Raw genomic sequence first — 72,089 nt, 5'->3', positions numbered from 1 at the left:
TTAACACACACACACACACACACACACACACACACACACACACACACCACAGACATCACAGAAACAAGATATGTATGCACAGAGATTGCTTTTCAAATGTTCAAAGTGCTTCTTAACTTGAAGGAAACAAGCGCCTGTAATTGTGTTACAATTAATATATGTTAGATGTCATTTCAAATCCATTCCAGTGACAATTGGTTTTGCACTCATCTAAGGCAATACGTCAAAGTGACTAGACTAAGGAACATGTTAATGTTCGTCCTCCCACAATAAATGCTTCAGATAGCCCACTTTCCTCTTCATCTCCAGCAGCTATCTGAGTGATGCATCCAGGCCAGGAGCAGGAACTTCCTTCCTGTGCATTGTTCACACCGTCATCTCTACGTTCAGTCTTTCTGCAGGGAGGGACTGAGCTGGAAAGGAGGTGATGGATCTGCGGACTCACAGATTGATAACAGCTTTCTTCCAGCTAGTCCTGGGGAGTGAACAGGTCCGGAGGCATCAAACTTAATTAACACCTAGGCTCACTTGGAGGAGTAATAGGCAGCTGGAGGGGCACGTCAGTTGCTTTCCAGCTGTTGAAGTGCTTGGCAGAGACCAAATGTAACTTTGAGATATATATATACAAACTCCCGGGGGTCCCAGAGTTACTGCTGAAGGTGGAAGCAGAAAAGTGAGTAAGTTGTTTGTGGAAGCAGCAGGTGGCCACCTCTTATAAACAGTTTTCAAATCGGAGTACTTTTTGTAATTGGCTTTTATTTAATAATCTTGATACTTTGTTTTTATAAGGAAGCAATGTGTTACTAGATGAGTATTTCATTTTTGGTCAGGAAAAGACATTATTTGAACAAACCAAAAATGACATATTGTGAATGGTCTTATTTAGTTGTTAGAGGTATTTTAAGAATCCAGAGATGGATGGCTTAGAGAACAATAATGACAATAATTCTTAAGTATGTTGTTATTTTGAAAGCCCCAGTTTACATGTGTCTTCTACTCATTAAGTGCGAGAATAAAAATGAAAATATTTTTGAGAGTGATAAATTCAGGGCAGATAGACAGTATGAATATTTTAACTGAAGAAGAAATACAAATGGCCAATAAATGCCTAAAAGTGTATTTGACATCCTTAACTATCAAGGAAATGCAAATAAAAACCATTTTGAGATTCCATTTCACCCAAGTCAGAATGGCTATTATCAAATAAACATTTTACAACAAATATTGGTAAGAATGTGAGAGAAAAGGAAACCTTATTACTGATGGTGGGAATGAACCCTGTGCCACAACTATGGAATTCAGTATGAAAGCTCCTAAAAAATAAAATAAAATAAAAAAAACACTGGAGAAATGGCTAAGCACTCAAGGCACTTGCTTGTGAAGCCTAAGGACCCAGGATCACTTCCCCAGTACCCACACAGGTCAGATGCACAAGGTGGTATATGCATCTGTAGTTTGTTTGCAATGGTTAAAGGCCCTGGCATGCTCATTCTTTCTCTAACTGCTTCTCTCTATCTCTCTGTCAAATAAATAAATAAATAAAATATATTTAAAAATTTAAAAACAAAAGAAAACAAAAACCTACTATATGGCCCAGCTATACCACTCTTAGGTATATATCCTACAGTCTCTAAATTAGAGAAACGATGTTTATTGCTGTATTGTCACAATAGCTAATAAATAGGACCAACCAGATTAGGCATCCATCAACAGATGAATGAATCAAGAAAATGTAATACATATACATAATGGCATTTTATGCAGCAGTAAAAACTATTTTAAAAAAACATGGGCTAGGGATATGGGTCAGCAATAAATGTGCTTGCCTGCAAAGTCAGAGGACTCAGGTTCAATTCTCTAGGACCCACCTAAGCCAGATGCACCAGGTGGCACATGCATCTGGAGATCATTTGCAGCAGCTGGAGGCCCTTGAGTGCCCATTCTCTCTCTCTCTCTCCCTCTTTCTTTCGCTTAAATAAATAAAGTAGAATCATAACATTTGCAGGATGGAACTGGAAGTCACGCTATGCAAAATAAAGTATCTTCAGGAACAAAAGCCATGTTTCTCTCGTATGTGGAACCTATATTTAAGTTTCAGATCTCTCTCTCTTTGTGTGTGTGTGTGTGTGTGTGTGTGTGTGTGTGTGTGTGTGTGTGTCATGAAACTATAAAGGGACCATGAGAAGGAGGAAGAGATCTTAAGGGAGGAAAAAAGAAAAAAGAGAGGTTCATGGAGTGCGTGTGACATGAAAGTAGGAAGGGGATTATCTTGAGGAGGGAAGGGAAGGGAACCAGCTAGAATAGGCAGGGAGTGTGGGCAGAGCAGTGTGAGAGGAAAACAAGTGAGAAGAAAGTAAAATAACACAAATTAGGTATGAAATTCCATAATGAAAGTCATTGCTTTATATGCTGACCTAAAAACTTAATTTAAATAAACCTCAACAAAAAATGTTTTATTTTTTGATTTGGTTGTTTTCCCTTTTCTATGGCTTCTCTTGTTCCTACACTTGGCCACGTCTACTTTTTCATTTGCTTCCTTCAGTTAAGGGAAACCATGGTAGGATGATGCACTGATTCACTTTCGCAGTGTGTTTCTTAACCTCGGCCACATAGCTCTCTATCCAGACCTCTCCAATGAGGGGATCACTTCACTTTAAGAGAGATTCTGAGTTCCATCACCCTTGGAGGTCAGTTTCCTTCTTATCATCACATGATCTGAAAAGCTTTGTAACTTGATCTAGTCACATGCTTCTAAATCTACTGCTGGAAAGAGTTGAGACCACAAGTACAAATCCATGCCCATTGGTAGAAATAAAAAACAAAGCAAAGCTTAGATCCTACACTTAGAGAAACACATTCTTCTTTTCAAATTTTTTATTAACAACTTCAATGATTATAAAAAATATCCCATGGTAATAACTTCCCTCCCCCCACTCCCCTTTGAAACTCCATTCTCCATCATATCTCCTCCCCCTCTCAATCAGTCTCTCTTTTATTTTGATGTCATGATCTTTTCCTTTTATTATGATGGTCTTGTGTAGGTAGTATCAGGCACTGTGAGGTCATGGATATGCAGGCCATTTTGTGTCTGGGAGGAGCATGTTATAAGGAGTCCTACCCTTCCTTTGGCTCTTACATTCTTTCCGCCACCTCTTCCTCACCCTGGGCCTTGGAAGCTGTGGTACAGATATTGCAGTGCTGAGCACTCCTGTCACTTCTTTCCAGCACCATGATGCCTTCTGGGTCATCCCAAGGTCACTGATATCTGAAAAGAGAAGATTCTCCAACAAAAGTGAGAGTAGCATTAATATATAGGTAATATATAGGTATATTAATATATTATATTAATATATTAATATATATAGGTATGAACATTAAGAGAAGTGCTTACTGGGCAGTTTGATAAGCATAGTATATACATTTAGCCAGACAGCATCAGACATTACACCCCTAGAGCTCATGACTACCCCTGTTTTAAATTTTCAGTATCAGGGATGTATTCTCTCCCATGGAGCGGGCCTCCAGTCCAATTAAAGGGCAGTTGGTTTCCACCATGACAGATGTGCCACTATTGCACCTGTTTCCTCATTTGGCCTGGCTGGCAAAATTCAAGACTTGCAGTGTCCACTGTTGAGTATCTTCACTAGTAATTTCTTTTTCTCCCATTGAACTGCATGCAGAATGTCTTCTTCCAGCTTTCTGTCAGCTGGTCTACATGAAGGAGGTTATCAGCTCAGTTCCAGCAGGATTTCTCAGTGGCTTTGCAGCCCAAGTGTGTGGAGTCTTCAGCAATAGGGTCTTACCATCTATTCCTGGTGGGAACCCAACGTCCTCGGCAATGGCCTATGTTTGGGGGGCATCAGGGACCTCCCTGGACAACAACTCACTGAAAGGTATCCCATCCCTGGCACTGAAAATTTCTAGCAACAATCTATGGTTCCTGAATGTTCCATTGCCTAAAAAAGTAGGTTTCCATATGATTTATTTATGTTTTATTAGATTTTGATTAGCTGTCCCTCCACCTTTCCTTTACTCAATCTCTTCCCCTGACCTCACTTCAGGCCTTTTTGCCCTCCTTAATCTATTCTTCTACTTACATTTATACAATTCCATCCTATTAAGTATCTCTCTCCATTCCTTTTTCTTCCCTTTATATCTCTTTTCTAGCTTACTGGTCTTTGGTACTGAGTTTTCTTCCTACTCACACAGAAGTTCAATCATCTGTAGCTAGGATCCACATTTGCGAGAGAACAAGCAACTCTTGGCTTTCTGTACCTGAATTGCCTCACTTAGTGTAATTCTTTCCAGATCCATCCATTTTCCTGCAAATTTCATAAATTCATTTTTCTTTACCTCTGAGTAGAACTCCATTGGATAAATGTGCCATATCTTCATTATCCACTCATCAGTTGAGGGACATCTAGGCTGGTTCTATTTCCCAGCTATTGTGAATTTGGAGCAATAAACATGGTTGAGCAAGTATCTCTAAGGTAATGAGATGAGTCCTTAAGATATATGCCTAGGAGTGCTATAGCTGGGTCATATGGTAGATCAATCTTTAGCTGTTTTAGGAACCTCCACACTGATTTCCACAATGGCTGGGCCAGATTGCATTCCCACCAGCAGTGTAGAAGGGTTCCTCTTTTTACACATCCCCACCAACATTTGTGATCATTTGTTTTCATGATGGTAGCCAATCTGACAGGAGTGAGATGGAATCTCAATGTAGTTTTAATCAGCATTTCCCTGATGACTAGTGACATAGAGCATTTTTTTTTTAGATGCTTATATGCCATTTGTACTTCTTCCTTTGAGAATGCTCTATTTAGCTCCATAGCCCATTTTTTGATTGGCTTGTTTGATTCCTTATTATTTAACTTTTTGAGTTCTTTGTATATCCTAGATATTAATCCTCTATCAGATATATAGCTGGTGAAGATGTTTTCCCATTCTGTAGGTTGCCTTTTTGCTCTATTCACAGTGTTCTTTACCATACAAAATCTTTGTTATTTTATGAGATCCCAGTGGTTAATCTGTGATTTTATTGCCTGAACAACTGGGGTTATATTCAAAAAGTGTTTGCCAAGACCAGCATGTTGAAGGATTTCCCCTTCTTTTTCTCTAGCAGTTTCATAGAAGAAACTTTTTTTGAAATTACTTTATTTATTTGAGAGAGAGAAAGATGCAGACAGGAAGAGGAGAGAGGGAAAAAATTAGCACTCCAGGGCCTTCAGCCTCTGTAAACCAACTCCAGACTCATGAGCCACCTTGTGCATTTGGCTTACGTGGGTTCTGGGGAATCAAACCTGGGTCCTTTGGCTTTATAGGCAAATACCTTAACCACGAAGCCATCCCTCCAGCTCCAGAGAAACATTTTTTTAAATTCAACCCTGAAGGTCTCTTCACCGGTCTTATGGAACACAGTCACTTGTTTGGATGAATAAATGAATGTACTTTAGAGTCTGGGTCAGGGTAGAAGCCAAGGGGTATCTCAGGGCAGAAGCAGCTGCCTTGCACGGAAATTGTATAGGCATTCCCGTGAGTGGGCCTGGAACATTGGAGGCCACTAGCATCACAGAAAGGAGGACCCTCTACCCGCTTCCCAACACAAGACAAAGGACAGAAAAGGTGTAAAATCTACACAGGAATACCTTTTTTTTTTTTTTTTTTTTTTTTTTTTTTAGCCTTTGGGAGCTGTGGCCTCTTGTTCCTAAGTCCAAAGCCCCAATTCAGTGGGATCCATGGCAAGCCTGTCTACAGAGAAACCTTGCCTTCTTTCCACAGTTTCTTTCACTTGTCTTACTCCACACTGTTAGTTGCTTTTTTGGCCTATCTTCTCCTCTGCCTTTGTAGCTGCTTGAGGGCAATGACCTGTAATTCCAGTGTCTGACCTGGTCCTTGGGCCTCAGGACACGTGGCATCCACAGGCATTAAATGGTGGCTCCAAGAAATTCTGAGGGAGCCGACAGTGCAGTGGTGTTGACAGCCAAGGGGGCCACAGAAAGCCCCCAGGCAAGTGAGGTCTCCTGTGAGATGCGTGGTGGGGAGGGTGAGAGCCAGTAGCAGCAGCGACACTGAGTACAGTTGGGGTCAAAGTGCAGGGACTTATGAGGCTCCCTTAGTGATTTGGGGTACTGACATCAGAAGTCAGTGGACTGGGGAACCTCAGGAAGCCAGTGATGAGAATCCAGGAAAAGCTAGCAGAGTGTCACAACCCTAAGGAGAATAAATGGAATTCACATTGTCCAAATGTCAATTGAGAGAATCGATGTGCCAGGGACTTTCACAAGCAGAACCTTAGAAGAGCCCAAGAGGCAGGATCATTACCCACATGACAGAGGGAAAGGAGTTGACCCTTAGCAACCTTCCCCACTACACAGCTAGGGAGGCTTGGATCTTGGATTTCAGCCCAGATCATGAGATTCCAAGTCAGTGCTATTTTTACTGCAACACACCTGCTGACCTGATCCACGGGAGCCAAGTACCTCGGAGCAGAAGGTGGGTGTCACTGTCTTAGGGACCAGGTGCACCTTCGCTTTGGAGAATCCGAAGCACTATGTCAAATGACAGAGTCCCTGTCCTCTGTGGGCAGCGAGCACTGTTCCAGGGTCCCGGCTAGAGGCTCAAGTATCAGAGAACAGAGATCCTCCTGTGAATACAGCTCTTGCATCTTAAGAAGACAGGGATTTTTATTATATTTATTATAATGACATTTCTTATCCATTTGTGTTCTCTTTTTCTGTTAGCTTAGATTTATCATTTACTTAACACCCTTTTCTTCTGTATATTGTCAATGAAGGCTTACTCAACCTTCTATGGCGATATCATCACCTTTTCATTCAGTAGAGAACAAAGAAAACACTTGCGTTTACTAAAACACAAAAGCTTCTTATTCATTTAAAAAAATTTCCTGTATGCACGTTGCTTGCTTAGAGATGCAATTAAGAAATGATTCAGTGCCTCAAAAGAGCTTATGGGCAAACAAATCACAAATAAATACCTGCTTAGTAGGACTACAAACAACATGCCCATGGAAGTATAAGGAAACAATTTGCCCTAGCAAAACTCGTGAGTCAGGGCAGTAACAGTGACTCTCATTTTAGAGGGGTATTATGCTTTGCAAAGGGAAAGAATTTTAATGGTTGAGAAGCCTCAGTGAGGGTATCCACCATTTCTCTTCGATAAGGTCTTTTGCTCCTCTTCGGGCTACATCACTCAGTGGTTCAAAGGTTCAAGTTCAAACCAGACTTCCTGAGTCTCCATACTGCCTTCTGCCACCTACCCTGAGTAAGTTGCTGAACTTTCTGTACTTTGAGTTTTCTCATTTGTGAAACTGGGATACTTGAACCCACCTTTTAAAAAAATAATGTTATTGGGAACTAAATCTGTTAGTATATGCAAAAACGTCTTACCTGGTGCCAATATTATTATTGCTATTATTATTATCATTATTATTTTACTTACGTCTTAAGTTTCCCCATGTGTAAAATGGAGGTTACAACTGTGACTTCATGGATTTGTTGTCAAGATTCAGTGAGATTGTTAAGTCTCTAGGATACAGTACATATTGACAGAAGTTCCCTTCCTACTTTTCTTGAGAAAAAATGCATCTTCCTCAGTTAAAAATAGAGAACAGTGTATACACAAAAGCATTAGCTTAAAGATCACCCCTTTTGGAAATGGTGACGGTAAGCCAAGCATGGTGGCTCATAATCCCAGCACTTGAGAAATTGTTACGCTGACATTTTAGAAATCTGTGAACTTGCCAATAAAAGTGTTGACTCAATTTTTACCAGAGAAAGTATTATTTATGCCCAAGATCGGAAAGTTACCAAGTTCCCACAACTGACATGACAATTATACTGTCATGGAGCCTTTTCAAGAGTCACATTTATGCCACCATTTCAAAACAAAGCTGTCCTATCAGTGTCTACCCAGCTCGCAACCCTCCTTTCTTCCACCCACTCAGACGACTTTAAAGTCTGTGAGCTTGTCAAGAAACTCGCTGTTCATTTCTCGTTGGATCTATCTACAATAATAAATGAGAGGCCTGTATTAAAGGGCATTTATAATAACAGTAATAAAGCACTCATACATTTGGAGATAAACCAGCTTTAAAGAACAAGAGTTCTAGCTGTAAACTTTTCTTTTCACGTTAGCATGTATTTTGAACAGGGGCTGCTAACAAAGGCATACAAAAGTTTGAGAGTGGGCAGTAGCATATTTTTGTAAAATAGACTATTTTGTAGCACAGTTTATAACTTACAGGAAAATTAAGCAGAAGACACAGAGATTTCCTATGAACCCACTGCCCCTACACATGTGTAGCCTCTCCACCAGCAAGCAGAATGTACCATACATTCCTTACAATCATTAGACCTACAGTGATACATCATTATCACCCAAGTTCACAGTTAGGTTCACATTAGGGTCCCCTCTTGGTGTACATTCACGAGTTTGAAGAAATTTATGATGACACATATCTACCATGAGAGGATCCCAGATTAGTTTCACTCCCATAACAGTGTCTTATACTCTGTCTGCCCATGTCTTCACCTTTGCCCCCAACCCCTGGCAAGCATTGAACTCCTTTGTTCCTACTTTTATCATTTATGTGTGTGTATGTGTGGAAACGTATATGATAAATTGTGAGTGTGCATAGCCATGAGGTCAGAGGACAACGTTGGTTTCATTCCCCTCTCCTTCCATCCTTTTGAGACAGTCTCTCTTGACATTGCTGTTTGTAAGCTTCTTGATTCTCCTAGTCTGACCTCTCATTGCTGCAGAGGCCTTGGGATAACAGATGTGCGCTGCATTGCTTCATGTGGGTGCAGAAGAAGATTAAACTTGGCTCAGCAGGCTTGCAAGCAAATACCTGTAAACCACTGGACCGACTCCCCAACCCTCCCCACCCCCACCCTGAACTTTTTTTTACTATCTTTATTATTTTCTTTTTTGATGGCATAGAATATACAATCCTTTGAAGTTGGATTTTGCACTTAGTACTGTGCACAAAGGTTTCTCTATGCCTATCTGTATCTTGATACTCATTTATTTTAGCACTGATTATTCCATAGTGCATGCATTCAGCTGTAGGAATGTGTCTCACTGGCTTCCAGGCTTTGGCAATTACGAATAAGGCCGCTAAGAACCTCCTTGTGCAGGGTTCTGTGTGGATGTAGTTTTGTTTTCTGTGATTATATAAGAAGGATGATTATTGGATTATATGGTAATAGTATGCTTAGTTTTGTAAGAAACCACCAGACTTCCCGTATTCTCATACAGTTTTGCAAAATCACTTGTAATGAATGAGAGCGCCCATGGTTAGACATCCTCATTGGTGCTTGCTGATATCAATGTTCTAGAATCAGGCATGTCTAACCTATGGCCTGTGGGCTACAGGCATCCCAGGATAGCTATGAATGTGGCCCAACACATTTGTAGACTGATAATGCTGTATCTCAATGTCAAAAGATTAGACCTTCTATTCTAGGCTTTGGGCTTTCTCATAGGTGTTTAGTGATACTCATTCTGGTTTAATTTGCACTTCCCTTGTGACTTGATGAGGAGCATATGTTCAGGGTTTTGTTTTTTTTTTTACCATCTGTGAATATTTTTGGAAAGGTATATGTCAAAATATTTGATTTATTTTTCTTTTTTAAATTGGATTCTTGCTTTATTATTGTTGAGTTTATTGATCTGTTCAAGTTTTAATAGTTCTCCATGATTCTATCGTACAGAGGCTCATGCTTTTAGAAATTATCCACAGTGATTTTCACAAGTGTTGAGGAGAAGTTGTATTTTGTTCTGTGAAAATCTTAAGCCCTTGCAGTTTCCGAAAGCATTGTGGAGTGATGACAGAGGACCTGTGATATGACATTACCCCAGAGAAACTTGCCAGCCCACATTGCACTTTTCCCTAAGATCCTGCTGAGAGAGTTCCATCTGGGGACCCTGCCCAACCAAAGTCCTGTAAAGGAGAAGTACCCTTGTGCCACCATTTCCCAGTCCCTGGAAGCACAATGATACCCTCCCCGTTCTATCGTCCACATTCCAGCTACCTTTCTTTATCCATGGAAAGCATCTGAGGCAAACTGTAGTCAACTATTGAAAGTACAAGGCAAAATAAGAATTCTAAAACAACAAACAAACAAATATACCTAGCAGGCAAAAAGTACTGTATCACATTTTATGCCATCACCATTAAATTAGCAGCAGATTTCTCAACAGAAACATCAGAGCTTACATGCAAATGGGATGATGTCTCCAAAGTCTTAAAAGGGGAAAATAGCCAATCAAAATACTATATTCTCTCTCTCTCGCTCGCTCTCATAGGACTACACACTACAAAGCAGTAGAAACAGTAGAACAAAAGAGGAAGAAAGGAACGGAGAAGATGGAGCACAGCCAGAAAAAGTGCTTACCTCACCATAATTACCTTGAATGTCAATTATTGCAAGCTACTAAATTAAAAGAGTTAGAATGGAAAAATAGATAAAAACAAACCAAACCTACCAACACATTTCCTAAAAGAAACTTCCTTCACTAGGAAAGCAAGATGTAAACTGTTAAGGTATGGAAAAAAGATATCCTATGCAATTAATACAAAAGTTGAGTGGAAGTAGATATCCTGGTATTACATGAAACCAACTTTATGCTAAATCCTATAAAATGACCCAAATATTTTCTCTACATAATAATGAAGGGCTTAATTCAATAAAAGGAAATGACAACTATAAATATATAAGCATCCAACGCTGGAATACTGAGTTATGTGATGCAAACAGAGCTGGGACAAAAGAGAAAAATAGAGTGAATACAATAGTTCGAAGACTTTGACATGCTAACTTATCAATGGACAGATCAACCATACCAAAAAAGAATCAACAAAGAAGCATCCGAAATGAAACTAGTATAGACCAAATTAGATTAACAGATGCTTACTGAAATCAGAGTACAGTAACTGCAGATGACCATTCTCATCAGAACACAGAACATTCTTCAGGACAGACCAAATATTAGGCCATAAAATAAATCTCAACAAATCAAAAAACTTGAATTATAACATGGCCCTCACCGAGCTCAATGGAAGTAAGCTAAATTGATGACCGGAGGAGGCATGGAAATATAAAAACACACATTAGTTATACAACATGCTCTTAGGATAACATTCCAGTAAAGAAATCAAAAGGGGAAACATAACTTTTTAATACAGACAAAAGTGGAAACACAACTTGACAAAATCCATGGGAAACAGGAAAAGCAATACTTATAAGGAAATTAAAGTAATATGTCCCTAAGTTTAAAAAGAAAGTAAAAGAACCTGACAATATAACTTAATTATTTAGAAAAGCAAGAAAAAACAAAATCCAAAATTAGTAGATGGGAAGAAATGACAAGGATCAGAGAAGAAGCAGAAAAGATATTTTTAAAATACAAAACCAATCAAGGAGATGAAGAATTTGTTTCTGGAAAAGATAAAATTGACAAGGCTTTAGCTTGACTAAGTTCAAAAAAAAAAGAAAAGAAAAGAGGAGATTCAACTAAAAGCTGAAGTGGGAGGTGGACAGTACAATGAATATCACAAGAATAACAATGGGCATTTAGGCGCAAACATAAACAACTATAAGGCAGCTAATTGGAAAACCCAGAAGAAATCAATAAATAATAAATGAATATCTACCAGCTGCAAACATTCCTGGTCCTTTCCCTTGCCTGTTCTCCTTGCTGAAACATTTCTTCGGAAAGGGCTTTATGTAAAGTGGCTGTGTAGCACAGAGTGGGAAACCGACAAAGCTAGAAGCAACCTTGAGATCACCTTGTAGAACTGAACTTCAGGTATTTCAAGCTCCTCCTGAATCTCCTGACAAGCCATCACCTACTGTCTATTCCTGCTTGTAACAAAGAGCTCACCAATACCTGTGCCATATATCTTGAACATTGTTACCCACAGAATACAATCTAAACAAAGTTGCTTCCCATTTTCACATAAAAATGTGCTTGGTACAGGAAGTATTCTCTGGCCTCTGAGTAGAAATATCAGCAGAACACATGATATCTCTGGTCATTTATAGAAGACACAAGGCCACAGTCTTTTTTCCCTATTTATGTTATATTTTATTTATTTTTATTTATTTGAGAGAGAAACAGGTATATATATATATGTATACACATATATGTGTGTGTGTGTGTGTGTGTGTGTGTGTGTGTGTGTGTGTATACATATTTATACATATATCAATCTATCTATCTATTGAACAACAGAGAGAGGGAGAGAGAGAGAGAATGGTCATGCCAGGGCCTCTAGCCATTGCAAATGAACTCCAGACACATGTGCCACTTTGCATAGCAGGCTTATAGTGGATACTGGGCAATTGAAACTGGGTCCATAGGCTTCACAGGCAACCACCTTAACTGTTAAGCCATCTTTCCACCCCCAAGTTTTCCCTCCATTGAAGCAGGATCTTTCTATGTAGGCTTTGAACTCCCTTAGTAGTCCAGGGTAACCTCTAATTCAGGGGTCCTTAGCCTTAGCCTTATCCTCCTAAGTCATGGTATTATAAGTATGTGCTACCACTCTTGGCTTGGCTATAGTCTTTTTAAGTTACGAAAGTATATCTTCAAGTCTATGATTAAATATCCGAGTCATCATATTAGTCAACATTTTTCTCTTCATACAAAAGTAAGAAGCTTTCTCCATTCTACCCTACTCAAGCAAAGGCCTTTTATAAGGTGTATTTCCTTTTCTTCCTGACCCACCTAGCTAACCATGGGTGTGGTGTTTTTAATGTGGAATGTCCCCCACAGACTCACGTGTTTTTGGTTAGGCATCCTATTCCATCCCTGACTGGTGGCAATTTGGAGGTGGAGCCTTGCTGAAGGAGGTATGTCTCTGAGATTGGAAATTGGGGTTTATTAGCCCAGCTTCAAATCCAGAAATTCAACTATTTCCACTCAGATATCTGAGCCAGCTTCCTTTCATGCCATACTTTCCTTGTCAGAATGAAACTTATCCTTATAAAATAAGGCCTAAGCGGGGCATGGTGGCACACACCTTTAATCCCAGCACTTGGGAGGCAGAGGTAGAAGGATTGCTGTGAGTTCGAGGCCACCCTGAGACTCCATAATGAATTCCAGGTCAGCCTGGACTAGAGTGAAACCATACCTCCAAAAACCAATAGATAGATATAGATATAGATATAGATATAGATAGATATAGATATAGATATAGATATAGATATAGATATAGATATAGATATAGATATAGATATAGATATAGATATAGGCATAGGCATAGGCATAGGCATAGGCATAGGCATAGGCATAGGCATAGGCATAGATATAGATATATACACACAGAGACACATACACACACACATGCCTAAATAAACCCTTCCCTCCAATAAGCTGCTACTGGTCAGGTGTTTTGTCCCAGCAACAAGAAGGTGACCACAACAAGAGGTCTCATATCCTTCCAGAGTTGACAACAGAAAGAAAAAAAGGGTAAAATGGAGCAGAACATTCTTTCTTCAAGGAATTTTTGTGTAGCTGTTGAGATCAAACTTTGAAGTCCTTCATTTTCAAGAACCCCGTACAAGGTCTTCTAGCTAATTTTATACTTGTGACACCTAAGTTTTTCCTTAAAGAGAACCTCTCAAATTCCATAAGCAGGGCTGGAGAGATGGCTTAGCGGTTAAGCGCTTGCCGGTGAAGCCTAAGGACCCCGGTTCGAGGCTCGGTTCCCCAGGTCCCACGTTAGCCAGATGCACAAGGGGGCGCACGCGTCTGGAGTTCGTTTGCAGAGGCTGGAAGCCCTGGCGTGCCCATTCTCTCTCTCTCTCCCTCTATCTGTCTTTCTCTCTGTGCCTGTCACTCTCAAATAAATAAATAAATATTTTTTTAAAAAATTCCATAAGCAGAATCTTACTACAGATACCACACATATGTTCTCTAGGCCTGAAGCCACTCTAGAAAGGACAGTTTCATCGGACACAGGACAAACTTTAGCGCTACTTGTGGTCTCTTATGAAATCAGTTCCCACGGAGCTGGTTGTTAACAAGAGAGCATCCTGACCATTTTCCCTCTGGGGTAGAGAGGAGAGAAGATCCCTCTAAGGAAGGGATGCCCAACCTTTTAACATTGTGACATGATGTTGCCATCTACAACTGTACTGGCCTGAATTAGCTAGCCTGAGATGCATATGGACTGTAAGCTTGAACATGACTGAAAGAAAATCTTTGTGAATCTTCCTCTTTCTCCACTCTCATTTTGGAATCCTCATAGTCTCTTTTAGTTTTGTTTTTTTCTTTGAAAATACATGTTTCTGCCTAGGTTTACTTATTTATTTATTTTGAGCAAGAAAGAGGATAGAGTCTGATAGACTGCATTCCAAGCATTCTGCCACCTCCTCAGGCTCTTATCTTCTTTCTTTTATTTTTTATTTTTATTTTAAATTTTATTTATTTATTTGAGTGCGACAGACACAGAGAGAAAGACAGACAGAGGGAGAGAGAGAATGGGTGCGCCAGGGCTTCCAGCCTCTGCAAACGAACTCCAGATGCGTGTGCCCCCTTGTGCATCTGGCTAACGTGGGACCTGGGGAACCGAGCCTCGAACCGTGGTCCTTAGGCTTCACAGGCAAGCGCTTAACTGCTAAGCCATCTCTCCAGCCCTTATTTTTTATTTTTGTAGTCAGTGAATGCATTCAAGTTTTGTTAGCCTCCTCCCTGTCCTTCCCTCTCCATAGAGGCCCGACTTGTTGGGATATATGGGTCTTGCATTGTGGGGTTAGCCTTTAATTTCGAGTATGAGGACATGTCTCTGCGTGTCATGACCCAACGTGTGGCTCTGACATTCTTTCCGCCTCCTCTTCCTCAAATTTCCCTGAGCCATGTTTAACATTGGAATATCCTGTTAGATTGTGGTACCATAATTATAATTCCAGTTTACCATCTTCTCAGAGACACGGGGATTCTTCTCCACCTCTGAAACATGTTGATCACCCAAAGTCCTTCCTTGCAAATTTCAAAACTCCATGATGCTGAGGCTGGCTCTGTTCAGGGCTGCACAAAACAAGGTTTGTTCCTTTTCTCTTTCCCAGCCCTTTGTGGGGTGTAGAATAGTAGTCACCCAAAAGATGCTCACATCCTAGTGCCCAGGACCCGCCGTGCATGCTACTTTCCGTGACTGACAAGAGTTGATTCAGAATCTCAAGACTGGGAGCTTATCCTGGAGGATAAGTGTAATCACAAAGGTCCTCATAGGAGGGATCAGGGGAAATTTTGGCTACGGAAGATGGGATAGCAGTGTGAGGGTGGAAGCATCTCTGGAGCTCTGATGAGGGAAGGTGGCATCCCAGGTCAAGAATTACTGGTGGCGGGCTGGAGAGATGGCTTAGGGATTAAGCGCTTGCCTGTGAAGCCTAAGGTTGGAGGCTCGATTCCCCAGGACCCATGTTAGCCAGATGCACAAGGGGGCCCATAAGTCTGGAGTTCGTTTGAAGTGGCTGGAGGTCCTGGCGCGCCCATTCTCTCTCTCTCTCTCTCTGTCTCATTCTCTCTCTGTCTGTCGCTCTCAAATAAATAAATAAAAATTACAAAAAAAAAGAGAGAGAATTACTGGTGGCCCTGTGGAGCTGCAACAAGGCCTCGGACCAGGTAGATATCCCCTTCAGGGCCTCCAGAAAAGAAGGTGCTTTGTGGCTACCGACCTCACCTTTGTGAACTCAGACTTCTGCCCTCAGAATTCTAAGGAGAAACATTGGTGCTTGCTCTTAACCACCGTTTGTTTTTATAGCAGCCACAGGGAGTGAGCACACCCTTCTTGGTGTACACGTTATGTGGACCTGAAGGATTAAGGGTTTAGGTTTTAAAAAAAAATTAAAGCAAAAAGTAGTGGCCCTTTTTTGTGCCCTTATGTTATCTCGCTTAAATAAACACATTTGTTCTAAAAAGTTTCCTTATGAGCTTTGTTTTCTGTTTGTTTTGAATGTGGGTCTTCCCAAATAAGTCTAATAATGAATTTTTACAATATTAGATTTAAGGTTTTTTTTTTTTTTTGTATAAGGTGTGTGTGTGTGTGTGTGTGTGTGTGTGTGTGTGTGTGTGTGTGTGTCTTGCCTCTGCCACCTTACATCTGGCTTTATGTGGGGGCTGGGGAATTGAACTTGGGCCAGCAGGCTTTAAAAGCAGGCTCCTTTAAACCAGTGGACCATCTCCCTAGTTCCCCCTCGTCACATTTCTACCCTGTGTAATTTTTGGGGGCTCCCTCAGTTGAAGAGAAAAGAAAGGAAGAAAACAAAACTCTGAGGGCTGTTCTAGCCCACAGCTCTATTTCTGATAACAAAGTTCTCTTTTAATGGAAACTTAACTTCTTTTGTTCTAAGAAGTTCAGCAGACCACATTACTGCCTTCTGCTGAAGAGCTTTAAATAATCCCTGCCCCACACTATTTTTAGGATCCAGGACAATAGATTATTATAGGCAAAAGAAAAAAATTAGGGCAGTACTCCAAAAATAGGGCATTTCATTTTGAAATGAATTATCCCTCACTTGGTCCCAAGGTATTTCACAGGGACAAAATCATTCCCTGGGGGAGCAGAGCAAGAACCTTGATAGCATTTTAGAGCCACAAGTTTGGATTGCTTCTATTTTGTTCATTTTTTAAGTCTAATCAACTTCCTGTGTCCATGTGTACAACTCTACAGCTTACTAAATTCCCCCAGAAATTGGCACCATTGGCAATTTCAATTTCATACTCTTGATACAGCTCTTACTTCCCTGCACGGCCCAGAATGCAAAGGCAACCTTAAACAGCAGAGTTTGTGTTCTCTGCCTTGTATAGAGATTATATTCATTGTGCTTCAATAGACGTGTGAATTTATGTACCTATCATTGAACCATTTGCAAACAAAGGTACAGCAATGACATAGCAATGCCACAGTAGCCTGGGGGTGCCTCTAATTATGCTATATATAGACAAGTTAGATTTTTTTTCCACTACTTAATTTCTCTCAGAGGTACAAATTCAAATGAATTTAAGTCAGCCTATAAACGTAACCCCCACATTGCTACCACATGGCATGCAAGAGACAGGATGTGATGTGTATACAAGGCCCTTCCTAAAGGGGACCAAAGCAGAAGAGTGACAGACTTGCAAAACAAAACCATTCCAAAAGGTGAGATAATGTACGTACAAGCACAAAGTGGTCAAAAGGTCATGGGTGAGGGAGCAATTCCTTGTTTGGGAGGGTGTTTGCATGGCTTAAAAGAAGGAGAAGGTGGGCTAGAGAGATAGCTTAGCAGTTAAGGCACTTGCTTGCAAAGCCTAAGGACCCAGGTTCAATTCCCCAGCACCCACATAAGCCAGATACACAAGGTAATGCATGCTCCTGGAATTCATTTGCAGTGACTAAAGACCCTGGTGAGCCCATTCTCTCTCTCTCTCCCTGTCTCAATCTCTCTCTCTCACACACACACATACACACAAATATTTTTTTAAAAATAAATGTTTTTAGAAGAAGAAAGGAACCAAGGCTGATTTCATGAATCACAAGGCTTATTATAACCTGTTATTTTTTTTTCTCCAAGTTAAAACATTTCCTCCCCAAGGGAGGCTCAGAAGACTCAAAATGCTAGAGAAACATCATAGGATGAGGAGGCCTCAAAGGTTCCAAGATTCACAAGACTCCGCCCCAAGTCGGTAAAACCAGTGAACAATTACCGTGGAGGAGACCCCCTGGTAGAGCTGCGTGCAAGTTGTGTAGGGAGCTCCACAGATGTCGTGAATGCGTCACCACCTGTGACGAGGTGGACTTTCAAGTGATAAAGGTGATTTCGAGTCACTCATGCTTCCATAAGTAGTCCCTCCCCCATGCGCCTGTAAATAACTCCTCGCTCATGCTCCTGTAAGAAACCCCAGTAAGCTCACTGATTCATCAAGCTATAGTTGGGTAGAATTGTTTCATTGCTCCTTTGTCAGAGCCCTATCTGAAATATGAATAGACATTTTTCATCTCTCTCCTGAAAAAAAAAATTCAAACAACATTACCATGCAAAAAAGAATTTCATATAAACCTGAGCTGGGGAGATAGCTTGGTGGTTAAGGGTGCTTCCTGCACAGGCATGAGGGCTTCTGTAGTCCTGAGATCACCTGAGTTTATATCTCTAGAACCCACATTGAACAACGGGGGGCGGGGGGGGGGATGTACACCTGTAACCTCCATCCTATAGGGGGAGCAGAGACCTGACAAAAATAGCAAGTTCTGGGATCAATAAGTGACTCCAACTCAAACAAGAATGGCCAGAAGAGTGATGTAACAGGACAACCAATGTTCCAGTCTAGTCACCACAGACAAGTGCATGGGGTGCCGTGTGGACACACACACACACACACACACACACACACACTTAAAAACAAAGATTTCTCAGTGCTCAAAGAGAAGGGTAACAGAAATAAATCTCTCACAGATGAGGCATATTACTCGCACAGCCAGTGAGTTTCAATTTCATTCACAGCCCAATTATCAACATCTATTTGCTCAATTAGGATGGAGCAGGCTCTCATGGATCAAAAGTCTAATCAAATTTGTGAGGTGTATCTTTCTGTAAGAGGTCCGTAGCAAGACTGTCATGACAACAGGCAAGGTTCCTGATGCTTGAGGACAGAACAAGTGAGAGGGTTAAGTAACCAGTCAAAAGACTGACAGAGTGGGCGCAGTGACAGCTTATGTTTTGAGTGTCAAAAATTTCAGCTTATCTCTTGGGAGGGCTCAGTTCTTGAGGCCTATAAGTCACTTATGTGGATTGATAAATTTTGACTTCACATTCTGTCAGGGAGGGTGATTTTACTCCATCTTCTTAACACAGTAAGCCACCAGTCACTTGTATCAAGTTACAAAAGCTGCATAACAGAGAGATAAGGTGAAAGTACATCCTGATCTCAAATCTGAAATCTTATATTCTCTCTCTCTCTTTGTGTGTGTGTGTGTGTGTGTGTGTGTGTGTGTGTGTGTGTGTGTGTGAGAGAGAGAGAGAGAGAGAGAGAGAGAGAGCATATGCGCGCTCAGGAGCCTGACACAGCACACATGTAGAGGTCTGTTTTTTTGTACACTCCTTCAAACCTGCTTCACATCAATGTTGGGGAGTCAAACTTGACCCAGCAAGCTCAAAACCAAGAGCCTTTACCCACTGAGTTATCTGTTCACCCCACATCTCTGGGGTTTTTTGTTGTTGTTTTGTTGTTTTACAGTATATTATATAAAAGTATAAATTTAGGTGCCAGGGAGATAGTTCAGCCAGTAAAGTGCTTGCCTCATGAACATGAGGATCTGCATGGAATCTCCAGAACCCATGTGAAAGAAGCTGGATGCAAGTGTGCACCTGTCACACCCCCGCACTCAGAAAGCAGGGAACAGGCCCTCTAGCTGATTGGCAATCTCTAGGCCAATGAGAGGTCCTGTTTCCATCAAAGGTAACATGGTTCCTATGAATGACGTCCAATGCTGTGTACTGGCTGGCCTTCACATGCATGTGCACATACATGTACACCACAAAATAATATGCATACATACATGAAATATATATAATGTATATATGTAAATAAATTTAGTTTTTGTTTCTTTCCATTCTAAAATGCCAAGTGTCTGTTTTGTATGCTGAGATGAAGATAAGACTAGTTACTCCTGGATAGACACAGGGTGAAGCTTGATCACCACAGGAGCTAACCTGTGATCTGAGGGCTGGGGCTTTCATTCACATCCCACCCATGACCAACGATGATTTCAACTACCGTACGTGCCACATCTCAAGAGTTTAGTTGTCACTGTATAAGAAGAAATAGCTGTCTGCTGAGTAAAGAGGAACAGAGGATCTACTAGCTTTGGCATCCCATCGGGGGTCATTTTCTTTGCAGAAAATAGCTCTAGTTCTTACAATAATTCTGTCAAATAATGCATATGCTTTATTAAATTTAAGTCATTGGTAAAGCATAAAATTGTTTTATGTTAATAAAAATTTCTATGGTAAATAAAATCAATAGCTATCAAGTTTAAGCCAAAAAAAAATTTACCTCAGTTTTCAAATAGAAATATATAAGAAATAAATGAGAATAAGGGACTTTCTCAGGGTCACAGACCTGGAGAGTGCTGAGTTTGGATTTGAAATTTCTCAGATTCATCCTAAAGCTGATGTACATTGCTTCTAACCCACCAGTTTTTCAAATGAGATAGAGTGATTTGCTCCTTTGAGGGAAGGGTATGGTCTTTAAAGGTAGGTTCCATGATTGCTTCTGATTCATTGATTATAGAATGTTCAGAGAGCTTCTGAAGGCACACTAAGAACTACTTAAAGCTGCCATTTGACGCTGTCTATCTATAAAAGCAAAACTGTTACGAAACCGTATTTTGGTGCCCTGCCCTCTGGCCTGAAACCATGATTCAAACATTCATCTTGAATTTTATTCCTCGCATACTGAGTGTGATTGAACTTGAAGAAGTTGGGCTGGATCACCTAGTGAGGACCCATGCAGCTGCCAACCAGCCAGAGGAGCCCAAGAGAGCAAGGGCATGACAATCACAATGAGGAATAAAGCAGGGAGTCATCTCCTTTCCATTTTCTTCTGATACAGGCAGACTATGTGAAGAAGGAAATCTTAGCTTAATGATGATGTCCCAAGAGTCAGGCTCCAATCTCTCACTGGAAACTTTACCTAGCTAAGAACTTTTCATTGTTGTTCTTTTAAATAAGACAGGCTTGTTTATTTTCACAGTTATCTTCTATTTCTGGAAACTGATTGTGGTTTTTCCTCTTTATAGTAATGACATCTAGTTCTATTTTATAACTTTTTTTAAATTTCAAGTGAAACAAAGTGAGTCATTTTAAAACAATATTTTGTAAATAATTCCTGGCATGGTACCCAGGTATGATGGAAAATTACAAGATGGTTTGTAGATTACTGAAGCTTGTGACATTGTGACCTAACATAATCTTCTGAATTTACACATAAAAGAGCCGTTGGGAAGCAGAGGCAGGAGAATCTCTGTAAGTTTAAGGCCACCCTGAGACTACATAGTGAATTCCAGGTTAGTCTGGGCTAGAGTGAGACCCTACCTAAAAAAAAAAAAAAAAAAAAAAAAAAAAAATCTGACATGAAGACCTGATTATGGACCAAATCCTAAACTGGAATCCATTTTTTCCCCATCATTATCGCTGCTACTGACCTCCTCACCAAGTTCTAGAACTCTATCCTTTCCCATGCCTTGCTGCATAGATTTGGTCTATATCAGCAATATGTTTCTTTGTTGAAATTAAGGGGACACCTACCTGTTCCTATCATACTGAAGTCACAGCAGTGGCTGTAGAGAAAGTTTTCCATCACTTAAGATGCATGAACATCTAGATTCAGCTGAAACCCAAATGTTCATAACTGAAAATATCTTCACTGAGGAAAAATCTCAAAAGTCTCTAATACTGTTTTGTAAGTCAGCTTTCAGAGTAGCAGGTTTCCTTGTAAAGTTTTCATACAAATTTAGTTTTGGTTGCTTCTTCTCTTTAATCCCCTTCCCCCATCTCCTTGACCCCATCTCTGCTCAGACCTTTCTATTTTATACCACACATTTTAGTGTGCTCTCCTTACACTCCTTCATTAACACCACTTTTTTTTTTCTGCTCACAGGAGTCCCTTTCTAGATGTTTGGACAAATCCCCCCATACATTAATACTCACATATAAAAATCTGCATATGAGGGCTGAAGAGATGGCTTGGCAGTTAAGGCATTTGCCTGCAAAGCCAAAGGACCCTGGTTTGATTCCCCAGGTCTCACATAAGCCAGATGAACAAGGGGATGCACACATCTGGAGTTCGTTTGCAGTGGCTGGAGGCCTTGGCTTGCCCATTCTCCTTCTCTCTCTCTGTCTCTTTCTCTCTCAAATAAATAAATAATATTTTTAAAATCTGCATATGAGAAAACATGGGATTTTTTTCTGGTTATTTCACTCAGATATAATATTTTCTAATTCCCTTTTTCCTGAAAATTTTATGATTTCATTTTTCCTTATGTCTGAGTAAATTCCTATTGTGTAAATGTACCACATTTTAATTACCTCTTTATCTGTGGAAGGGCATCTAGGTTTATTCCATTTCCTTGCTATTGTGAAAAGAGCAGCAATAAACATAATGTATTGGTTACTTTCTCCTTGCTGGGACAAAATAACCATTCAGAATCAGCTTAAGGAAAGAAAGGGTTCATTTTTTGCTTACAGATGTGAAGGGAAGAGCACATCATTGTGAAGAAAGCATGGCTGGAGGAGGACACCAATGTGTCTTATCATCACATGAGTAGAAAGGAACTAGAAAGAGAGGCAGCAAGCAAGCAGGGCTGAGCTGTAACCCATCAAGATCCCAGTGACACACTTCTTCATCAAGGCTCCACTTCCTTCCACAACCTTCCTGAACAACAAGTGTTCAACCACATAAGTCTATGTTGGGCATTTTACATTCAAGCTACCATGCATTAGTTCTAAAAAACGTCCTTCTTTAAGGAACTCAACTGTGTTTGGAAGTCTAACATTCATATCAGGAGCGAGAACTAAACTCAGAGAACACAAATACACCAGAGTCCTTTGAAGCTTAAGTACCAAATGTCTACCAGTCATCATGTTCAGCATTATAGTTACAAGATAAATTTAGTATCCTGATAGCTATCATTGATTGGGTGCATGTAAAGTGTTATGCTACTAAATTCTAACAAGAACCCTGTGAAATGGAAGACTAGCCACGTGTTATAGATGAAGGAAGTGGAAGTCACAGAACTTAGGGAACTGATCTGATGGCACAAAATCCATGTGTTGGAGTTTTAATGTGCTAAAGGTTAATTCTCATGTTTTCTTGTTACATTATTTTGCCTCTCAGCATCTCATACTCCAGTACTTTACAACGTAGCTTGGAATGCATGTTGTTTACACGTATAAAGTCTATTTGGAAAGGGAAAACAAGTGAAATATTTAAAAGCTGCAGAATAACAGTTCACAATATTCGAAATGCCGGGTAACTATAAGTAGTGGTTTCAATCAGATGTTTCCTCCTCCAAACTTATGTTTCGAATGCCACCTAGTTGGTGGCCATTTGGGAGGCAGAGCCTTGCTGAGGGAGGTGTGTTCGGGGACAGGCTGCGGGGGTAATAAAGGCAGCTTCCCAGAGCTCTAGCTCATTCTCTGCCACTATCCAGCAGGAGTGGCATCCAGCCTCTGCTTATGCCATGCTTCTCCTGCCACCGTGAAACTTCCCCTCGAGCCCACATGACAAAGTAAACTCTCTCCTCCCATCGGCTGCTTTTGGTTGGGCATTTCATTCCAACGATGTGAGGGTAAATGCAGCACTGTGAAATCTTTACATATGGTCATGGCTCAGAAGGTAAGCCCACTGAGGGCGTCAGAATTCTTAGACCACCAGACTTCGCTAGTTCTAAGGAAGGCACGGGATTTAAAGAATATAGATGATTTATTCGGTGTTTCAGAACAGGTAAACGGCAATGTACAAAGTGGGGGGAGAGGAGGAGAGATAAGCCCAGGAAAGATGTTCTGTCACTGGTTAGAGAAGGGAATTTATGCCAGTGAGCAGATGGGGAGAAGAAAGATCGACTGGTGGCAGGATAGGCAGGTGTTGGATGGTAAGCTTGGGACCAGCTGCAAGAAACCCACTGAGCTCTCTTGGACAGAGGAAATGTGTGAAGAATTGTATATTTAAGTGAGGTCCATCTCGAAAAGGGTATACTGAGTGAGTCACCAAGTGCGAAGAGTGAGGAGGCTGAGGCCGTGACCATGAAATAGCTTTCTGATGACAAAGGGTTTCACAGAGTGGCAGACATGTTCAGAGCCACGTGTTGGGTCATGACATGCAGAGACATTTATCCTACCCATAACTGTGGGCTATCTCCACAATGCGTGACCTATACACCTCAACAAGGAGGGGCCAAGGGGGGTGGGTAGGTCACGGAGGAGCCTAATAATGATACCAAACTGACTGTATTTGCTGAATACAAAACTAATTAATAAAAAAAAATTTTTAAATTATTTCAGGGCTGGAGAGAAATAGCTCAGCAATTAAGGTGCTCATCTGCAAAGCCTAAGGACCCAAGTTCAATTCCCCAGAACTCACACAAGCCAGATGCACAAAGTGGTACGTGCACCTGGAGTTCATTTGCAGTGGCTAGAAGCCTTGGTGTGCCCATTCTCTCTCTCCATCTCTCTATCTGCCTCTCTCTTTCTCTCTCAAATAAATAAACAAAAATAAAATATATCTTAAAAAATTTAAAAAAAATAGAGTGGCAGACATGTAATCCAAACAACTGGACTCCACCGACCACCAGGGGCAACCCAGACATTGCACATATGTGGACCCTTACATGTTTAAGGGTTCCAGGTTTCCTCTTACAAAAAGGGCCAACATACAGATTTGGGGAGGAGATGGTAGGAGCAGACCTTCACCAAGTAGGAGCAACACAGGAAACAAGCTGTGGTGGTTTAAAAGTAAAATGTCCAGGTTGGAGAGATGGCTTAGCAGTTAAGGTGCTTGCCTGCAAAGTTCAAGGACCCAGGTTCCATTCCCCACGATCCATGTAAGCCAAATGAACAAGGTGGCACATGTGTCTGGAATTCATTAGCAGTGGCTAGAGGTGCTGGAGAGTCCATTTTCTCTCTCTATCTGCCTCTTTCTCTCCCAACTAACTAAATAAATACATACAAAATAAAGATGAAGTAAAATTTCCCCCATAGCCTCATGTGTTCATAGTTAAGCCTCATGCTTAATACTAAAATAGTGGGGTCTGTGGGTGGTAGAGCCTTGCTGGAAGGGGTGTGTCACTAGAGTTGGGCCTTCGGGTGTTAATAGCCCAGCTCCACTTGACTCATTGGGCTTGCTGTTTCTACTTCCCCCTATGCTGGTGTGGGGATGGGATGCCTAGCTGGCTGCTTGTCCCATGTTTTCCACCATAATGAAATGTCCCCTTAAAACTATAAGCCAGAAATAAGCCTTTTCCTTCCATACAGTGCTTCAGAATGGGTGTTTTGACCCAGCAGCAAGCAAGAAACTGCTACACAAGCTAACAGTATCTTAAGATGTTATATCCAAGCTGGGTGTGGTGGCACATGCCTTTAATCCCAGCACTTGGGAGGCAGAGGTAGGAGGATCGCTGTGAGCTGGAGGCCAGCCTGAGACTACATAGTGAATTTCAGGTCAGCCTAGGCTACAGAGACCCTACCTTGAAAAACAAACAAACAAAAAAAGTTATATTTTTTTAAATTATTTTAACTTTTATTTTATTTGTTTGAGAGAGAGATTTCAGCCACTGCAAACAAACTCCAGACACATGCACCACCTTGGGCGTCTGGCTTATGTGGGTTCTGGGCAACTGAACCTGGGTCCTTTGGCTTCTCAGGAAAGTACTTTAACCTCTAAGCCATCTCTCCAGCCCCAGAAATGTTATATTTGAAGGTGAGACTACAGTGTGGGTAACACTAAACACAGTTCTTTAGGGAACTAGCAGCATGTAAGATGCCTCAGAATCCAGCAAACCCTTATTAAGCATGAATGATACATAGGGGAACAATCTAGGCAGTGAGGATTCAGTAACTTTCTAACAGCTTTGCTGTAATCAAGCCTATGAAAAGAATTATTGTAAACCTTTGGAATTCTACCTCATCAAGGTATTACCTTCAGTGAGCTTTCTCCAGGTTGCTTACGAGGAAGCCATCATGTGCCACCCCAACACATCACCACTGTTTTGTAGCTATATACAGTTTCTGTTTGCCTTGTTATACATACACTTAGGCAGCTCGTAATAATTAGGACCTCGTAAGCTATAAATAAGGTCAAGTTGTACTTTACGGCAAATTCTTTAATGTGACTGATTACACTTGGTGTGTAAACTATAGTTGTGTGAACTTCTTAGATCAAACCTGCATAATGATCTTCCCATCTGCCAAAGGCCAACAGTCGAAGGCTTCTACAATGCATTGAATTAGCACTTCAGGTTTTGTTCACAGGTTTGGACAGCATCCATCATCAGCTTGACAGATGGAATTGTTGGTTTTTTTTTTTTTTGTATTTCTCCATTTTGCTCTCATTTCTGCAGCTACAGAGACTCCACAGAAGGCCCCTTGGAAGACTTGGAATACTGGATTCAAGACAACTGGCTGACAGGATCTTAGCTTGTTTTATTATTGATCATCAGACAGAAGTCGAGACACTGGGGATATGCCATTAGAGATGGGATCAATCTTCCCTGCTATCCCTTTGACCCAAGACAGAGAGAGGGAGAGAGAGACAGAGAGAGAGAGAGAGAGCACTATTACGCAGGGGAGAGGAGGATACCTCTCATTGTCAGACGGAAAGAGGAACTTCTTTGTTTCTTAGTGGCATTTTCTGATCACCTGCTGTGTACTCAGCTGTTGGTGTTACTACAAGAAGTATAGATGAGTCACGATTCTCACCTGCATTTCCTAACTCTATTACTGTAAATAAGGCAAGTAATGCTAATGGCTAGAATTCATGAGCGTCCTGTCACGATGTGGTTCTGAAACATTTTTTCATTGTACAGATGAAGACACAGGAAATGAATATCTTACCTAAAGTCATACACTTAGTAACAGAATCAACTTTTAATTATTTTTCAGAATAATCTGTATAAGGAGATAGACAAGATAAATAGTAGGCAGATTAATTTGTTTTCCATATGCATAAGAATATTCATAAGGAAGACTGAATAGAAAAATGGATCCATTGTTCATCTTGAGGGAGAAATGCAGGCATTCTTCAAGCCAGCAGAGAGTTGTGTTCTAAAAATGTATCTGTAAATTAGCCACTTGGCATTTATTCATGGACTGATATGATGTCTGGGATTTGTTTCAAAGTAATGATGGTATAAGATTAAAAGATTAGCCAAGTGCTGATAATTGTTGAAGGCAGATGACGAGGACATGAGGGTTATAATACTCTCTGTGTAAATTTTTTCATGGTAAAGTTCAAGAAAGAAATGCTGCAGCTCTAGCTGCCTCACTGCGGGGAAACATACAGATTTGCGTACAGAGATGCATGCATAGAGCAGTCTACATCAAGTTCTCAAGCCCCTTTGCTGCATGGGCAAACACTGTTTTCATGTGATCCATCTCAGACCATAAGAATGTAGATGATCATGCATTTGTTAGAATAGCTTGAAGGACAAAACGGTATCTAAGCTCCCTTCAGTCTGGAAGAATCTATGTGTGTAATATCTGCCAAAGACCTGTGTCAGATTGGAGTCCCTCAATAAGCAAAACCTAAAGGAACCACACACATGTGCATTGTATGGATATAAACAGAATATACTAAAGGAACTCAGCCATGTGGTTGTAGGAAACCAAAGAGTCTTAGATCTGTGGATGGACAAGCTGGAGAAATAGTTTTACATTCCATTTTTGGGTGATAAATGAAGGTCCAAGACCCAGAAGAGCCAATGGCCTAAATTCATTTTTTTTTTATTGACAACTTCCATAATTATAAACAATATCCCATGGTAATTCCCTCCCTCCCCTCACTTTCCCCTTTGAAACTCCACTCTCCATCATATCCCCTTTTCCTCTCAATTAGTTTCTCTTTTATTGTGATGTCATGATCTTTTCCTCCTATTATAATGGTCGTGTGTAGATAGACTGTGAAGTCATGGATAACCAGGGCACTTTGTGTCTCGAGGAGCTTGTTATAAGGAGTCCTACTCTTACTTTGGCTCTTACATTCTTTCTACCACCTCTTCCACAATGGACTCTGAGCCATGGAAGGTGTGATTGACATATTTCAGTGCTGAGCACTCCTCTGTCACTTCTCAGCACCATGGTGCCTTCTGAGTCATCCCAAGGTCATTGCCATCTGAAAAGAGAAGGTTCTCTAACCAAAAGTAAGAGGAGCATTAATATATGTGTATAAACATTAAGAGAAGTGCTTACTGGGCAGTGTGGCAAGCATAGCATATACATTTAGCCAGGCAGCAGCAGATGTTACACCCCTAGGGCTCATGACTACCCCTGTTTTAGGTTTTCAATATCAGGGATGTATTCCCTCCCATGGAATGGGCCTCCAGTCCAAATACAGGGCAGTTGGTTTCCTGTTTTCCCCCATAACAGATGTGCCACTATTGCACTGTTGGCTCATTTGGCTTGGCTGGCCAACTATAAGGCTTGCAGTGTCCACTGTTGGGTATCCTCACTGGGGGTTTCTCTCTCCCATTGAACTGCATGCAGTGTGGCTTTTTCCAGCTTTCTATTAGCTGGTCTACATGGAGGAGATTTTCAGCTCAGCTTCAGCTCAGTGACCTTGCAGCCCAAGTATGTGGAGTCTTCAGCAATAGGGTCTTACCATCTATTTCTGGTGGGAAACCAAGGGCCTCAGCAATGGCCTATAATGTTTTGGGGGCATCAGGAACCTCCCTGGCCAAAAATTCACTGGAAGGTATCTCACCCCTGGCATTAAAATTTTTCTAGTAACAATCTATGGCTCCTGTGTGTTCCATTGCCCAAAAAAGTAGGTTTCTATATGACATATTTATATCCTCTTAGACTGTGATTAGCCCTCCCTCCACCTTTCCTTACTCAATCTCTCCCCTGACCTCACTTAGGACTTTTCACCCTCATTAATCTGTCCTTCTACTTACATATATGCAATACCATCCTACTAGCCCCCCCCTTTCCCTTTCTCTTCCCTTTATATCTCCTTTCTAGTTTAGGGCCTATGCTACTGAGTTTTCTTTCTCCTCACACAGAAGTCCAGTCATTTGTAACTAGGATCCACATATGACAGAACATGCAACGTTTGGCTTTCTGGGCCTGGGTTACCTCACTTAGTGTAATTCTTTCCAGATCCATCCATTTTCCTGCATATTTCATTTTTCTTTACCACTGAGTAGACTCCATTGCATAAGTGTGCCACATCTTCATTATCCATTCATTGGTTGAAGGGCATCGAGACTGTTTCCATTTCCCAGCTATTGTGAACTGAGCAGCAATAAACATGGTTGAGAAAGTATCTCTAAGGTAGTGAGACAAGTCCTTAGGATATATGCCTAGGAGTGGTATAGCTGGGTCATATGGTAGATCTGTTTTTAGCTGTTGCAGGAACCTCCACACTGATTTCCACAATGGCTGGACCAGATTAAATTTCCTAAATTCTAATCTGAATCAAACTTTTCAGGCAGAATAGGGATGTCCCAGATTGAAGCCATCAGTCAGAGAGAGCAGAGCCTCTTTTTCTATCCTTCATTCTATGCAGTCCTTCAATGGATTGCATGAGGCCTGTCCTCTATGTGGGCAATTTACTAGTCTACCAGCTCAAATGTTAATTGCATTCCAAAACATCCTCACAATCACATCCAGAATAACGTTAACCAAATATCTGGGTAGCCTGTGGTCCAAACAAGTTGACATAATCTTTATCATTATAGTGTCTAATAAATAATGATTAGTAGTCAAAACAACAGAAAGAATCAGGTAAAATACATCACTTTCTTAGTAATCCTCCATGCCTTTTAACTAGTACATAACAAAAAGTGTAATAGATCTTCTATGATTCCAAGAATTTAATAGACACAGATGCCCAGGTTTAAAAAAAAAATCCCTGAGAGCCAAGTCTGGTGGCACACACCTTTAATCACAGCACATAGGAGGATCACCATGAGTTTGAGGCCACTCTGAGGTTGCATAGTGAATTCCAGGTCAGATCCCACCTCAAAAAATAAAAATGAAAATAAAAATAAAAATAATCCCTGAGGGGGCTGGAGAGATGGCGCAGCGGTTAAGCGCTTGCCTGTGAAGCCTAAGGACCCCGGTTCGAGGCTCGGTTCCCCAGGTCCCACGTTAGCCAGATGCACAAGGGGGCGCACGCATCTGGAGTTTGTTTGCAGAGGCTGGAAGCCCTGGCGGGCCCATTCTCTCTGTCTCTCCCTCTATCTGTCTTTCTCTCTGTGTCTGTCGCTCTCAAATAAATAAATAAATAAAAATTAAAAAAAAAATAATCTCTGAGTAGGAAGCTGTGTCCTCATCTCACAATCAGTCACACCTCTGTTGTAAGCAACTGGCTTTTCTTAAAGTAATAATGACTTATTTTCCTCTCTCCTTTCTTCCATGTTTATTTTATTCCTTCCTTCTTCCACAGAAAAAATACTGGTCAAATCCTGAGCACCTAGTATAGTGCTAGGTACCCGGAACCCAGCTGTGGGTCTGAGCACCTGGCAGAGTTCTAGGTATGAGAACTTGGCCTGTGAGTCATGGATGTGCCAATGAGAATCAGCTTTATAAATTTTGAATAAAAAATAAAGCTTGAAAGTAAAAATTGGTGTACAGTTGGGAAGATGGAAACTTGTCTTGAAACTGGTTTTGAGGAATTATTGGCACGGCACTGGTAAGCTGTAGATTGCTCATATCAAACAAACATGGAGGGCAGGGTCCTAGAGAAACATAGCTTCCTCCAGACTCTCAGATGCTGCCACTTCCTCTACTCCTATTTTAAAACTTAGTAAGGGAGAGAGAGAGAGAGAGAGAGAGAGAGAGAGAGAGAGAGAGAGAGAGAGAGAGAGAGAGAGAGGGAGAGAGGGAGAGGGAGAGGGAGGGAGGGAGACAAAAACAAATCTATCATCTCCAATTATGGCAAATGCTATGAAAAAATATGGGGCATTCTAAACATAGGAATGAAGGATAATTTGGGGTGGGATGCCTTCTTGAGAGACATCTAATTTGGGTCTTAAATAAGGCTGCCTTAGCTTTCCAGGGCTTCCATATCAAAATAATACAGACTAGATAGCTGAAAGCACAGAAATGCAGCTTTGCAGAGCTTTACATCCCAGAGGTCAGGATCATGATGCTAGTTGGTCTGGTTTCCTTCTACGTTCCCTTCTCACTGAACTGTCTTGGACTATACATTATTTTTGTCCTTATCTCCCCTTGTTATGAGGTCACCAGTCATACTGAATTACATTCACCCATCTGACCTAATTTTATCTTAGATACCACTTCAAAGGCCATAACTTCAAATATAGTCACATTCAGAGACACAGAATTAGTGTACAATCATCAATACATGGTTTTAGGTGGACAAAATTCAGCTCCTACCAAGGGCCATCTAAAAAAAAAAAGATTGGAAGTGGGATTGAAAAGTACCACAAAGAACCGGTGATAAACTATATAGAAACACCTATCTGATAAGATCTATTTTTTTCTGTGAGATCTTAGTCAATGTCATTTTCAAGAAATGACAGTCATGGGAATAGGCAAGAAAACAAATTAGCACAGAAGATATGAAGTATCAGATACAGCAGTTAGAAGATCAAATTTGTTGGGAAAAAAAATCGATTTTTGGACAATGTCCAAGGCTCTGTTGAGGCAAGTGAGCAATGAGAGACAGCCTGGTTGGGGGCAGGGTGTCGTTTTTCTCTGCAGACCACATAGCAGCATGGTGAAGGTTACAAACATGAGTGGTGAGCTCACTTCGTGTGAGGTTTTTGTCAGGGAAATATAATTAGAGCCAAAATGAGCAAGAAAGCCACTGGCTGGTAAGAAAAGTTGAAGGAGGTAGGGGATGGAAGATCTAAAGGAGGATCTATCAAGGCATCAGATGTATTTTCTTTGCTATTAGACAGTGGTAGCACTTCCTTACCCAGCCCATAAGCTCCACTTTATATATTACTTATTTATTTGCATGTTGGGGACCAGGGTACACCGGGGCCTCTTGCTGCTGCTAGCAAACCCAAGATGCTTACACCACATTTTGGAGCCAGCTTACATGGGTGGTTTGGGAATTGAACCTATGCTGGCAAGCTTTACAAGCAATCATCTTTATCTGCTGAGTCATATTCCCAACCCCTCAACAATAAGTTGTTAAGAATCCTTCTGCTACTTCCACAATAGAACACTACACACCTCCCCACAAAGGCTCTTCTACTTCTTACCCCTCCACCAAGAGACTGAAAGAGATCCCTTTTGTCTTTCCAAATGGTCTTTGCACAGGAAAAGTCAAGACAGTTGTTATTCTACGGAGAATATAGTGACTCCACCTTCGGCTTTGTGTCCATTGTTTGTAAGCTTAAATAGCTCTAAAGCTATTCTCAGGTCTCATCATTTTAAGAAAGGAGAGGTTGGTACTGTTAAACCTCATTCATGCTATAGACTATAGATCTCAATGTCAAATGCTAAAAAAAATTCATCAAAAGATCTGCTGTACAAATAGTACAATTCATTATGTTCAGAATTTCAACTACTCATTGTTCAAGATTTCCTGGCTTCTCACTGCATTATAAACACATACAAAATTGATCTTGTGCAAGTATGTCAAGTCATACTTCCTGACTTAATGACTATAGGGATGTGCTAGTCTTAACTACACTAATTGGTAAAAAAATTGAGACTTAATGCATGCTTGAATTTAAGTGTGGTGACCCAGATTCCAGGTGAAAGTGCCTTCTCCAGGATGAGAGTAACTTTTTCTAGACTTCATCCTTTGATAGTAGTCAAAGCTCTGGATGGCTGAGTAGAAACCACAGAGGAAAAGTAAGGAGTAGAAAGCTAGGAAAACCCACTCCTGCCAGGGGCCTAAAGCCATATGTGCTACCATCCTGGGACAGACACAGCAAAGGGCACATCGATGAGCCTAATGCGTCCTATTCTTCCCCACCTAATCTTCCGTTGATGTTCACAACGCTATGACAAGGTGGATGCTTGCAGACAAGAAAACAAAGCCAGTGAATTTGAGCAATTGACCAAGATGCCAGCTTAAGTTCATCTTGCTCTTGTGGCTTCTATTTCAGCCCTGACCTGGCTCCATCTAGAAATTCTTTGAGAAAACTTGTATTTTCTATGTTTTCATGCCTTCTCTCCCAGCTGTCCTATCATATTCTTTGTTAACTGTTTTCACCTGGATAGAAATGCTGAAAAGGGCTGGAGACAGCACATGTCCCAAATTGTCTGGGTGGCCTTCTTTGACAAAATGTCCTGGACATCAAATCCACTGGTTTACTTTGTAAATGATAATTCCACCAGTCCCACTGCCATGAACTGACAGAGTAGCTAAGAATGTGAATTCTTTCTAATTTCAGTCTCATTGTTTCATAATAACAATGAGCCCCAAACATTAGTTTCATTCTGATCATTATTTATAAAAAGAAAAAATAGGATAATAGACAATAAATATTGCGATGTCTATAGGAAAAAGTAGTGGATGAAATTAGATATTAGATTTATAAGCAACACCCAATTTCTGCTAGTTTCTTTTGGGGCCTTGTTATTCAAATGGACTTTGTAGGTGTTTCTTACAGAAATACATCTACATATCTGTGAAAATTACTCTTGTGTCATGTGAGTCAGGATTTTTTTATCTCAAGTCCATAATTTTTAAAAACCCAGTTTGCTAAATTCTAATGACTTTTTAAAAAATTAATTGATGATATTATCCTTTCCAGGCAGAAAAACAGTTTAATCAAAACATCCCCAATTTCCTTGATCTCTTGATAGAATTTCAAAAAGGAAGGAATGAGCTGTAGGTTCCTCTATTCCAGCATTGATTCAATAAAACAAAATGTGAAATTAATTGTCCTAGAGACACTATTTAAATAGTTTCCCAGATAGACACAGTTTTTCCTGTAACTCTCCAATATCCAAAATAGGACGTTGTGTTTCTTTGAATGATGGCATTACAGAAAGTATTATTAAGTGTTCTTTCCCATTGAGACAAACAGCACTCACATATTATGTTATAAAAATACTAAATTTGACTTTCTCTTCTTTCCATTTTCATTTTAATGTCTAACATATACACTACTTAGATTTCCAGGCCTTATGAAATAAATGATTCTAAAGCAACAATTTTTAAAGCCTTGCCATTATTTAATGCTTATTGAGATAAAAATACAATATCATGTTGTATTTTTCATGGAGAGGCATATTTGGTTTTGCCTGAATATTGTTGTTGAAAACATGATTTTTTTCCTAATTAGAGTTACATAAAATGACTAAATGTATTTAAGCAGGCCATGATAATCCTGTACAAAAACCAAGAATGTCATTACATAATGTTGGCACCTACATGCATAAAGATAAGCAACAAAACAACTGTGTATAACTTAAGGCATTCTGAGATTTTTTTAAAGAAAGCTTACACCCAATTTATCATACTTTTGTTTATTCTTTGGAAAAAATGGGAACATAAAAATACTTCAAATAAAAAAAAAAAATGTTACATCAACAACCAGAAGAACTAAGGCAAGATTTACAGTACATACTTCAAAGAAAGCAGGGAGATTATAGACATCTAAAACAATGCATAATTCATGACAAATCTTGGCATATTTGAAATGCCCTTGAATTTTAATTGTATGCCCAGATAGAAGTTTCTATAAATTCTGTTCTATGATGGAGCTATGAAAAATTTTTGTATTTGTATAATTTGGAAATGCCTTTGTAAAGGATAAACTAAGTTGAAGTTTCACTAATGTAATGCATGTGTTCATATTTAAAAAGTTGACCTGGAGAGTTGGTACTATCTAACTAGTATGATGTGAATCCCATGTGTCTTGATCACTGAGAAAAAGGGGAAAGTTTGCATCTCAATAAAGCCAGTACAGTTGTTCATACGGGACTTACTCAATGCCAGCACATATGATTCAATGAGTCGACAAGTGGATGCAGCTGGTGTATTGTGGATGGAGTAATCCATTCAGAAGTCAGCTTTGGTCTTCAAGTCTTTATGTACTTACTAAATAGTTTGGATAGAACTAGACCATGGTCCATGGGCACATGCATAAACTTAGTTCTTAACTACTTAAGTTGTGCAAGTAATGGAGCATGGCCAGAAAGTAGAAAATAATAATTTACTGTGAAAAATGAGAGGTAACTGACTATGACTTATGTAGCAATTGACCATTTGTCTTTTGAGAATTGTACAGTATTGTAGGTCTATTTCCATTTAATAGTATATGTTTAAAATTGTTTAGATGAAAGTGATTGACAAGAGACAGAACAACTTACATACTTCTATAAGCTTAAACTTACATTGCTTAAGATAGAATATATGTCATAATATTAGTAGGCATTATTGCTTTCCTTTATGGCAATACAAAGAAGCATCTGTTATTAACATTAGTTCTTCTATTCATTCATTTTAATTATGACAAATCAAATTAAATCAAAAATAAAATGCCAGGGCTGGAGAGATGGCTTAGTGGTTAAGCGCTTGCCTGTGAAGCCTAAGGACCCCGGTTCTAGTCTTGGTTCCCCAGGACCCACGTTAGCCAGATGCACAAGGGGGCGCACACGTCTGAAGTTCGTTTGCAGTGGCTGGAAGCCCTGGCTCGCCCATTCTCTCTCTCTCCCTCTATCTGTCTTTCTCTCTGTCTGTCACTCCCAAATAAATAAAGAAAGAATGAACAAAAAATTTAAAAAATGCCAGTGTTAACATTAAGGTCAAATACTGATCCCTACCACAAATAGTCACAAGGTATTGGCTTGAAACAGCTGTAATATGTCTGTTCCCAGCCCAGAAGGCTCAAAGCCTGGAATCAAGGTTTGACTAAGTTGTTTTCTTTGCACAGACTCCAGAGGAGAAGACTTCTTCAGCCATTCTTCCTTTCAGTGGTTTCCAGCAGTCTTTGGGATTCTTGCACCTATGGAGACCTTTGTCCACTCTCTAGCTCTGCATTTACATGGCCTCCTTTCTATTCCTAGATCCATTTCCTTCTTCCTTGTAAGACACGAGTCATTGGATTAGGACCTTCCATCATCCTGTATCACTTGCTCTTGGCTTTGTTATATCTACAAAGATTATTTTTATTTTTAAAATATATTTTATTTATTTGTTTGAGAGAAAGAAAGATGCAGAGAGAGAGAAATGGAGGGAATGGGCACACCAGGGCATCTAGCATCTGCAAACAAACTCCAGATGCATGCGCCTCCTTGTGCATCTGGCTTATGTGGGTCCTGGAGAATCAAACCAGGGTCCTTTAGCTTTGCAGGCAAATTCCTTAACAGCTAAGCCATCTCTCCAGCCCCCAAGATTATTTTTAAATAAGGTCACATTTTAAAGCTCATGAATGAGGACTTTACTAATCTTTCTGTGGGATGTAACACAACCAATATTGCTGCTCAGACATGGTGGCCCATTAACTCACAAGTACTGAGTCTGCTCTGTCAGGCACTGTGATAAGCAAAACAGACCAAGTCTCCACCCTTCAGGAGCTCATGACAAGCTCAACCCATATTTACAGCTAGATATACTTTGTAATTTAAGTTTGTGTGCAATTAATAACTTAACCAAATCTTTTTATCTGTATTTTTGCAATAAATCTTCAGAAAAGTCCTGAGTAAATATTAGTAACAATCTTTACATTAGGAAATGCTTCATAAGGAAACCCAGACTGAGTCAAACACAAAAAAACTGAATGATATATACCTGACATTTATGATTTCTATGTAGAAATATTATTCCATGTCAGGGTATTTAATAATACAATATGGGAACATGACTAAGAATAAGGGACACTAGTTTACAAGACAATATTTATTCATTTGCACAAATGTATTTTATTGCTAGCTCTTCATGATACTCCTCCCCAAAAAAGGAATAATATTTTAGGAAGACAAAGACACTGCTGTCAATATTCACTGAGCAGTAAAATGAAGACAGAAACTAATATGAATTTACAGAATCACAGTAATCTTGGAATTTCAGAATTTTCATAGTAAAAATGTTCAAAGACCCAGAAGCGGTAGCATGCACCTTTAATTCCAGCACTTGGGCTGCAGAGATAGGACGATTGCTGTGAGTCCGAGGCCAGCCTGGGACTACAGAGAGCGCTCCAGGTCAATCTGGACTAGAGTGATACACAACCTTAAAAAAAAGTTGAAAGAAATTTAAGGCATATTTTACTTAATACCACGTCCTCCATAGCTGGTATCTGAGAATAAAATCATGATGATTAAGGATGAAAAAAATTATACATTTTTTTCCCACACAGTTCTTCCCCTGTAGTTAACTTAGGCAGTAGGTGATCTTTTACATGTCCTAAATTGTAATGAATAGGACAATAGTAGTGGAAATATGCTGACTTATAGCCATACTCAGCATCAGATGATACGGCAGTGGTGGGGTAGGGGAGGTGGCAAGGCACTGGGAGAATCCAGATTCAGTCCCCTGGTATTTATTTTTCAGAGTTGTTTCAGGCTTACACGTTGGTGAGAGATGCTTAGCCAACCCATGATGGTTCGCCTTTAACAGCAAAGCTTCTGTTATCATTGAAGCCAGAATTGCTTAAAAAAAAAAAAGGCAATCATGTAAAACCAAAACCAAAATGATGTTGACATGAAATGAAGATAGGCCAAACAAAGCAGGTGACTCAGGAACACAAATTGCTGTGATGCCTGTATTAGGTGGAATAATAATGGATCATGAGTGAATCAAATCGAATCGGAAAAGGAAGGATGATGAACAGACAGGAGAAACAGCTGGAGAAAGATAGAGCTCTGGGAAGAGAAGTTGTTGCCATTCAGAAAACATGGAACTTTGTGATCAACTTAAATTTTCAAACATCACATGTTCTGATGACAGTGGTCACGGGCTGTCGGCATGTATATGCGAGAATGTCCCTTACTATTTTCCCAAAGCTGAAGGATTTTGTGAGAATAAGTGTTCATATCTTGAAGTATAGATTTTCTTTCGAATTTTTCTAAAATCCAACCAGAACAGCATTTTTAAAAATTATCTGTTGTCTCTGAGATCACTTTTGTTTTGGTTATATATGCAAGGAGCCAGTCAGTCCCCACACTGTAATGGTACATCATTCAGCATTAAGCAGACTCTTATTTCTCATTCACGCTAAGAATGTTTTATAAAATTTTCTATGCTTCCCTACCTCACATCTGTAAGTCCCTTGCCATGACATAGTTGCTATGTTTTCCTGCCCACAACCTATTTCTTTTATGGATAACAACCTTGAGCATGTTCCTTAGGCTTTTTCTCCTTCCATACTCTCACAGAAGATGCTCTAAAGACTGGAAATGAGGTGGAGCATGGAAAGTCAGGACCTCCAGATCGCTGAGGATTCATCAGGGTGGGGTGTATGGCTAAAGCCACAGCTGGCTCTGGGACTTGTGGTAGAATCCAGACGAATAGGCAGTCTTCTCTCTACCAGGACCTCCAACCTTGAAGGATCTTATTTAGGTCTCAGGTGGCCACTTTTGCACTTGAAAATTAAGCCAAGCTGGAGAAAAAGACAACAGATGAGGTTAGGGTGGAAGAATCTAGATTCAATAATGACTGAACAAGACATTTCCCTTTTAGGTACTATGGTTAAGTTCCCTTTATGCTTAAGCTACATTAAATCTAGTTTTCTAGTGATTTCTGTCAAGAGTAGCCCTGACAACTTAAATCTTTAGAACCTACCACAACTAGCTCAAATTTCACAAACTTTTTACTCCAAAACTGCATGTTACCACCAGCATTCCCTGTCATCAGCTCTCAGTTCTACCACACTGCACCTTCCAGAATCACTGGATCTGAAAAGCGATAAAGGTATTGTTCATAACAGATAACTTATTACAAAGGTAAATCATACTTGTCCCAAAATATCAATCAAAAGAATAGCATATAAAGCAAAAAAAAAAAGAAATCACAACTATTCTATTCACCCTCCTTTCTTTCCCTCTCCATACTTTATTCTGTGGGTACATCTAGGCACTTTAAATTCTGCATAAAATGTGTGTGTGTGTGTGTGTGTGTGTGTGTGTGTGTGTGTGTGTGTGTGTTAGGGGTTGAACAAAGAATATCAACTTTAAAGTTACAAACCTAGCTTCCAGTTGTGGTGTGTCATTTCCTTGAGTCCATGAAATTTTACAAATTTTTGAAAACAGATGAATTTCATATTAAATATCATCAGTGTCCTTCATGAATCATGACAAAGAAACATTTTTCATAAACCCCCATCTTCCCTCAGTGATAATCTGAGACATTATTTTCCTCTCCCTTTATTTTACTCTTCCCTTCTCTTCTCTTCTCTCATAATTCCTTACATTATAGATAACTACTTGAATAATTTCTGGACTTTAAGCAAAGGTCCAGAAACATTAAAGTTTTGCAAAGGATGAGTTTTTTATCTTTGTATTCCAAGAATTTAATTCAGTAGTTATTTTTTTTGTTTTTAAGTTAATCAATGAGTAAGTGAATGATAAATCTCATTGATACTCTCAATGCCAAATTAAAAGTGGCAATGAAGATATTCCCTTCATGTTAATGTAAGTTTATCCTTCCATAGTTACTGCACTATGAACCAGGCAAGTGATTAGTGGGCCTTGAATGCCAATTCTTGTGTTCTTTTGTGTATATGTACATGTGTGTGCTGTGTGTGGGTGTGTGTATATGTGGGTGTGAGTGTGGGTGTGCACATGCCAAGGCACACGTGTGGATGTCAGAAGGCAACTTTCAGTTGCCTGTCCTCTCCTTCCACCTCCTTTGAGTCAGGGCCACACATAATTCATTGCTGTTTTCTCCATGCTACATGGCCTGGGTACGTCTGACAGAGTTCCCAGTCTCTGTCTTTTTCACACCCATAGACATGTCTGGGATTACAAACACCTGTCACAATGCCTCACTCATGACATAGGGTTTCAAACTCAGGTATTCATGCTTTTGCAGCAAGATCCTTTATTCACTGAGCCATCACATCAGCCCAAGGGTCCAACTTTTTTAGGAGGTTACACACTCATCTGAGTTAATCTAGCCTTTAGTCATCCCAGAACGTTGACAGGTAAGAGGAAGAAGGGCAAGGAAAAGGAAGGAGTGACTAGAAGAAAGAGGAGAAAGAAAGAAAGAAAGGAAGAAGGAAGGAAAAAGAGGAGGCTAAGATGTAGTTTCTATATAACGTCCCCTAAATAAGCAGCGCAGGTTTCAATTGGTCAACTAAAAATTTTAATCTAATCTTGAATGCTCTAGTGTTGATCTTGTGCCTATCTACTGAAGAATCATGTGTACTTTTTCATACCCAAGTCTCAGTATTGTGTTGCCTTATAATTTGTTTCTTTCACTCTTTTCTTCCATTTTGTTTGGAACTGGAATTTGAGATAAATGGATGGGGACATGTGGAGGGCCATATGTTGTATTTGTTTGACATGGGTACCAAATACTGATACATAGATGCCCATCAGTCCTCCCAAGTCTCCTTCCCACTTACACCACACTGTGCTGCTGAGATATCTATCTGTACCCACCTTCTAAGGCACATACGATGAGTAAATGGTCTAACAGACATATTGAGCTAATCTCTCGGATATGGTCAACATCTACATACCACTTCTGTCGCATTACAGAAGTATGATCTTGGGCAAGTTACCCTCGGTGCCCAAAGTTCCTATGAAATAAAATGATAGTCACTTGTTCCTTACAGATAAAATAAAGGATGCTTTTAGTGTCCCCTATCATTTACATTTTGATACTCACTTGCCTTGGGAGTTTTCTATTCCATTGCTTTTTTTTCACGTTATCATAATTAGCAAGAAGTTATAGACTTCATTCTCCAGACTTTGGCTCGCCAGCTTCCATTGCCTTTGTGTGACAGCAGGCTTTGGAGATTCTGTCCAGGGGTTGGAAGGAGGGAGGAAGGGAAAAACTATTGCTTTTCTACATGTATTCACTGGCAGCTACTGTCAGCCTGGGCGGTAGGCGAAATGGGAATAGGCTGAGCAGTGATCAACAGAGCTGCTGGCTCAGCAGAAGCCATTGCTCCCAATAGCAGCCATGCTCCCAGCCTATCTGTTACCTTTGAAGTTAGGAGCTTAAGTCTCATGCAAGCACGGGGCAAATGTGTCCAATATTCTCTCCAGCTTACCAAAAAGGCAGCCGACAAGGCGGTTAAGTCTTATTCTGAAAGGAATTTGAAAGTGTTTGCGGAGTCAGTCACCTAGAATGATGAAAAGACAAAGTTTATTTGCTAATTGCTGAAAGGGCAATTAACTAATAAGGCAAAACATTCTAACTCTTGATGCTACCTTTTAAATATCTTTATTTATTTGTTTGCAAGCTGAGGAAGAGAGAATATAGATGGGCACACCAGGGCCTCCACCTGGTACAAACAAACTCTAGGTGCATGTACCACTGTAACTGGCTTTATGTGGGTCTAATGGGGAAATCAAACCTGGATTGCTAGGCTTTGTAGATAAGCACCTTAACTGCTAAGCCATCTCTCCAGCCCCATGCTACCTTTTAAAGTGGATAGATTTTATATGTATTCGTGGCAGAAAAACAATGTACAGGTTCACATGTTACACATGCCACCTGCTCTTAGTAGGTCTGGACTAAGCTCATAGCTCTCCATCTTCTTGAGTGAATGGGTCTCCTCATAAGACAGTGAAAAATGAACTGCCCTACTTTCTTTTTCTACATTTAAAAATTTTTGGCTAATGATTTGGAATTAAAGTAAGAAAAAAAATAAGGCCTTTGTTATGCAAGCTTCGGGAGAAATCTCCAGCAGCCCAGAGGACAGTGCAGAGAGACGACTGCTCCTGCGCAGGGTACTCTATGGTGTCAAGTGTGTAGTCCCCATGGGGCCATGATATGCGAGCACAGGAACAGGTGTCAGTATCCTTTGGTGTTTGTTATTCTGAAGAGCCAATGACAAGACTTAGAAACTGGATCGTCTTCGTCAGTGGCTGACCCATTTTCACAATTAGCTTTCTTTTGATGACCTGGTGTCCCTTAACCTGTTCATTCTGGTCATTCACGTGGCGCTCTACAGGATCCTATGTTAAGTACTGAAGTGGCAAGGAAAGAATTACTCACTCATTTCTTTGGGGCTGCTGCTGAGTCTGTAGGGAATCTACTGGAAAGTCTGCGCAGAGAGGAGCTACAGCCAGGGCTGGGCTGGGCTGGTAACTGGGCAGGTTGGCCTTCTCAAAGTATCGGCTCTGCCGTTACTCCACATTAATGCCACTTCACCCAGCTTGGTAATTCCTAGTGAAGTCTGAGCTGAAGACAGGGCCACATCAGAACCCACTACATGTGCCTAGTTAGGAAAGAAGGGTGAGTTGTGCTAGATCGGGAAGACTCATGAAAATGCTTGGCCTATCTAATGGCTCCATCTAATTCAGGAGAACCAACTCAGCATGGACATAAAGAAAGAGGATCCCTGGGAAGAAAGCACTCAGTGTTCAGAATCACATCACAGAAGGTCAGCTATTCCTCTCCAACACTTTGTTCCATCACACTGAAAATCATCAGCATTTTACTTTTAGTTTGACTCAAGTAATTTTCAAATCCTTTGCCTTTTATCAGTCCAACCCCCAGGACTGGGTACATTGAGCCACCCTCCAAGACTCTGTGCTGGGTGTGAATGACCATCACTACCAGATTTGGCCAGTCCTGTTCCTAACCATCCATGTGATTAATTCAAAGGATTCAAGATTTCCACTTGACAGACTTAGCCAGATTTTCCTTATGTAGAATGCACACAGATTTTTTTTCTGATGGTTTTTGACTTTTTATTTTGCAGTTTAAAATAGTTTCTATATTTAGCACATATTAATTTTACATACTAATTGGGCACAGTCTATTTACATACATGCACACAGTGTGCATGGCTCATAACTCACAACACTTTTTCTACCTTGCATCATGGGTATACCCTTCCTAAACCTCAGTAATCACAATTCTACCTTCAGGTCAACATTTATAGTTTCTACATATGAGAAGAAAAATATGCAGTATGCAGTGTTTGCCTTACTTCACATAATCTCTTCCTAATCCATCCCTTTTGTTGCAAATGACTAAGTCTTATTCTTCTTTAGAGTTGAATTATATATATATATATATATATACACATATATATATACATATATATATACATACATATATATATACATATATATATATATATATATATTTCACATCTTAATTATCCATTCATCAGTTGATGGGCATCTAGGCTGATTGCATATATTAGCTATGGTGAATAGTGCCACAGTCTGGACATGCAGGTATCTCTTTAGTACTCTGAATTAATTTCTTTCAGGTATGCACACAGGAGTGGGATAGCTGGCTCATATCATAGTTCTATGCACAGCACACATTGCGTTGGAGTCAGAACAAGCTCTGCAGGTCACGTATTGGCAGTTCAGGCAGAGTGCAGAGTGTGTGTGGTGCTCACTGTCTGGCTACCTCTACAATGAAAATGGTGGCTGCTACCAGGCGATGGAGCCATGGACACTATTGATATTGGCTCTGTCACTAGCAAAGACCTTTGGCACTGACAGCTCCAGCAACAATGAAAGAGACCTAAAGGAGTTGTTATCTGATCAGTGGTACAGGACGAGGTGCTTTGTAGAGAGAAGAACACATCATCCCCTCTGTGGTGATCACACATAGTTCTGAGAGCCATGCATGGCCATTTAAATTGCAGCAGCAGTCAGTGATGGAAACTACATAGGTCTAAGGGCAGCAAAACCACACATGGCATTTTTAACACACAAACATAGCAATACCAACAACTAAACGCCAACTTTGGCTGCCTTCTCAATGCCTAACTTCTGAAAGGATATAAGGATCCTGTCTTGTGTCTTAGACATTAGACTTCTCTCTCTCTCTCTCTCTCTCTCTCTCTCTCTCCTTTCCTCCCTCCTTCTCTTGTTGCTACTTCTCTTTCTGTAAAAGCAAACTTTCTGTGATTCATCTTCTTTCCTGGAATAATGTCTGCTCTCAGAGAACTGGTCATCCCTTACCTGCCTTTTTTGAGAAATGCCTCTTATAGATCTTTCTTGATCAATGAATTTCCTCCATGTTTTTCCCAACCCTGGAGCATTTCTGTTGTGAGTCATTGGTTCTGACATGCTAGGGATACTTTTTTTTTAAAATTTATGTATTTATTTATTTATTTATTTGAGAGCGACAGACACAGAGAGAAAGACAGATAGAGGGAGAGAGAGAGAATGGGCGCGCCTGGGCTTCTAGCCTCTGCAAATGAACTCCAGACGCGTGCGCCCCCTTGTGCATCTGGCTAACGTGGGACGTGGGGAACCGAGCCTCGAACCGGGGTCCTTAGGCTTCACAGGCAAGCGCTTAACCGCTAAGCCATCTCTCCAGCCCTAGGGATACTTTTTTTGTTCTCTTGAATGAGTTTCCTCTATAGATCCATTATTGCCACAGAAGGGGGAAACAAAAGCACTAGTGATGGTTGGTTTAAGGTATACAGAGATATTCAATATTGTCACCTTGGTAATAGAAATTAATGACAAACTAGATGGTAAATCAAAGACCGAGATGTGGTATAACTCTGTGACCATGATTTACGAAGAGTCAATGTGGATGACATTGCAAAACTGTTGCAGTCAGGTTCACATTGCTGGCAGAAATCACCCTACAAAGAGCAGCCTGTGGGGGGAAAAAAGAGGTTTATTTTGGCTTACAGATTTAAGGCAAAACTCCATAATGGCAGGGGAAAATGATGGCATGAGCAGAGGGTAGACATCACCTTCTGGGTAACATCAGATGGACAATAGCAATAGGAATGTGCTAAACATTGGCAAGGGAAATCTGGCTACAACACCAATAAGCCCACTCCCAAGAACACACTGCCTCCTGGAGGCATTAATTTTCGAATCCCCATCAGCTGGGAGCCTAGCATTCAGAACACCTAAGTTTATGGGGGACACCTGAACAAACCACCACATTCTACCTCTGGCCCCCATAAACTGATAACCATACATGATGTAAAATGCAATGTATTTGGCCCAACTTTAAAAGTCCTCATAGTTCTTATCAATCCCAATGATGTTCAAACATCCCCATAGTCCAAGGTCATTTAACTGAGCCCTACTAGCAAAAAATCCCCCCAAAACTCATGATGGCACAGAATAAACATTAGCACTGCAAAAGATGGCATTGGGCATAGCAAAGAAATATTCAAACAATACAAAATTTAAAACAGGATAAACATCAAACTCTGTAGCTCCAAGTCCAACAACTCTAATCAGTGACAAATCTCTAAGTCCAGTAATTCTAACCAGCAACTAGTCTCTGGACTTCCAATTCCACCCCTCCAGCTAGGCGACTCACACTCTGGAAACCTTCATTTGGAGCCAGCAGCTCTCCTTGGCAGCCATAAGTGGTTCTGGCATCTCTACTGGGTCTCCACTGCAACCCGTGGTTCATCCTCATGGCTCCATTGGGTCTCCATGGAGGCATCCATGCAGCAAAACTGCTTCACACTGCCCATGGCCATTTCCAAAACACAACACCATGTTGAAAATTCAATGATCCTCTCTTTCCTGCATTTCTTATACTCCATAATACCAGGTAGGATGCAAATTTGTTAATCCAGGGGTAATAAAACAGATTTTGAAGAATAGGACACTCCTTGAGCACTCAGGACCCTTCAAAAGAGTCTACATTCTTCCTGTTGCCCCAGTGCAGGTTAGCTGGCCCAGTCTAAAGGTTTTAATCTCTCAATTGCAGCTGAGTGGGCAGCTGTTTCATCAAAAGATTTCATTTTTTCTGTGCCATATCCCTCTGCTGACACCAGTCCGTTTATATGCCATGCAACTCTGCACAGATTCTCAGGACTCGGGCATTATAGCAAGCCCCTCACACAAACTGTTTCTAGTCCAGTCCAAGAAAAGCTCTTTCTCACCTTTACAAGTCAAACCTCACAGGCCATAGTTCTTACTGCATTCAGGTCTTTCAACTCTGACCAGAATAGTCCATCAAGCTGTACTTACAGCACTGCAAGGCATCTCTTGGGCCAAGGTTTCAAATCCTCCCACATTCCTCTTGAAAATCATCCCCAAAAGGCCAAAGCCACACAGTCAGGTGTCCAGCAGCAACGCCACTCCTGGTCCCAGTTTTGCTGTTGCACCCAGATTCACATTGCTGACAGAAATCACCCAACCAAGAGCAGCTTGTAGGGGCAAAACAGGTTTATTTTGGTTTACAGGCTCAAGGGGAAGCTCCATGATGGCAGGGGAAAATGATGGCATGAGCAAAGGGTTGACATCACCCCCTGGCCAACATCAGGTGGACAATAGCAACAGGAAAGTGTGCCAAACACTGTCAAGGGGAAACTGGCTATAATACCCATAAGCTCCCACACACACACAATAATACACTGCCTCCCGGCAGCATTGATTCCCAAATCTCCATCAGCTGGGAACCTAGCATTCAGAACACCTAAGTTTATGGATGACACCTGAATCAAACCACCATATGTACCATTTAGTGATCCTAGTATGCATGATTACTTCTAATGCTCTTTCAAGAAACCCAGAATTTAGCTGGGCATGGTGGCTCATTCTTTAATCCCAGCACTTGGGAGACAGCGGCAAAAGATTGCTGTGAATGAGTTCAAGGCCACTATGAGACTACAGTGTGAATTACAGGTCAGCCTGGGCTAGAGCAAGACCCTACCTCAAAAAAAAAAAAAAAAAAGCAGAAAAAAAAAAGAAAGAAATTTTACTTTTAATCTTTTAATCTCACAACTTAAAAATGTTGGGGCCAGGCGTGGTAGTGCACGCCTTTAATCCCAGCACTTGGGAGGCACAGGTAGGAGGATCACTGTGAGTTCAAGGCCACCCTAAGACTACAGAGTGAATTCCTGGTCAGCCTGCGGTAGAGTGAGACCCTATCACGAATAAACAACAAAAAAATGTTTGGGAATGGAGAGATGCCTTAGTGTTTAAGATGCTTGCCTGCAATGCCTAATTACCCAGGTTTGATTCTCCAGGTCCCATGTAAGCCAGATGCACAAGATGGTGTACATGTCTAGAGTTCATTTGCAGTGGGTAGATGCCCTGGTGCACCCATTCTCTATCTCCCTATTTTTCTCCCCGTCTTTGTCTCAAATAAAAATAATTTTTAAAAATTGTGTTTTTTTTTTTTCTGAGAGAGTTACAAATGTGTTAGCTAAAAAAAAAATCTGCCAGTTATTAGTATTTGGCCTATAAGCCACTCATGCATGAGTCAACCCCCAAAGGATCTCTACAGATGAAGCCTTTGAATCAGCAGAAAGTTGTATTTTCCTAAATCTGCTCTCTTTGACATGTTATATTTTTCTGAATTGCTACATTCTCAGTTTGCCAACTCTGAATAAAATCATAGTTTCTAATCAGCCAGTCAGTTTAATAGTTTGCTTTCTAAAACTGATCTATTGAGTATATAACATATGACATAAACTCTCACTGATGTTTTGTGACTGCATTTAAAGAATTATTTGTATATATGTGTCATAACAGGACAGTTACTGGGTTCTGATAAGCTGAACTTGATTCAATTTTATTTCCTTATAAAGGCTGATGGTATTGCACATGTACAAGAGTGAAGGCCACATTCGGCATTCTTACAGTGTCATAGTAGTATAGGTTACCCTGCATGAGGTAACATGAAAATTCAAATCCTGGGCCTAAAGTTGTTTCTCAATGCCTAATATGAGAACTATAATTTTAGTACCTTCATATTTGAGGCCTCAGGATAGTTCTCATTCTTCCCTTCAAAGCACACTTGAATATCATCAGTGTGTATCTAAACAACTGCTCACCAAAATATTAAAATATCTGATATTTTATGATATTAAGAGTAGTGTAGGGCTGGGGAGGTGGCTTAGCAGTTAAGGTGCTTGCCTGAAAACCCAAAGGACCCAGGTTCGATTCTCCAGGACCCACATAAGCCACATGCACAGGGTGGCACATTTGTCTGGAGTTCATTTGCAGTGGCTAGAGGCCCTGGCATGCCCACTCTCTCTCTCTCTCTCTCTCTCTTTCTCTCTCTCTCTCTCTTTCTTTCAAATAAATAAATAAAAATAAAATATTAGGGCTGGACACATGGTTAAGCGCTTGCCTGTGAAGCCTAAGGACCCTGGTTAGAGGCTCCAGGCTCCATTCCCCAGGACCCACGTAAGCCAGATGCACAAGGTATCGCATGCATCTGGAGTTCGTTTGCACTGGCTGGAGGCCCTGGCATGCCCATTCTGTCTCTCTCTCTCTCTCTCTCTCTCTCTCTCTCTCTCTCCCCCTCTCTGCCTCTTTCTCTCTCTATCTGTCTGTCACTTTCAAATGAATAAATAAAAATAAGCAAAAAATTTAAAAAATAAAATATTTATAAAGAATAGTGTAGAACATTGGTCATATGCATGCTTTCTCATTTATTTTAAATAACACACATGCCTTAATAAATATTAAATATTCCACACTGTGAAGACATTCTTGAAATGTTATTGAATTTGGAAAATGGTGTTTGGAAAATTAAAAAAACAATAGTATAGATTTTTTTCTTTCTTTTTTCAATTTTTTTTTAAATTTTGTAGTCAATGAATACAGTCAGGTTGGTACCATTGTTAGCCTCTTCTCTGTTCTGCCCCCTCCACAGGGACCCTCTTTGTTGGGGTATATGGCTCATGCATTGTGGGGTTAGCCTTTAGTTTTGGGTAGGAGGAAATGTCTCTGTGTGTCATGACCCAACGTGTGGCTCTGACACTCTCTCCGCCCTCCTGTGCGAGTTTCCCTGAGCCATGTTGGGTTCATATTAGGTCTGCTTCAATGTTGAGATCTTCAGAGCCTCTGTGTCTGGATATATGGTTTGGTAGGAGTTGATTGTTCTCTGTGTCCATCTCCTTCACCCTTGTGCTGGTGGAGAATCTGCTTCTCTTTTTCAGATAGACACAGATCCTAAGAACAGAACCACCCTTTCTTTCTTTTTTATATATGCAAGGAAAGAGAGAATGTATTTGCACACCTGAGCTTTTTGTCACTGCAGAAGAACTCCAGATACATGCACCAATTTTTGCATCTGGCTTTTTTTTTTTTTTTTTTTTTTTTTTTTTACTAGGTAATCAAATCTTGGTTGGCAGGCTTTGCAAGAAAGCACCTCTAACTGCTGAGTCATTTCCTCAGCCCCAAAATAGTGTAGATTTCAGTATAATTTTTATGATCAAGGAACTCAAATTAAATAGATGGACTCAAAATTTAAGAAAAACAATTTGTGTGAGATTTTTCTTTTTCTTGAAAGAAGAAATGGATATTCTCTCTGTCTATCACACTGGAAGCTTACTAGAGAGTGAGGTGCCGAGGCAAGTTCTGAAGAAAGGAAAAAGTTCCCCTTTCTACCTCAGGGACCAGCAGTGAGCAGACGTGAAAGCTGTGTTTAGGTACAGCTATGGTAAGCTATCATATTTCTCTGGGGAATTGGTGAAGACAGGTGTTTGATAATGTTTCCGTCTCATTATAATCCCTCCATATGCCAAACTTGGGGGTAGTGAGGTATCTTAAATAAGTAACTAAAAGTTTTTATTTCAAAGAAAATAAGCTCTTTCTGGTTCTGAAGTTCAAAATGATATATTTTTTCAAAATACTTGTAAAGTTAAGGTAGTCCACCTCCAAAAATATACTATCAACCTATCAAAGATCCCATTATCTAAAGATAATTCCCAATGAGAAGAAAAAAAAAGCTGGCAGATTTGTCCAAACATTTGTGGGGAAAGGTTGGTTTCAGCCCAGAATTTAGATTAACCTTGGGGAATTTGTCTAGATTGCTCTTCCAGTCATAGAATGAACTTGCAGGAGCAATGGCTGACCTCAGAAGCATAAACTAAAATATCAGTGGTCTTTTTCTGTTGGGGGATGAGTATGTGATGTGTGTATGGGCACACGCATGCCATGGTGCACACATGGAGGGAGTGGGCAACTTCAGCTATAGGCTCTTGCCATCCACTTTGAGACAAGGTTTCTTGTTGTTCGTGTCTGCATGACCCGGGCTAGTTGGCCAGTGAGCTGCCAGGCAATTCTCTTACCTCTACGTCCCTTCTCACTGCAGACATGCTAGGATTCGAGATGCCCTCCACATTGTCCAGTTTTACATGAATTCTGGGCAATCAAACTCAGGTACTCACACTTGCATGGGTTATCCATGAATATCCTTACAGTATCAGTAACCTTGAAGGTTAAGTATGGAGCCTTGCAAGGACCCCAGCATGCTTACAAGCAAGGGCAAAAGCATGCTTAGACCAGCACCTGTCTCAGTCCCAGAGCAGCATGTCACGATAGTGTCTACACAGATGTCTTATACATAAGTTGGATCTTCTCCTTTTTGTTCCTTAGCATTTAGAGAATGCACTGACTATTCTATGGGTGGAGTAAGCAATGGAGTGCTTCTTGCCTGAGTGAAAAGAACGGGTACAGAGAATGAAACGCTGATGGGAAAACAAATACCTATTTATGACATTCATTTGTGTCTGTATTTGTACTCTAAGTCAGTAAAGCAGATAATTTCAGGTAAACATCACTGGTGGAGTATTAGCTGATTGTGACTATCTGAATGAATTCTGGAAGGGATGCAAGGATTTGCCTAGGGAGAGATGAAAGTTTATTTAAGACAAAAAGTCCTGAGCTAAAAGAAAGCCTGAAAATTTCTGGAAAAAAAAAATCAGTGTGGAAAGATTATCATTCTGAGTAAAGATGGAAGGAGGGCACTAGGAAAATGGTTGGCATCCATCCACAGAGTGTCAGGCAGCAGAAGCTCATGGCTCAGAGGGCATCTGTGCTAAGCATGTATGTGAAGGTTAGACCTTCACAGTGGCAACAAGAGAGAAGTGGTCGTGTTCTTAAATATAGAGGCTCCATGGCCATGTTTCTGTTGGCTTCTATCCTCAAGGTCAAACATCTAAGACCTGGATTAACTAGTGAGAGGAAAGAGCAGATGAGATTAACCTTCTGGACTCAAGTGAGCTCTATAAACACATCAGAAGAGCTGCCAGAAAGGCTGGGTGTCCCGATACACTGAGTGTGCAATTGGGGTCTTCATTGTCACACTCTGTTCTGCTTTGTGAGTTCTACTTTGTGATGACATTATTTATGCTGCAAGCTAATGAATCTAGACATCCAAGTGATATGTGCCCCTTTTCCTAGCAAATGTTTTAATCTGAAGTCTACTAAAATTAGCATACCAGGAACATGCAGTACATGTCTTTAAGACATGGCAGTCAATCTATTATGAACCCTTGAGACCCACCTTGAGATGCAGACCCAGGTCCAAAGTTAACAGCCTGTGTGTTAACACCTCGGTGCCCTGTAGCAGCTGTATGGAATCTCAATCTCACGTTTGTGTCATAAGCCAGACACAGAAAGACAAACACTGCATGGCCTCACTCCTATGTGGAATCTAAAAATATTTATCTCATGTAATCTGTAAGCTGAATTGTGTTAGCTGAGACAAGAGGGAGGAAAGGGATGGTGTCTAAGGAGAAGTTATTCAATGAGGTTGGTATATTTAGGCATGAAAAGTAAGTTCTGCTGTCCTGTGGTTTAATAGGATGAATCTAACATTTAACAATAATATGTTATGCTCAAATTAGAAGTATTGTGAATGCATTCACCTTAAAGAAATGGCAAAAGTGTAAGGTGATAAATATTCTAGTTAGCTTCAGATCATCATTACAAAATATATTCATGAATCAAAACATCATATTGTACTCCCTAAGAATGTATACACATTGTGTGTCAATCATAAAATAAAACAAATTTTAAATTTTATTTATAAAATGAGAATAAAACTGCTATCTTCATAGTGTTGTTGGAAAAACAATATGTGACATTCTCAGCACAGCAGCTAGAATATCATAACAGATATCTAAAATGTCAACTGCCATGGGATATTTTTGTCAATAGATACAGCACTTGCTATGACTTGCTTGCTACAGCAGAGATTTGAGTCATTTGGAGAAACCTTGCATAATCAAAACATTGTTATTAAGGAACTGTTCTGAAAAACTAGTTTGTGGTAAAAGATCCAGCTCTTTTTTTTTTTAATTTTTTTGTTTATTTTTATTTATTTGAGAGCGACAGACACAGAGAGAAAGACAGATAGAGGGAGAGAGAGAGAATGGGCGCGCCAGGGCTTCCAGCCTCTGCAAACGAACTCCAGATGCGTGCGCCCCCTTGTGCATCTGGCTAATGTGGGACCGGGGGAACCGAGCCTCGAACCGGGGTCCTTAGGCTTCACAGGCAAGCGCTTAACCGCTAAGCCATCTCTCCAGCCCGATCCAGCTCTTTTTGAAAGTAGTTTGTGTTGGAGACAATTTGTAAATGTATTGACTGCTGCTAACAACAGCCTCAGATACTATGGGAGTCATTTTATGGAAATGCATTATAGGCATGTAATGACAAGAAGCTGACACGGGTCTTTCCAAAAGTAAAGTACCAACAAAGATGTATAAATGCAGAGAAGTGCCAAGCATTACAGTATGATAGCTCATTCTGCTCTTTGACTGCTCTCAACTCCTATGACAGGCAAAATATAAGAGCAGAGCTATGCTGAGTTCTGTGGTCTCCGTTCCATTCTTTCAGACTAGTGACTGTTCCTCTATCTTTGCCTCTTTCCTGAGCCACCTGAGTTGTTAGATACAAACTCATCCACCCACTGGCCTCCCTCCCTTTTTCCCTTCCTTCCTTCCTTCCTTTTTTCCTTCCTTCCTCCCTTCCTTCTCTTTCTCCTTTCCTCCTTCTTTTCCACCTCCCTCCCTCCCTCCTTATCTTGTTTCCTCTTCTCTCTCTTCCTTCCTCCCTCCCTCTCTCCCTTCATCCTTCTCCCTTCCCTGTGTCTCTCCCACCCTCTATCTCTCCTTTTTCCTTCTTTTTTTCCCTTTTTTTCCCCTTCCTTTCTTCTTAGTGGCTGTAAAACATCTACTGTTGTTACTTCCCTGTCTGGCTCCTAGCCTTCCTCACCTCCAGAGTGGCCAAGATCTGTATTTTCCTCAGTATAAGATATAAAGCCAATCTTACTAGACCAAGGAAGTGCAAGCAGACATAAGCCAAACAGTTCATGCTTCAGCCTTATCATAGCCTTCACTGGTTCTCAGTACTTGAGGAAGGGGGAGTACAAGCAACCAACAAGATGGGCCAAGCATGGAGCAAATACTAAGGTAGCCACGTCTGCCCTCCTCAGGTCCTCTAGGGCAATGAACCCAAATTCAAACTCCACTCTGTGATAGAGGACTGGTCCCTGCTCTGGTGTTAAAAATAAAATAAATTTAAAAATCACTTTATTGAGCAGTATTTCTATGCTACATGCTGTTCAAAAAACATTAACAATCTCATTTAATTCTTGTAAGCATGTATGACAGATCAAGTATATTATTATCCTCTGCTTTTTAAATTTGGGGGAAAAAAACTGACACTAAAGATAGACATGACTTGCCTAATTTCTCACAATGAGAAAGAGATCAAGCCAAGAACTGAATCCAAGATTGTCTAACTGCAGAGTCCTCCAGTCTTTGGGACTGTACTCACTTAGTTCTGTTTTGAGTTTGTTTGCTTTTCACCTCACGTCCTGATTATTTCAACAGTTTTGTAACCAAGCTTCAGTCTACTCACCAGTAGATCTATGCCACCTCTTCCAGAGGTGCTTGGAGCCTCCACCTGGCTCTGTTTATGAGCACAGGATGACAAAAAAAAAAAAAGGTTGAAATGAGCTTGAGGACAGTGCATCTGGTCACCTGGCATGCACTTGTCTCTCTACTTCTCCCCAACATCAAAGCTTACTCAGGAATAAGTTAGAGCTGCATTCCCAGAGATGTTTTCTATAACATGGACAAGGGACCATCCTGTGAAAAAATGAATCATTTCCTCCATGAAGTATCTTCTTCTTGAGAAGAAAATTCGCATTTTATCATTGTGATTCTTTCAGAAGTTCTAGTGTGACTTACTCCTATTATATTTCCCATTGGAAGTGTGGCTAGGTAAAATATCCTGGTTCTACATGTTCAGTGGAGATGACACAGAAATTGGGATTTACCATAGCAGAAGACTCAGAACCGGTCCCCTATACTGAGTTTTCAAGATTAAAAAAAAAACAAACAAACATGTATCCTCCAAGAGTAAATAAACTTTTCTAGCTTCTCGTGGCCAATTAAGGATATCAGCCTTAGTAACTAAAGAAGAGCCAATAGTGATGCTCGTGAGTCTATCTTAAAGAAGAAACCCTTGGGCTGGAGAGATGGCTTAGTGGTTAAGCACTTGCCTGTAAAGCCTAAGGACCCTGGTTTGAGGCTCGATTCCCCAGGACCCACGTTAGCCAGATGCACAAGGGGGTGCACGTGTCTGGAGTTCATTTGCAGTGGCTGGAGGCCCTGGCGTGCCCATACTCTCTGTCTCTTTCTCTCTCTCTCTCTCTCTCTCTCTCTCTCTCTCTCTCTCTCTCTCTCTGTCTCTCTCTCACTCTCTCTCTCTCTCTCTGCCTCTTTATCTTTCTGTCTGTCACTCCTCAAATAAATAAATAAAAATGAATAAAAAGATTTTTAAAAAGAAACCCTTGAGACCCCAGACCTCCCAGAGTAGTTAATGACAGCTAATAGGGGCTGGGAGAAGGGGAGTCAGGTTCATCAGTGGGGTAGCCACTGATTAGCTGCCCATTGCATACTAAATGACTTTCTACCTATGATCATAATGATGAGTTAAAAACAGGCATGAAAGTAAGTGTAATAGGGAGAAAGCATGCTAATGGGAGAGGAAGTGGGGTTATAAATGGTAATTAAAGAGAATATGACCAAAATACATCATATACATGTGTCAAAATGTGAAGATACTAAAATATATATATATAAACAAATCAAAGAAAACCCTTTAATATAACTTCAAATTTTTTAAATGGCAGGAAATAAATTGTCTCTTTTTTTTTTTTTTTTTTTTTTTTGGTTTTTCGAGGTAGGGTCTCACTCTGGTCCAGGCTGACCTGGAATTAACTCTGTAGTCTCAGGGTGGCCTTGAACTCACAGCGATCCTCCTACCTCTGCCTCCCGAGTGCTGGGATTAAAGGCGTGCGCCACCACGCCCGGCCTAAATTGTCTCTTTTTATTCCTTAACACAAATAAAATTATCATCCTTATATGTTCTTTCTCACCTTTTGTTTTTTTCCTTATTGAGACATTTGTGGCCATCAGAGATACAAGTTAACAACTCATAAAAAAATAGAAATGCAAGTGTATAATAAGCACACTTTATTGACAAAATCAACAGGCTGGGTAAGAAGTGCACACCTGTGCAATAGCGGCACACGGCCTATAGGTATAACCAGTGGTTGTTGCATTGGACATGAGACGCACTCAATGGGAGAGAACTCATACCTGGTACTGGGAATCAAGTCAGAATTTCACAGAAAACTCATAGACTGTAGAGAGAACCTCCACTGCTTATTGACTAAGAAGAGTGGGTATACACATCAAAAACATACTCTCAAAAATAAACTCTCAATTAACTATGCATGTCTCCTTTCATCCAAGCTGCTCTCACTTTTGGCTGGACAATCTGTTTTATTTTACAGATGGCAGAGAGTACTGGGGAGATCCAGGATCCATCAATACAACCAGAAAACATAGCCAACTGCCTAATGTGAGGCAGATCACCTCCACCACATCTGCTGGGGCCCAGGAGACATTGCAGAGAAAGTAGTGACATGAGTGCTGCTCTCGCCGCTAGCTGGAAAACCAGGTCCAGGGAGACTGGGATAGACACTGACTTTGGTCACTCAAATCTCATCAAAACAGGAATCCAGAGGCTACAGAGAATTCTACACTAATTCAGATTTCTAATATGCCTACCCAGGCTCAAGGAACAGAGTGGAAGATGGGGCAGTAAGATTGTAACAGCCATACAGAAGGTAGAATTGCCTGAGACATGGTTCCCCATGACAGAGACTGACTGAGGCCTTCAGGACCCCACAATGAATACTAATGACCCCACTGAGGAGGGCTTTCAGTGTAATGTGGGAAGGGGAATGGAAATATAAGGGCATAACCTTTTTAAAAAAGTTTATTTTACAAAAGAAAATTAAAATTAAAACAAAGAGCCATGATTTGATGGCAAAAAAAGAAATCAAAAGACTAAAATTTTCACTTTTGGGTAGAGGCAGTACTATATTCTATTTGTTGATGTAGTGGGGAAAGGTTGGGTGAGTGATGTATTAAAATTCTATGCTTTGGGTATTGTCCTACAGAAATGCTCAACCATGTATACAAAGATGTATATGCAACAATGCTCATGGAATCATTATTTTAAAAAATAGAATTGCCTCATATGCATAACTGATGGCTAACCTCACAATGTACGACCCACACTCCCCTGCAGAGGGGGAGGACAGGGTGGAGACTAACAATGGTACCAACATGGCTCTATACACACTGTGTACATAACTAATAAGAAAAGGAAAATAGAAATCATGTAAATCTGCCTCAGTAGGAGTATGGCTAAATAAATCACAATGCATTCATCCTGAGGAATCCAACAAATGTTTAAACATAAGAAACAATATGAGCAATAAGAGTGTCAGGAAAAACATTTCCAACATATATTATTAAATAATAAAAGCATGTTGTATAATAATATAATTAATATAATCTTGTTATTAAGTAAATGACACATGGAAATATATATAGACTTTGAGCTAAACCTTAGCAATGATTACATCTGGAAACAAAAATTACTTGCATAAAGAAAAATCTCTACTTTTTGGAGTTCTTTTTTATATGAATGTATTTGGATATATATAATGTGCCTAGACACTTATGTTTGTTGTATATTTTTTAAATGCTGAAAAAACTGTAATATTCATACATTTTAAGATATCACATTCACTCTGTACTATACTCAATTACTTTCCCTACTTTGGGGGTTTTTATTTTGGGGGAGCAGGTAGGGTCTCACTCTCTAGCCCAGGCTGAATTGGAATTCACTATGTAGTCACACAGTGGGCTCGAACTCACAGGGATCCACCCACCTCTGACTCCTGAGTGCTGGGATTAAAGGCATGCACCACTATGCCCGGCTTCCTCTACATTTTTTTCCAATTTTTAAAAATTTATTTATGTATTCATTTATTTATTTTGAGGCAAGAGCAACGGGCTGGCCTTTTATATGTGAAAGAGTGAGAGCGAGAGCATGAGAGAAAGAACTGGTGCACTAGGGCCTCCAGCCACTGCAATTGAACTCCAGGTGTATGCACCACCTTGTGCGCTTGCATCACCTTGTGCATCTGGCCTCTGTGGGACCTGGGAGGTCGAATATGGGACATTAGGCTTCGCAGGCAAGTGTCTTAACCGCTAAGCCATCTCTCCAACCCTCTTCTACTTTTAAGAACAATTTTTTTTTTAACAATGTTGACAGCTCATCTGGTAAATTTATCACTTCATATATTTTAGCCCATTACTGGTCTTCTCCTCTGTTATCAACTTCACTCTTGATAATGTCAAAGTATATTCCTCTTTTTGGAGGGCAGTTTTGGTTTGTTTGTTTGTTTTTAATTTTCACTACTCTAAAATTTATTTCTAGCTTACAGCTTTGGAATGGGTTTACTTAGCCAAAAGTTAAGAATCCTAGTAAATGGAAGAATTGAACCCCACTGTCAAGGACTCTCTGGAAATAACCAGGGTTTGTCCCTCCTCTGTCAGCTTCTCCCTTCGTACAACACTGATCTCAAAATAACAATTTAATGAATGACGTTTCTGTCATCTCAATTGTAGCAGAGCCCAACTCTAACACAGGACAGCTAAGCAAGGTGGTGGGAAGATGATTTGTTAAGATCCCAATGTGCCCACATGTAGACTCCAACAGCAGTAATGACTCACTCTTTCAGACAGCTTTCTCCAGCTGGAGTTGAGGACACAAGAGCACATCCTTCCCCAGAAGGCAATGAACTGGCTCGGCCAGAGCTTCATTCTGTGGAAGAGAAATGAGATTGAGATTCAACAGCCCCAAGAAAGCCAGGCTTTGTTTTTGGAATCTGGTCTATCTTGAACTCTATGAACTTAGTTGTGGTATAAGCCAACTATATTGTTGTCATCAAAGACAAACATATTCATTTTGTCTTATTGGTTGTGGTATTTGCCCTGGGCATTTGATACTTTAAAATAATACATTAGGGCTGGAGACATGTTTTAGTGTTAAGGCGTTTGCCTGCAAAGTAAAAGAACCCATGTTTGATTCCCCAATACCTGTGTAAAGGCAGAAGCACAAAGTGGTACATGTTTTTGAAGTTTGTTTGTAGTGGCTGGAGGCTCTGGTGCTCTCTGTTTCTCTCAAATAAATAAAAAAAAATAAAATCTTTGTAGAAATACTGGAATTCTTTATTTTTTTTATTTTATTGTTATTTGCAAGTAGGGGGTGGGGGGAAGAGAGAGAAAGAGAGAGGGAAAGAGGGAGAAAGAGAGGGAGAGAAGGAACAGCAGGGCCTCTTACCACTGCAAAAGAACTCCAGATGCATGTGCTATTTTGTGTATCTGGCTTTATGTGGCTTCAGGTGGATTCAAACCTGGGACCTCAGGATTGCAAGCAAGCTCTCCAGCTCAAAACTGGAATTCTTAAGACCTTTTCACTCATCATTCTCTGAAAGGTTTATCATTAGGAAATATGTGAGGTAGGTACTATGAGAAATATCCTAGGATGTAGGATTTCAAGACAGTGTAATATAAATCACCAACCAAGGACGTTTCCATCACAATGCCTTCTGTCAGAAATGATTGCTGAAAGTATTAAGAGGGAACATTTCTGTATACCCACCAAGTCTCCATAAGGGCTAGTGTTCAAAACCTAGTCTGATGCCCTGCATCCCCAAAGTCTATGGGACCCAGCACTGTGGGACCCTAACCCCACCAGAGAAAACATCTGAAGAACTTTCCTCTTTGCTCCATGTCTAGCCAACATACACATACCAGAGACATTTTTCTGCATGTTAAGGACCCACTTGAGATACTTTCATTGCTATCTAGCCACCATCCATTCACTTACTCTGGGCTCAGAACCTCTACAAAAGCAATTTCCTAGTGTTTTCCTTGAACCCTCTGGAGCAACCACCCCTGACAATATTTATAGAAAATGTTTTAACAAACAATTCGCACAGAATTAGAAAGTCTATCAATTTCCCAGCAGATGATAAACCATTACATATAAATCAATTGGAGTTTGAATTTTGTGATAGGTACTTTAAAAACAATCGTTCACTTAATTCCCCTAACAAATTACAAAGTGTTTATTTATTTATTTATTTTAGAGGAGGGAGTTGCTTCTTGTGCTTTTCAGAAATGGCCACAGCAGTGCTTATGGTACTGGGTGCTCTGTGCGAGACTGACCAGTGCTCCAGGCAAAAGTGAAGTCGGTTTTTCCTCCTCTGGAAATTGCATATGACCTTTGGGGTGTATCAGTGGACAGATATTGTGGAAACAAAGGTGCATTCAGATCTAGGTAATAAAAAGCAATAGGGCTCGCCCTACCTGCCCCTACCTTGAGGCTCTTTGGCACCCAGCCACCCTGTTGTGAGAAAAGGCATCAGTTTGGATACACCATGCCGTTTTCCAGACTATTCTACTCCCCACCAGGGTCCCAACCATAGCCAGGTTCCACTGCTACATTTGCACGGGGGAAAGCTTTCAGATCCATACTCAACGCCCACTCCCTAATCAGGAGTAGACACTGGGAAATTTCTGGAGCTGTCTGAGACTGTTGCAACTACAGGGAGTGTTCTGCTGGCAGACAAGATGCTGCTGGCATCACAGTACCCACCCCTCCAAGGAACTCGCCAACCATAATGTCATTGGCACTGGGGTAGAAAACGCTGCCTCATCCGACTCCAGCCTGTGGGGCACACCAGCCAGTGCTAAGTGGAGTGGAGACTATCTGTCTCTGCCAAATCCTGCTCAGGCTGCAGCTTCATAAGGTGATTATTTCACAGCAATAGATAACTGGAAGGCTGTCAAGCCCGCAGAAGCACTGAGTCATCCCCTCAGGTCTTTGTGACTTGGCACCTCGAGCATCTCTCCCCCGTGGGTATCAGTTACTTTCTCACTGCTGTGAGCGCGTACCTGACCGGAAGCCACTTCAGGAAGGAAACAGTTTAGTTTTGTCGTACAGTTTGAAGAGTATGTGATGTTATGGCAGGGTTAGAATGGGAATCTGACTTATTGCATTAATTAGCAGGAAATGAGAGCGGGCAGGAAGCGGACCCAGGCTAGCAAACCGTAAGGACTGCCTCCGTCTTTCCCCATCAAGTCTCCATTTTCTGAAGGTGGACGGAGCTCTCATGCAGCGCCACGAGCTGGGGACCAAAGTATTCAAACACTTGAGCCTGTGGGAGACACAGTGTCAATGCTACCTCCAGGAGACACAGCAACAAAGAAGGAAGAGCAAAGATTTAGTCAAAGCGTGGCTGAGATTGGGGCAAGAAATAAACAAGAAAAGGAAAGATTATTACTACAAAGAAAAGAACAAATGAGTCCACATTCTTGACCTTAAGCCAAGCATCTTCCCCTTCCTTCCCCTCCCTGGAAAAGTTGGGGAAAGACTATTTTCATCAGTTCTCCACAAATATGTCTTTGTGGTTTATTTATGTCCCATGATCCGAAATAGTCCTCAAATGACTTGTACCATCTGAGAGACCCTGGGAAGTGCTCGCTATTATGCTGGGAGATGGGAGAAGTAACTTGTTCTCCTCACAAGGAACTGATCAATAGGTTCTTCTCTCCAGGCAGGTCTCACCCTTCTTTGTTTAAGAGACTCTTTTAAAGCATCAATGCATTTCCACAGCATTTCAACACTTGAAAGTAGATAAAAATCTCAGTAATTTCACTTCTCAACACCTACCCTAAGAAAGCAAGCTGAGATTTAGACCAAAAGGGAAAAAAAAAAAAAAAAAAGTCTGTGCAAAACTGTTTATTGCAAGGTTATTTCTGACAGTTAAAAACTGGAGGGGAGGGCTGGAGAGATGGCGTAGCGGTTAAGCACTTGCCTGTGAAGCCTAAGGACCCCGGTTCGAGGCTCGGTTCCCCAGGTCCCACGTTAGCCAGATGCACAAGGGGGCGCGCGCGTCTGGAGTTCGTTTGCAGAGGCTGGAAGCCCTGGTGCGCCCATTCTCTCTCTCTCCCTCTATATGTCTTTCTCTCTGTGTCTGTCGCTCTTAAATAAATAAATAAATAAATAATAGACAAAAAAAAAAGTTTAAAAAAAAAACTGGAGGGGAAAAGGTCTGACTACAACTATAAGGAATTGTTAATGTAAATTATAGTATAAATTTGCAACCGAATATCACATAGCTAGAAATGAGCAGTTTTGTCCAGGGTCTTCCAATCTTACCTTCTCTATGCAATAGACCTACTCCTGTGCATACAATGACCGTTCCTCATTCTCAGTACTAGCTCTTCCCACGTGCAGACTAAACATACTGAAGTGCCTGTTATACACCTCTGCATATCCAATTTAAGCTTCCAGTCTCTCATGCTAAGTGACTCCTAAATTCCTACTAAAGATGTGACTCTAAGCCCATCAACCCTCGATTCTCTCCCACGTCATTAGCACCTCCTACCGCCCCTGCCGCAGCTTCTAAGCGGAACAATTCATTTGTTCTCAGGTAGTCCATTTCTCAGGTTTCGGCCAATGATATCCTTCAGAACACAAATGTGATCACATCACCCCTTTCTTTAGACCCCCCCCCTTTATAGCGCAGCAGCATTTTAGAGAAAGCTTAAAGTGCTTTCTGTTCTTCGGAAGACCATTTGTCTCCAGGTCTGTGCTTAGTCCTGATGCCTTATCCTCTTGGCCATTTTACATCTCCAAATCCTCTTTCCCTTTATGTTCCAACCATGCAGTATGGTTGACAGCTTTATGAATGTGTCATGCGCACTTACTTCTGAACTTTGCGTGCGCCCATTGCCTCCAAATAAATCACTATCCCATTCATAATCTTCATTGTTGCTAGCAAGCTAATATGCTCAATTTACCTGGATTATAGTTTGCTAAAGTGCCAAAGGCTTCTACCCCTGTAAATTCCCGTCTTCCGTTACCTCATCAAACTTTTCCTGAACTACACACACACACACACACACACACACACACACACACACACACACACACACAAAGCTGGAGAACTGTGTGGCCAGGAAAATGCCTCTCAGGTCACTTGTGGTAGAAAACAAAACTGAATTTTGCCCACAGCTTCTCCACACTGAATCTAGGACTGTATCTGCACCTGCATCAGGGCCATCCTTTCTACAGGCCTCTCTGAGTCTACTGCAGATCTACTTCTAGGAGACAGGAGAATCCTCTCCTGGGTGACTTTGGCTGAATAACTCCCATCAGCCAAATTATTCCAGAATTGCCCATCAGTATAAGGACATAGACAACCCTTCAAAGGAATCAGATTTACATCATGGTGTAAATTCACCTAGCCTCATCAAATCCCTTCCATTATTCCTCATTGGTAATTACCCAGCAAATTTCTTACATCTGTAATGCTGTTTTTGCATCTGATTCTCAGAGGATAAATGCACATTGAACTGAAAGTGATCCAAGAAAAACATGGAGCTTGGGCCTGGTGGGTAGGGAAGACAGCATCATATGTGCCAGCATGGAGAATCATGGGTAATTTCCTCATATGAAGTGGAAGTTCAGGTGATGGCACCTTGTGAATGGTAGCCTTGGGAAAGGTCCTGATTGGGATGCATAATGCAAGAGTTCATAAAATCTGAGGAACGTTCTTGAACTGTGTGCTTTGTCATTCTGGCAAGGACCACAAGATGTGTACCATCCATTTCCTTGGCAGAGAATGCTGTCAATGTTCTGCGATACTGAAATGTGAGTTATTGGCAGGAGACTGGGACAGGAATGAAGAGGCTGAGTTTGGATATATGGCAATAGACACAGAATGAAAGTCCAGTTAACAGACTACAACTGATATAATTTCATCGAGAACACACCGTTCACTGGAATCGGCTACTGACCTAAAGGCACCTTTGTGATTAATATTTGAGTGGTAGCTGTCCTCTGTAAGATGGTATTGATGCTAGAAAAGCAGTCATAGAAATGGGCTTTTTGCAAGCCATGATGATGGAAACACCCACAGTAATGAAGATTATGAGGACACTAGTGACTGGAGTCCATATCACAAGAGTTGGGGATTACTAATAACCAATTGGCTCTTCTAATATAGAATTGTGGGTCTTAAGTACTGGGAAATTTTCATTCATCTGTGATCTGTTACTGTGTTTCTTCCTATACTGTCCCTTCTCTTGTTCTGAAAACTATTGGTTCAATACTTCCCTAATGTTACTCTCCAAAATTACTTCTTTTCATGCTTTTTATCCATTTCATCTGACTTGTTTTTGTATTTGACTTGTAGCAATACTTCCTTAACTTACCACCCAATCTTTCCGTTGACTTGTTATCATTGTTTTTTCTTTTTTGTTTAATTTCAAGAGTTCTTTCTTGGCCTATTTGCTCCTTTTATGCATTATTCTTTTATTATTTTATGGGTACAATATTTTCTCTTAGCCATCTAAAGACTCAATATCTAGGATGCAAATTTAAAGGTTTCTGTGAATGTTTTTTTTCTTTATTTCTTTTGAGAATTTAATGTGTTTTCTGTTTTCTTTGACCTTTATTTCACATTAAAGAGTTTCCTAGTTACCTTTGGTGTACCACAGACATCCAACTGAAGTTTGAAAAAGCTATAGATGTTTTCTGGGGAAATAGTAAGGGAAGATTAGTTTTTTTGAAGGGGTTAGCAAACAGAATCCTGGGATAAAGAGATCAGTAAACAAGACCCTCAGAAAATCAGTAAATAAACCCTGGATGCCAAGAAGTCTGTTCAGAGATTATAAAACAACCACAGATATGGGAGAAAAAAAAAAAAAAACATTCTGACCTATGACCCCAGAGGAGCTAGGTACCTGGAGAAGCAGCTTACTTCCATCAACTCTTCATTCCTCCTACCTCTTTCTGCCAGTACAACCCTATCCCCACCTTAAGTCTAATAAAACCTGCTCTTGCCAGGAAGATTGCTAAGTGTTTTTTCCTTTCAAACTCACCTCTAAACTCTCTCCTTACACTTTTAAACTGGTATTTTTCCATGACACAATATTAGAGTCATTGAGCAGGAAGACATGCAGCCTGAACGTGACTGATATTAGGGGCATTCTCTCTCCTGGAGCTGCTTAATAGTCCTCTGCTTGCTCTCTCTCCCAAAAACTTACCACCCCTCACCTCTTCAGATCTGTTTTCTGGATCCATTTTCATTTGTAGTTCTATAACTATTAGATAATCTTCTTTTCTCTTTTTTACTGATATCAGTAAGATTTCCACAAGCAGAGATGAATAGCTCTACTCAATCACACTGATCACTTTATACCTAATTTAAATGTTACTTTCATCCTACACAAAATTGCATGCTTAAGTTGGCATATAATTGGCAGTATTTTGAAGCTTTCACACCTATTCTACTATGCTAATTATGTACCAGTAACAGACTTCTAATCACCATGAGTTTAAAATATACTTTTATATCAGGCAGTATAGTTCTTAGTCATAATTCCTCTTTAAAATTTTAATTTTTTCTTGACTATTCTCACACTTAGTTAAAAATCAAATTGCATCCAATTTGTAAACCAATTTTAGAAAAATGATTTTTTTCTATTAGTTCTCTATATTCATGAGCTTAGTACATATTTCTGCTTTTTCAATACATTTTGCATTTTCTTTTATATCAATACTGTTTGTTTCTTAGTTCTGTTCTCAGGTTTTTCATGTTTGCATTTTATTTTGGAAAGAAAATTTCAAATTACATGTCTATAATGGTCTGTTGACAAAATGAGGGTCTACAGAAGCTCGTAGAATTTGTTCCATAACTTGAAATTTTAGTTGTTGCTAATTTTTCCTGATAGAGTTCCTCTTGATTCGCTTAGGTTCCCTAGGTCCATAGCCATAAAATCTGCAAAAAAGAAAAAAGATAATATCAAAATTATACCTAGATACCACTTGCAATGTAACTTTAAATAATGTCAGCATTAATGGACATTATTATGCTGATATAGATTATCACAGGAATATCTTCAATGTACTAACACTAAAAGTAAGTATGCCTGCATTGTTGGAAATGTTCGTGCATTCTTCTTGAAAAATAGAACAAATATATTTCAAAAGTCCTTAAGAATAAAAATATCAGACAAAATAATTAAGAACACTATGTGATCCATAGGCACAGTGTTGATAAATCTCCAGAGGAAATGAAATTGGGATGTTGAAGAAACAGCTTGACTCTTAGTATCACTGTAGCATTATTAACAAGAGCCAAGGACAACAACCTATGCATCTACCGACTGATGGATGCATAATAAAAACATGGCACATAAAAAAAGAGGTGCCCTTTAGCCATCCTGCCATGTCTGACTCCTGGCTGGCACTGGAGGGCACTTGTGAAATATCAAGGACAAGTGCAGCATGAACTTACTAATGTGGCATCTAAAAAAAAAAAAAAAGGTTCATCTTGTGTTATTTTATTAACATGTACAATTTTATGTTTTACATACCGGTTAAAATTAATGAAATTTGACAATAGACCAATTTCAAATACATAACTTCTATCACTTTAGGGATGTAACACAGTGCTGAGTCATTTTAGTGAAACCTCTTACCACCCATCAATGAGCTCTGGATGTTTCCTTATGCCTCCCTTCCCCATATCCAAATAATTCCAAGACCTCTGTCATGTTTGAATCTAAAACGTTCCCCTCCGGCTCATGCTTTTTCTTCAGCTGGTGATGCTAATTTGGGAGACTTTGGCCCCTTTATCAGGTGACACCTAGCTGGCTTGAGGATGTCACTAGGGATAGGCTTTTGAAAGTAATACTCAGTCCCTGGTTCCTCCCTTGTCCTTTCGAACAGCTGATAAGCACCATATGCTTCTTATGCTATGTTCTGCTCCAGTGCATGAAGTCAAGGAGGCATGGATCAGATCCTCCAAAACTGTGAGCCAATGTAAGTCTTCCCTCCTTTAAGTTGTTTCTGTCAAGTGTTGTACTCATGAAAATGCCTCCTGATTGCCTCTGAATCTACGCTGGGTCTTCTCTTTGGCTGTCACTTAGTTCACACTGTCAGCCTCTCTCTTCCATGATCATATTCAATTTAACAACCTGCTGCCAATGCTGAGTTGCTCCAGTGCATTCTCATGCTGCTGCTCAAACCTTGTGTCACTTTTCCCTCCTGGGTCTTTCAACTACTCTGCATGATTCTTAAAATAAAATTCAACATTCCTAATATGGATTTTACTCTTACTTTCTAGATTTTAATCTTCATGAGTTCTCTCATTCAATATCATAACCTCAAAATTTAGTTGAACAAGTATCACAATAGAGTTTTTAATGAATAAATTAAATTAGAAAGATGCCCTTATTTTTACTGTTGTGTGAGTCACAACAGAGGACACCATTTAAGAATGCATTATTCCTTGAAAGCATTACATAGAAAGAGGCAGGTTAAATATGAGTGCTACTTTCACTGCTAGCCTGAGAACCTCTTCCAGGGAGATTGTGGTAGACACTGAGGAGACTCAAAGCAGAAAATCAGAGGCTGCTGAGATCCCAACACTCAAGGAGGCTTTACAAGGCTCAAGGAACTTTTCAGAAGAAGGGGCAAAAATATTGTAAAAGCCACAGGATGGGAAGTTATACTCTGAGGCCTTGCCAGAGAGTGACTGGTACATTTATGATCCCACAGAGAATACTGATAACCCTGCTGGTGGGGGGGGGGAGCCCTTAATGGAATGGAAGAGAGAAAACATGAGGGTATAGTATAACCTGGTGGAAGTATAACCATTATGAAATATGTTCCTACAATAGAGTTCTCAATATAAAGAGCAATGTATTATTCCTTGAAAGTTAAATAACTAATATCTGACACACACAAGAATGTGAAGTCTTTCAGAAAATAGGAAGAAATAAAAGGAGAGGGAGTTTGGCTCCCTTAATCATCTTGGTCTCTATTCTATTCACATTTTCTAGTTTTTCTTATTTAATTCTTCTATGTACAGTATCCAGATTATCATCTAAAATTGAAGGTTGTATTCTTTATTTCCAAACTATATTTTCCATGAAAAAAAGAAAAAATATAAAACTCACATATATTTATACATATAAAATACAAATACTCATGAACTTTCCTTAATCTAATCTTAGTTCCAGAAAAAAATAATGTTTGCTATCAATCCATTAAGTATTGCATATGTTTTAATATCTCACTCATAAATGAATAATTTTTTACTTTGTAGCTTTCCAAGAAATGTCTTCCTAAATCAAAGCTACCAAAAATAATTCCACTATTGTTTATAATTCATTCAGAATTGAAAAAAATAGACATTGAATTCCTTTGGGATTTATTTTTATGTGGTAATATAAAATTTTAACCTGATTACCTTTATAATAAGTTATCAATTGTTCAATGGCATTTATTTACTAAAACCACGTTTTGTATGGAAAGAAAAGGCACTTTTAGTTACTTTTTTCTTAATAGCTACATATTTGTTTTATTGCATATGTGAACAGTTTGAACAAACAGAAAAGTTGGCAGTCTTACCATGACAGATGAGTTTGTTTTACCTTCCATCCCTCCTTCCCTCCTCCCTTCCCTTCTTCTCTCCTTCCCTTTCAATGGTAATGAAAATAAATGCCCTGGAATACCTTTAGGGTAGGTTTCTCCTTACTTCCTCCTCTGGAGCAGATTTTCTGGCTTTGGATTAGGGTATGCCAACGGCTACTTCAGCAGACACCCAAGAGAACAACGTACACATATTTCCCCAAATCTAGCTTATATATCAACTTGTTAACAGCCTAACATTGACCATGGTGGAGGTTCAAACTGCAAATAAGAGCTTAGGGAGAAGAGAGAGGGAAGAGACCTGTCTGTTGATTATCTCCAAGCATTTTCCAGCTCGGCCCTAGTTGGAATACCTCTCTGCTGTTTATTGGATGACTGTAAGCCAATTATCTCTCTGCACCTCAATTTCCATGTCTACACATGAGGAAAATAACAATGACTCCTTCACAGAATCTTCTGAGAATTAAAAGGTAAAACAGGGCTGGAGAGATGGCTTAGCGGTTAAGTGCTTGCCTGTGAAGCCTAAGGACCCCGGTTTGAGGCTCGGTTCCCCAGGTCCCACGTTAGCAGATGCACAAGGGGGCGCATGCATCTGGAGTTCATTTGCAGAGGCTGGAAGCCCTGGCGCGCCCATTCTCTTTCTCTCCCTCTATCTGTCTTTCTCTCTGTGTCTGTCGCTCTCAAATAAATAAATAAAAAATATTTTAAAAAAAGAAGGTAAAGCATATGAACCACTTAAAATAGTGCCTGCTATGCTACATTCTATTTATATAAGTTATAAATTTTCTACTTCATCTTCACTGTCCCCTTCCTCAGTGCCTTCTTAATCATGTTTTCTTAATGTGTCAGATGCCTCTTTCAATTTTTGCATTATATATAATTTGATATTAGCCTCTAAGACTGTGACTTTGTTTCTGAGTTCAGCCTTTAGCTGCAATATGTTCCTGTGTAGCTTGCTATAATTTTATTTTACATTGACAATTGTTTTCAGAGTAATGAATGCAATAAGGTATAATATCTGAGTTTTGAAAAATCTGTAAAAAAAAAAAAATTTAAACAGTTCATTCCCTATGTATCGCCACTCAGATATGACTAACTTGCTGCTATTTAAATCAATTTTCTCTTATGGCATTTACATGCTATTGTCACTAACAAAGAACCTGTTCTATTTTAAGATTATGGGACTTGTGGCATCATCTGTTAACATACATTCTGCTAGGCTAGATATGGGTTGAACATGCTTCTATTGCTTTCCTGTCCTTGTGTCTCTTTTCTCAACAGATACACAAGTATTTTCAATTGCCCTATAGCTGGGTGTGGTGGTGCGTGCCTTTAATCCCAGTACTCGGGAGGCAGAGGTAGGAGGATCGCCGTGAGTTCAAGGCCACCCTGAGATTACATAGTGAATTCCAGGTCAGCCTAGGCTACAGTGAGACTCTATCTAGAAAAATAAAAATAAAAAAAGCCATTTTTTCCTGATAATGACACATACAACGCTTCCTTGCTTCCTCTGTAGGATGATAGTATGATTCATCCCCCTTTGTCCCTCCATGTCCTAAGAGATGCTGACTTGACATTGGTTTCTACATAGTAATCTTTGTACCAGTTTTACATTCTTCTCTAATCTTATTTCCTCTGTAGCTTTCCTATAAATAATGAGATCTTAAAAATGAAAACCAATATATGCTGATAACTTCCTAAATGACCATGAAATTTTTATTTGCTTATTTCTTTATTAGCAAATCCTTCAGTTTCCTTAACGGTTTCAATGGCAGTCCTCTGTGCCACTCAAAGGAGATCACCTGTGGTTCAAGTTCATATTTAATCCTCTCATATGTGCTTCTTTGAGTGACCTACCACCCCCTCAGTTCAAATGGCTGCCTCTTTGGTTTGTGTCTTTAGGGTACAGTTTTCCGTTTGTTTTGCTCTCCTGGCAGCTTGATTGCAGTTGTTCCCTGGCTTCATGGTATCAGATGTGCTGAGCTCTTCACCTTGTCATGAGCTTCTTCACGTCGTTCTGCCTGCTGGCATCCTTTTAACCCTCTCCCTCCAATCTGCTCGGCCCTTCGAGCTGTGCATAGAACTGAGTCGTGTCCTCATTATGCCTCCTATTCCTGTTCATGGCTGCATTTCAGCAGAAAACATCCTTTCAAATGGTCCTGAGGAAATCAGGCTGAGTGCTGGATATTTTAGAATATCTCCACTTTTGTTCTCACTTTTTGATTTGATTCATAACACGTCTGGGAGAAGAAGTTTGGGGAGGAAGACCAATTTTCCCCACATACTTGTACGCATTTACTTCCTAGTCCCATAACAGGCCAGTATTCCTGAGAAAGGGAATTTTGGTTACATTCTCAGCCCTTTGTATTTTGACCTTTGGTTCTCTTTAGCAATTTATAACCCTTTCTTTACACTTGATTTTCAGATGCTACACCTGGGTGTGTGTAGGTATAAGGACGTGTCCTCATCCAGCCAATACAGTAAATGAAGAATTTCTCTCTTCAGCTATAGAATATTATCATTTTGTAGTTATATAATTTTAATTTTTAACATAATAACTTTTCAATTCTCTGGCTTCTTTTTAGGAACAGCTATTATTTTTTTAAATTTATTTTTATTTATTTTTTTAGGTAGAGTCTCATTCTAGCCCAGGCTGACTTAGAATTCACTATGCAGTCTCAGGCTGGCCTGGAACTCACAATTATCCTCCTACCTCTACCTCTCAAGTGCTGGGATTAAAGGCATAGGCCACCACGTCCAGTGGATAATGAATTCTTAAACTTATCATTTTCTACATGTCTTAATTTTGTCTAGATTCTGTCTTTTAATTTTACCTTTCATTCTCACCATTTGCATGTATGTTCATGTGCATGCAAGTGCACACGTGTGGAAGCCAGAGGACAATTGCAGGTGCCTATTCCTCAGGAAATCAACATTAAATACATTATTTTTATGAGACAGGGTCTCTCGCTGTCCTGGAGCACTCTCCAAACAGACTTGACTGGCTGACCAAATGTCCCACAGATTCACCTGTCTCCACTCAGCATTGGAATTACAAGCGAATATGCTAAGCTTTTCTTTTCATTTTGTTTTTGACATGGATTCTAGGGACAAAACTCAAATCCTCATGCTTCCAAAGGTAAGCACTTTACTGGTTGAACTATCTCCCCAGCCTCTCACTTTTTTTGTTGTTGTTATTGTTTATTTTGAGAGAGAGGGAAAGAGAGAAAATGGGTGCACCAGGGTTTTACCCACTGCAAACGAACTCCAGACACATACACCCCCTTGAGCACATGTGTGACATTGCATGCTTGCATCACTGTGTATCTGACTATGTGAGACTTGGAGATTCAAACATGAGGCATAGTACGCAAGGGCCTTAACTGCTAAGCCAGCTCTCCAACCCCTCACTATATTTAAATAAATTTATCAATCACATAGATAGCATCTAGGCATTTGGTCTTATCTATATGTTCTTCTGCCATAGAAAGGAAATATATATATATATATTCAGTAGTCTAGAATTTCCTGGTACACACTGATGGAGTTTTATTGTGAAGCTCTCTTCTCTATTTCAGTTTTTTCTTTATATTCTCTCCATTTTATTCCTTGATATTTATTCTTTCTCTGTAATGCTGCAGAATTTCCTTAAATATCTGGTGATTTTGCGTTTTCATATATATTTAATAACCTGCTAGTGTATTTTGGATTTAATCATTGACATTGGATTTGGTATTTTAAAGAGTAATTTCTATTGATCTGTTAGATTTGATTTTTCTTATTGTTATTATTTGAACCTACTGATATTAGAGACTATCTCTTATAATTTTTGCTTTTGGAAAAACATTGAGATGCAATCTGGTCATATGATCAATCTGTGTAAACATTTTATGAATGTTATTTGTGCATTGGAGTAATATTACATTTATATTACATAGTATTGGTTTTGGTCAGTTTGATCTGTCAATGACTATGAAATATCTGCTAAATTTTGTACCCAGTTATTCTAGAAAATCCTGTGAATACTTAAGTACTCTATTCTGCCATCTATAATTGTGGTTCATGAGGATTAACACATTGAAATAACTATGTGTTTTGTATGCCATTCATATTCTGGAATCGTTGGTTACAGACTTTCGTCTAGCCTAGGTAACACCCACCACTTAATTCCCTACCACAGTTTGTGATTCTTAGAAAAAAGTTACTAAGGCCTGGGAAGATGGCTCAGTGGGCAAATCACTTTCTATGCAAGCATGAGGACTAGAGTTTATACCCCAAAACTGATATAAGTACCAAACTGGCATAGCAGACTACTTGTGATCCCTGTGTAATAGAGACTGGGAACCTCTGGAACAAGATGGCTCACTAGTCTAGTTGAATCAGCAAGCTCTGAACTTAGGTGAGAAACCCTCCCTCAGTAACATAAAGAGAAGAATAACAGATTAAGGAACCCAATGTAAATCTCTGGCCTACACATGCACGCACACATACACACACACACACAGGTGTCCACAAACATACACACACACAAAGTTACTAGTCAAACCTATCCCTCCTTCATGCTGCTATTAGAAGGCTGGTGATACTTCTAGAAGGTGCATGATGCCATTCTCGTTTCCAGAGGTGAATGATGCAGGTATATCTCTGTGTCCTTTGTTGTCTCTTTTT

General features: G+C 40.2%; 1 long non-coding RNA gene across 1 annotated transcript; it reads right to left on the bottom strand.

The window, feature by feature from the left end:
- Positions 1-40,841: 40,841 nt before the first annotated feature.
- On the bottom strand, positions 40,842-64,758 carry LOC123464450. The gene is made up of 3 exons (XR_006639590.1): positions 64,616-64,758; positions 57,638-57,728; positions 40,842-40,951 (listed from the first exon to the last, which is right to left on the bottom strand). It is a non-coding gene; the product is annotated as an uncharacterized LOC123464450 (long non-coding RNA).
- Between the last annotated feature and the right edge of the window lie 7,331 nt (positions 64,759-72,089).

Source organism: Jaculus jaculus, chromosome 11 (genome assembly GCF_020740685.1).
Source record: "Jaculus jaculus isolate mJacJac1 chromosome 11, mJacJac1.mat.Y.cur, whole genome shotgun sequence".
NCBI lineage: Eukaryota > Metazoa > Chordata > Mammalia > Rodentia > Dipodidae > Jaculus > Jaculus jaculus.
The sequence above is the reverse complement of the archived record's forward strand: the minus strand, read 5'-3'. Positions and strand labels throughout refer to the sequence as shown.